Source organism: Nelusetta ayraudi, unplaced genomic scaffold, assembly GCF_046127955.1.
Source record: "Nelusetta ayraudi isolate G7.1 ecotype Tasmania unplaced genomic scaffold, CSIRO-AGI_Nayr_v1 ptg000097l, whole genome shotgun sequence".
NCBI classification, from domain to species: Eukaryota; Metazoa; Chordata; class Actinopteri; order Tetraodontiformes; family Monacanthidae; genus Nelusetta; species Nelusetta ayraudi.
In genome coordinates this window covers 2,058,797-2,119,744 of record NW_027466147.1, presented here as the reverse complement: position 1 = coordinate 2,119,744, position 60,948 = coordinate 2,058,797, and the positions used below count along the sequence as shown (strand labels likewise).

The following is a 60,948-nucleotide window of genomic DNA, read 5'->3' as shown; positions in this document are numbered from 1 at the left end:
TTTATGATCTGCAAGTCGGATATTTTTTGCCAGAGGAGGCGTTTGGAGCGCAGGCAGAATTTTAACGGGCCTGGGCTTTCTGTCCGTCGCTAAGCGGACTCTGCCGAGCAGCGAGGAATCTGCCGCTCGCAGGCTGCCAGGCTCCGGCCCAGTCAGCTGACTTCTTCTGCTGCCACTTAATCCCGCGCTGATCTCATCATTACATCGCCATTTTCCTTCTTTCCGAGCAGCGGGGTCAGAGGTCAATCTGGCTCTACTGGTCTGCTGGTTTCTCACCCGGTCCTGACTGTTGGTTCCTGTTTCCCTCGAAGGATTTTTCCATCTTTAAAGTCCATTTCTTTCACTCTTGTGCGATTGTGTGTAAAGATGTAAACCGCCCAAATTGTCAGATCCATTTTCATAAAACACACAAATAGGTGAATTATGTTTTACGATAAGGAGAAGTTAATGACTGGTCATTGCTGCCGGCGAGAACGCACACTGGGGATTTTTTTATTGGGAAAATATTTTGCAAGATACAAAGAATTAGACAATTAGAGGCCAGACAAACATCAGTCTTCATCAGTGCGTTCAGAGCCATGTGAAATCATGTGGTGAAAAAAAAACAAACAAATGAAAACAGATGTGCAGAGAGTTCTTCAGTCAACAGAAAGTTCTGCAGGATTTAAAAGCCACTCCGGTGTTTTTAGGATTCACGCATATCTGAGCATGTCAAGGTCCATCGCTACCAAAGTTAGCTTTCCCAATGCTTAGTGACAGTGATCTGATGGTAAAAAATGTTTTCCTCTTCCTGGTTTTGCAGGCCATTTTTCAAAAAGTGTGAGCTGAAACAAACATTTTCCAAGAATGGGCCCTTTGTGATGTCACAAAGCAACATGCGTGACCACTCCCCCCAACCAAGTTGTTTTTGTCTCCTTCCAAACATGTGGAAGCTGTAACAAAGCATCAGTTTTAGCAGGAGGCTGTAAACAGAAGGCTAAGTCTGATGTTTTTTAGTTTTTTTTTTACATTTTCTCAGATAATTAATGGTGTGAAGTTGCTCCACTGGTTCTACTTCATTGTTTCCACAGCTTCCTGTGCCAAAAGAAAACACGGCGGCGTGGTTTGTTTTTGCAGCGTCAGAACCTCAAGCCCGTCCAGTGTGTGATCGGCAGTCCCGACATCACGGTTTCTACGGCAATAAAGCCGCCAGCTGCTCCCAGTTTGGCTTTCTCTGCGTTGTGTTTGGAATCCGGTTGGCTTAGCTGCAATTTGTCCAAGTGGTGTCGCCGTAGCCCGCTGCCAAAGATGGCTGTCTTGTTGGTTTATTGGATTCTGACGGGGGGAAAAAAAAACCCTCCTCTGCTCCTCCCAACCAGCGCGTTACCTCGCACCTCGGGTCGCGATCTCCGCCGGCTAATCCCAGATTAGCCTCCCAGTCGGAGGTGAGTTGCACCTCTACTTCATATTTGGGAGAATTGGTCCTCGGATCCGCTCTGATGTGAGGAACCGACAGAGGAGGTGGGATCAGAAGGGTCTCGGTACCCTTTTCAATCCGATTATGTTGTTTTTTTTTTAGTTTGTTTTAACATTGTTGCCTCTGGAATGGGAACTTCGACAGATGGAAATAACCTTTGCTGAAAGCTTAAAGGGAGGGAAATCCAAATCTGTGTGCTGACCTTGTGAGTGTGCACCTATTGAAACACCTGCTTTTGATACCAGTGCCTCTTGGATCAGTTCCCATAACTTTTTTTTTTTCCCCCAGTCAATTTTTGAGATTTACACCAGAAACGTGTCATAAATTCCAACGTGGCAGTTTCAGCGCCTCTCTTTCTTTCTTAACAGATGGTAATCAAATCAGCCGACTCGACACACCTGCAAAGAAGCTGGTCAGTCGAGGTCCACAAGTCTCAGAATAATAATTCAACCAAACCTTTTTAGTAACTTTTTTTTTCAAGGAACATTTTCTTCAAGGAACATTCCTTCAATTTAGTATCCTCTGACTCGATGTCGTCCGTCTCTGCTCAGATTGACTAACCAGATTCGTCCGGCTGGATTGTTTTCCAAAGTCCTTGTGATCTGTGAAACAATTCAAAGGGGGAGTGAGCGAAAAGACTTCCTTTGTAAAGGGGAGTGATTTTAAAATCACGCGCTTTCGAGGTCTGTCGAGAAATTGAAGTGCTAAATCAGATTTGGTTAATTGGGACCAACGTGTTGCTTTGTGTTGGGGTGAGACACTGCAAGTGTCATCGGTCCACTGTCGGTCAGCAGTGGAGAAAAGACTTCAGTGTCGCAATCAGACCGACCGACTGCACGTCCACGCTGCTCACGAGCTGAAACCCTCCTCCAGGATTCTGATTGGTCAGGTTGCAGGGGGACCACCTGAAAACTGTTCAGATTTGAGCTTTTTTTTTAAGACGGATCCATGATAATCCAGCCTCGATCTCTTTTCTAATGTAATGCAATATCGTCGTTGGATTCTCATTGGCACTAAAAATAAAAACAAAACTCGAAGCTCTTTTTTTTTTCACATTAAAAAAAATAAGAGTTTTTATTGGGCGGCTTCAGCTCGAAAGAATGTGCAAAACACGAGGCTGAGATTATACAGTGCTGCCCCCCCCCCCTCCGAGTATATTTTTGACTTTGCCTTGGTAGCATCTGTTATTGCACCATCAGTCCTCTACGGGCAGGCCTGCCTGAATGCTGAGTGAATGTAAGAATGATGCGATGATTGCAGAGTAGACGCTCGCCGGCTCCACTCTGGCTCTCGCGGTGGGATGTAGTTCTTGGAGAGCTGCTTCGGTCTCGCCAGCTCTTCCACCCGGGCGCTCGCTGACGCCGCCGCCGCCGCCGCTGCTGCTGTTCTCGGAACCTGCTTGAAGAAATTCAGCAGACACAGGACGTGGGCGTCTCACTCCTTGTTTACTGCTGCGAACGGGTCAGACTGCAGCGGAAGGAGCACAGAACTGTTCTGGTGGTGCACAGTCACCCTCTAGATTGGTTATCAGGCTGCTGAAACTCAAGGGAACAACTTCCTCCAGCAGGTGGCCATCAAAGCCAGGACCGATCCGCATCTTTTCAGGACTCCGTTATTTGCACCGCGGTGGCACTGCGTGCGTGTGGATGTGTTAAAGTTTTACATATGGTCACGCGGATGTTCTCACGTTCCAGATGGGCTCCTCCGGAGGTCCCAGCCGGCGGCAGGTGTCGCTCTCCCTCAGTCTGGGCAGCGACAGCTGGAGGAGTCGGCGAGAGACGCGGGGCTTCTTGGACGACATCGACGCGATGGTCTCACCACACTGTGAAGCCCGCGTGCACGCACACACACACACACACACACGCACACACGCACAAACAGGCTCTGACTCTAATCTAATCTGAGCTTCAGTTTACAAAACATCTGCTTGCGTCTTTTGTTCCACAATAACATCTTTGTGGGAATTTCAACGCTGCTTTTCTACGCCGTCGACACCATTCGATCCAACGGCTGGGAAAAACTAATACTGGGCTCAACCTTATTGAAATAATTTAACTGCTTCACTATTCCACTTTACATCGAACGCCACTTTTATTTCACTTTTTAACTTTGACCTTTAGCTTTTGATTGGAAACTTTATCAAAAGTGGATGGCGACAGCAGCAGGAGCGAACCTCTGCGCGGCCCTGGTAGTCGGGATGAGTCTGTTTGGGCTGTGAGAGCTGCAGCAGGCGCAGTGATGTGGCAGCCGCTGCTTTTGTTCCGCGTCTACTGGGACCGTCGGTGTCAGGCAGAGGAGACCTGCTGAGGAGAAACACCTCTGAACAAAACCAGTCAAAGAAACAGACGGGAGAAACGATCAAAAGAGTTGCAAGTGTTTTATTTCCCAGACGACAAATTAATCGTAAAGGATAAACAATCTGACCCGAACTGCCCTGCGTCGGTCGGATTTAGTCGTTTATTTTTATTCCCCAGAATGCACCATGTGTTTGGCGTCATGGTAAATAGTGATCTGGCCCGAGACTGCTCAGATGCTGAGGAGTCAGTTGCGACCCCAGCAAGCAGCCAGTCTGACTCTGCTCGGCATTTATAAAAAGATTTCCGTGGCTGTCTGCGAGCGTCCCGGGGGTCCCCGACTTTGGACAATGCGCTCTATTGTCTCGCCGTCCCCGCAGTCTGACAGCGAAATAACAGATGTCCAAATGTTGGCTTCCTGGTGGAAGTGGGACGCAGCCTCTCCTCGGCCGGCCCTGCGCAACACCCGGACTTTTTGTTTGGTGTTTTGTTTGAAAACAAACCAAAATGCCAAAGCCCGGATTTACGTTAAGATGACAGTTTTATCGGGCGGAGACACGTGGGAGGTTGTTCCCTGAGTTACAGGGTGCAAAGATGAATCACAACTTGACACTAGAAATTGAAAGTAGAGATGAACATATAAATAGATTGTAAAAAAAAATAATTAAAAGAAATCCAGACTTCCCCGATAACTTACTGCAGTCTGCTCGTTCTTGGCCTGCTTGATAATCTAATAGCTGCAGACTGGTTCGCTCGCAGCTTATTTGTTTTACGCCACAAGTCCTATTGTGTTCGAACACGCTGGGAACAAAAGTGTTTTTTTTCTTGTGAAGCCCCAGTCGGGTCGCTCATTCTTTGGATGGAATTGCTTGGGCCTTGCACCTCTTCAGTATTAACATTCTTGGTTGAGAGTGCGTATTGCCATCTATTATTGCTGCTGCAAATGCTCTATGGGCTGCACAATGAGCGACCCTGAAGCCAATAACTTTTGGGTGACAAATTCTATTGAACTGGATGGGCTGGCGATGAACTCCACCCACCACCAGGTGCACTGGTAGTGAAAAACCCGATTGGCCACTTTTAAAACGCGTCAACTTCCCCTGTTTTGAGGGTCCAGTTATTACGCTTGTGAAACTTCAGATCCATCTGATGAGGCTTTTACCTCACTTCCTGTGCGCCCCTTGTTTTGGGTGTTGACAGCCGGACAATGTGTTGGTGCTGAGGCTCCCTGGGGGAAGTTCTCTGGCCCTTCCTGAAGAAGCTTGCTGCCGCCACCGCCGCCCCCTCTTCATGCTGCTTCCTGCAGGAAAAAGTGGAAGCTATTATCACATGAAGGATGTGTCCTGTTGTGTGTCTGGGACAACATAATGTCTCCAGCCAGAGGGGGGAGGAGGAGGCGGCGGTGACGAGAACAATATATGAGCGGAAAATCATTTGCAGCCACAAGAATGTTTACATGTGTGAAACCCTACAGTGAGAGACAGCTGGACGACGCGTGACCAAGACCAAAGTCTGCAAAAAAAAAATGTCTTTAACCCAATCCCAGCCCAAGGGGCTTTTGTTTTTCTAGGTGGCGCTGTTGAGCCTTGTGCGTTCATTCTTCATGTTTGTGGCATGCATCACCAGTCTGGAACGGTGTGGCAAATTGGACTGGTTTTGAAGCATGTTTAGTGGGTGGAATATGTACCGGAAGACGTCTCTTTGCATACGTGTAAGCAAATTACGCAAATTGTGTACTTCCTGTTTTTTTTCACTGAAGGGTGTTTGAATTGTAGGCCTTGGTGAGACAAACATGGGAGTTTTTGTTTGATGACTCTAGGACGTTCCCAATGGGACCTGAAGCTGCTGCACTCAATATAAAAGGAAACACTTGAAACTGCCAGAAACTCACTGAAATGACCGTTCTATGATTGATAGTTTAGGAGGAGATGAAGTGGTATAGGGCAAAATCTCAACATGTATACAAATTGAAAAATCAACCTATTATAGTTGTTTTTTTCTGGGTGAAAAAAAAGAAAAAAAAGCTAAACAGCCTGAAACTCACTGAAATTACCATCCTGATAGTTTAGCATGAGATAAAGTTTTTTTTTTTTTTTTACAAAATCTCGACATGTATGGAAATTGTCGTTTTTTTGCACACTGATGTCAACTGGGTCTTTCTCCCTTGCGATAGGGCTGCTCTGTTGCAGAGCCGGTCTTATCGCTGGAGCTCGGTCCTTAATCATTCAGTGCAGCTCACGGTAATCATCTGAGATTTCTAGAGTGCCTCAGCTGAAAATAATTCAAATTCAAATTAACTTTGATTTGGAAAATACTCGCAGACTAAAAGCCCTGCGCCAAGAATAATTAAGGCCTAACATTTTAAACATCTGGATCAACTGGTGCTTATTTTGCTATAATTCATCAGATTAAAGGTTGAATTGAAGCGAATCACAGAGACGAGAACGAGGACGACATTCCTGCCTCCCAACTTAAAGCTGCGCAACGCAAGTTTGGCAATTGACTTAGTAACATGGGGCAGAGCCAGACAGCGGATCCACTGATCGCATTAGACATCGACCGTCTGCGGTGTGATGTGATTACATGCGAAGCAGCAGCACGATAATCATCTAACATTCAAGCGATGGATGCTAAGAAAAGAAAAAAGAAACGAAGAAACCGCTGTCGTTCTGTGCATCGCTGTCCATCTGCGCTCAGCTCAACATCCTGCCAGCCAGCAGGTGGCGACGGTCATCTTCACTTACGCTAAATCACCCTCGCTGAGCAACTTGGCACTGTGCCGAAGCTCCACTTAGCCCATTTTTTTTCATTTCCTGTAATCGAGTCGGCTTTGCAAACATTTTCTCCAAAATGTCGATGCAGCACAACGCCGACAGTCTCTGGCGGCCGGCGTTCCTGCTCTGACAAACCTCGCCATTAATATTGATAACCGGTGCTTCACGTTACCGGAGGTGTTGGTCCCTCGCCGAGAGGCCTCCTCTGTGCTGGGACAAGTGTCGGATTCTGGCACTCGGAACGGCTGTGAGCGCTGCTGGGGAGAGCGGCCATATCGGCTCCTGGTTGCCCCAGTTCAGCTTCTCACTGGTGGAGTCCAAGAAGAGCTTTCATTCAGTAAAAATCTATTCCCGCCTCTTTGTCCTTTGTCCTATGGGGATAAAGTGGCAGCACAAGAACAAGAAGCAACTAAGCAGGATCCAAACTAAAGCTGATTGGACGCCGATTGGCTCCTTCCAGCGACTGACTGAAAACACTTTAGACTGGAACTTTGCAAGGCGGATGCAGCAGTGCGCACCAGGTTGAAAGAGGCCTCGCAAGCGCTCTCAGTCAGCGAAAGCCTCTCCTCAGCTTTTGTTTTTCCCCTTTTCTGAGCTTCAACTTTTGACGCGTGCCAGACGTCTGCGTTTGATTGTCTGGCGTGGATATGAGGAGAAGGAAACGCTGACCACAGACTCTCCTGGAATCTGGGAATCACGCAAGATCAATGAAGCAACGTCCAAGTTGCAACGTGATGTAACGGCTGGGATTTGACTCGTCCTGCACGCGGCGAGCAGAAGCCGCTGTGGGAGCAGTTTGTTTTCTACCCGAAGGGGTTCAAAGAAATGTTGGAGAGCGTCGGCTGCTCACTCACCACGGAGTCGTGGCCCAAATGGTTTTTGAGGTTTTGTGCCGTGCCAGATCCAGGATTCTGTCAAAAATAAACAAATAAATAAATACACAAAACCACCTTAAAATATGACTATAATTAAATGATTTCATGTTCGTGTGGACAGAAATTTGTGCTCCCAGCACCTAAAAACTGGATGCGTTGGCTTCTGCTTGTAGAACCTCCCTGTGGCCCCCGATCGAACCCAGACACTTCTGGTTTCCAATAAAGTAGAAGAATGAACATTTTTGCCTTTTTGCCTAAGTTCATCCCTCCTTAACCCATATTGTGTGCTTTTCCTACTGATTGTTATTTGTATTGACAATTAATTAATTGATTATCTCTTTTTCCAAACGGTAGCCTATGAAATAAGTTTCAATGAAGTTTTTTTTCTTTAAAGGAGGGGTAGGCATACCTTAGTACAATCCAATTTGCTGTCTGTGATTTATCAATGCCAGAAAACTTAGAAGCTTTGAATTTTTTTTATTTTATTTTATTTTTTAAATTAGATCGACTTTCTTACTTCCCCGACGCTGTTTCTCACACTACAAAACTCATACCGCCCCCTACTGTTTGCATGAAATTTGCCGTGGTGTTCTTGAGACGACGCTGAAGTTGGCGCCACATTCGCCACGGTGCTTCTTAAGTTTCGATTCCACCTTAAAAAAACAAATCCGCAATTTGACCGCTAGATGGCAGTGCTTATCCCAACACTGTTCAACATATGAAATTCAGCAAATCATTATGTCTATGTTCAGGTGGATTTCTGACTAGATTATACAGTAGAAATTGACAGGTGAGGTATCATTGTAAAGCCTGGGAGCTCTACTATCACAACCAGTTGACATATTTCACAGGAAGTCATTTTTGGCCTTTTGGGGGGACTACCATGATGTCAATGGCAAAGTTGTCAACTTTGGAGTCCCCCAAAAAAGCCAAAAATGATTTCCCATAAAATATGTCAACTGATTGTGATAGTAGAGCTCCTGGGCTTTACAATGGTACCTCACATGTCCATTTCTACTGTATAATTTTCAGAAAAAAGTCCATCTCAACATAAACATAATGATTCGCTGAATTTTATATGTTGAAAAGTGTTGGGACTAGCACAGCCATCGAGCAGTCAAATTGAGGATGTTTTTTTTTAAAGGTGGAATCAAAACCAAAGAAGCACCACAGCGAATGTGGTGCCAACTTCAGCGTCGTAACGCTAAACCCTAATGCCATACAAGTCTATGGGGGTCAAAGGTCAACTTTGTCCTAGAGACATGGGGCCACTTGCTTTTTCATCAGGAGCCCCCAAGAAGCGCCCACGCCAAATTTGGGGCTTCTAGTAATTGAGGAACCCAGAAACCCTAACCCTAACCCTAACCCTAGTTTCAGGGTTATGATTAACCCTAATTCAATGCAAGTCTATGGGGTGAAATTTCAATTTTGTCCTAGAGACGTGGGGCCACTTGCTTTTTCATCAGGAGCCCCCAAGAAGTGCCCACGCCAAATTTGGGGCTTCTAGTAATTGAGGAACCCCGAAACCCTAACCCTAACCCTAGCTTCAGGCTTATCGTTAACCCTAATTCAATGCAAGTCTATGGGGTGAAATTTCAACTTTGTCCTAGAGACATGGGGCCACTTGCTTTTTCATCAGGAGCCCCCAAGAAGTGCTCACGCCAAATTTGGGGCTTCTAGTAATTGAGGAACCCCGAAACCCTAACCCTAACCCTAACCCTAACCCTAGTTTCAGGCTTATCGTTAACCCTAATTCAATGCAAGTCTATGGGGTGAAATTTAAACTTTGTCCTAGAGACATGGGGCCACTTGCTTTTTCATCAGGAGCCCCCAAGAAGTGCCCACGCCAAATTTGGGGCTTCTAGTAATTGAGGAACCCAGAAACCCTAACCCTAACCCTAACCCTAGTTTCAGGGTTATGATTAACCCTAATTCAATGCAAGTCTATGGGGTGAAATTTCAATTTTGTCCTAGAGACGTGGGGCCACTTGCTTTTTCATCAGGAGCCCCCAAGAAGTGCCCACGCCAAATTTGGGGCTTCTAGTAATTGAGGAACCCCGAAACCCTAACCCTAACCCTAACCCTAGTTTCAGGGTTATGATTAACCCTAATTCAATGCAAGTCTATGGGGTGAAATTTCAATTTTGTCCTAGAGACGTGGGGCCACTTGCTTTTTCATCAGGAGCCCCCAAGAAGCGCCCACGCCAAATTTGGGGCTTCTAGTAATTGAGGAACCCCGAAACCCTAACCCTAACCCTAACCCTAACCCTAGTTTCAGGCTTATCATTAACCCTAATTCAATGCAAGTCTATGGGGTGAAATTTCAACTTTGTCCTAGAGACATGGGGCCACTTGCTTTTTCATCAGGAGCCCCCAAGAAGTGCCCACGCCAAATTTGGGGCTTCTAGTAATTGAGGAACCCCAAAACCCTAACCCTAACCCTAACCCTAACCCTAGTTTCAGGCTTATCGTTAACCCTAATTCAATGCAAGTCTATGGGGTGAAATTTCAACTTTGTCCTAGAGACGTGGGGCCACTTGCTTTTTCATCAGGAGCCCCCAAGAAGTGCCCACGCCAAATTTGGGGCTTCTAGTAATTGAGGAACCCAGAAACCCTAACCCTAACCCTAACCCTAGTTTCAGGCTTATCATTAACCCTAATTCAATGCAAGTCTATGGGGTGAAATTTCAATTTTGTCCTAGAGACGTGGGGCCACTTGCTTTTTCATCAGGAGCCCCCAAGAAGTGCCCACACCAAATTTGGGGCTTCTAGTAATTGAGGAACCCCGAAACCCTAACCCTAACCCTAGTTTCAGGCTTATCGTTAACCCTAATTCAATGCAAGTCTATGGGGTGAAATTTCAACTTTGTCCTAGAGACGTGGGGCCACTTGCTTTTTCATCAGGAGCCCCCAAGAAGTGCCCACGCCAAATTTGGGGCTTCTAGTAATTGAGGAACCCAGAAACCCTAACCCTAACCCTAACCCTAACCCTAGTTTCAGGCTTATCGTTAACCCTAATTCAATGCAAGTCTATGGGGTGAAATTTCAACTTTGTCCTAGAGACATGGGGCCACTTGCTTTTTCATCAGGAGCCCCCAAGAAGTGCCCACGCCAAATTTGGGGCTTCTAGTAATTGAGGAACCCCGAAACCCTAACCCTAACCCTAACCCTAACCCTAGTTTCAGGCTTATCGTTAACCCTAATTCAATGCAAGTCTATGGGGTGAAATTTCAACTTTGTCCTAGAGACATGGGGCCACTTGCTTTTTCATCAGGAGCCCCCAAGAAGCGCCCACACCAAATTTGGGGCTTCTAGTAATTGAGGAACCCTGAAACCCTAACCCTAACCCTAACCCTAACCCTAGTTTCAGGCTTATCGTTAACCCTAATTCAATGCAAGTCTATGGGGTGAAATTTCAACTTTGTCCTAGAGACATGGGGCCACTTGCTTTTTCATCAGGAGACCCCAAGAAGCGCCCACGCCAAATTTGGGGCTTCTAGTAATTGAGGAACCCCGAAACCCTAACCCTAACCCTAACCCTAACCCTAGTTTCAGGCTTATCATTAACCCTAATTCAATGCAAGTCTATGGGGTGAAATTTCAACTTTGTCCTAGAGACATGGGGCCACTTGCTTTTTCATCAGGAGACCCCAAGAAGCGCCCACGCCAAATTTGGGGCTTCTAGTAATTGAGGAACCCCGAAACCCTAACCCTAACCCTAACCCTAACCCTAGTTTCAGGCTTATCATTAACCCTAATTCAATGCAAATCTATGGGGTGAAATTTCAACTTTGTCCTAGAGACATGGGGCCACTTGCTTTTTCATCAGGAGACCCCAAGAAGCGCCCACGCCAAATTTGGGGCTTCTAGTAATTGAGGAACCCCGAAACCCTAACCCTAACCCTAACCCTAACCCTAGTTTCAGGATTATCATTAACCCTAATTCAATGCAAGTCTATGGGGTGAAATTTCAACTTTGTCCTAGAGACATGGGGCCACTTGCTTTTTCATCAGGAGCCCCCAAGAAGTGCCCACGCCAAATTTGGGGCTTCTAGTAATTGAGGAACCCCGAAACCCTAACCCTAACCCTAACCCTAACCCTAGCTTCAGGCTTATCGTTAACCCTAATTCAATGCAAGTCTATGGGGTGAAATTTCAACTTTGTCCTAGAGACATGGGGCCACTTGCTTTTTCATCAGGAGCCCCCAAGAAGTGCCCACGCCAAATTTGGGGCTTCTAGTAATTGAGGAACCCCAAAACCTTAACCCTAACCCTAACCCTAACCCTAGTTTCAGGCTTATCGTTAACCCTAATTCAATGCAAGTCTATGGGGTGAAATTTCAACTTTGTCCTAGAGACGTGGGGCCACTTGCTTTTTCATCAGGAGCCCCCAAGAAGTGCCCACGCCAAATTTGGGGCTTCTAGTAATTGAGGAACCCAGAAACCCTAACCCTAACCCTAACCCTAGTTTCAGGCTTATCATTAACCCTAATTCAATGCAAGTCTATGGGGTGAAATTTCAATTTTGTCCTAGAGACGTGGGGCCACTTGCTTTTTCATCAGGAGCCCCCAAGAAGTGCCCACGCCAAATTTGGGGCTTCTAGTAATTGAGGAACCCCGAAACCCTAACCCTAACCCTAGTTTCAGGCTTATCGTTAACCCTAATTCAATGCAAGTCTATGGGGTGAAATTTCAACTTTGTCCTAGAGACGTGGGGCCACTTGCTTTTTCATCAGGAGCCCCCAAGAAGTGCCCACGCAAAATTTGGGGCTTCTAGTAATTGAGGAACCCAGAAACCCTAACCCTAACCCTAACCCTAACCCTAGTTTCAGGCTTATCGTTAACCCTAATTCAATGCAAGTCTATGGGGTGAAATTTCAACTTTGTCCTAGAGACATGGGGCCACTTGCTTTTTCATCAGGAGCCCCCAAGAAGTGCCCACGCCAAATTTGGGGCTTCTAGTAATTGAGGAACCCCGAAACCCTAACCCTAACCCTAACCCTAACCCTAGTTTCAGGCTTATCGTTAACCCTAATTCAATGCAAGTCTATGGGGTGAAATTTCAACTTTGTCCTAGAGACATGGGGCCACTTGCTTTTTCATCAGGAGACCCCAAGAAGTGCCCACGCCAAATTTGGGGCTTCTAGTAATTGAGGAACCCAGAAACCCTAACCCTAACCCTAACCCTAACCCTAGTTTCAGGCTTATCGTTAACCCTAATTCAATGCAAGTCTATGGGGTGAAATTTCAACTTTGTCCTAGAGACATGGGGCCACTTGCTTTTTCATCAGGAGCCCCCAAGAAGCGCCCACACCAAATTTGGGGCTTCTAGTAATTGAGGAACCCCGAAACCCTAACCCTAACCCTAACCCTAACCCTAGTTTCAGGCTTATCGTTAACCCTAATTCAATGCAAGTCTATGGGGTGAAATTTCAACTTTGTCCTAGAGACATGGGGCCACTTGCTTTTTCATCAGGAGACCCCAAGAAGCGCCCACGCCAAATTTGGGGCTTCTAGTAATTGAGGAACCCCGAAACCCTAACCCTAACCCTAACCCTAACCCTAGTTTCAGGCTTATCATTAACCCTAATTCAATGCAAGTCTATGGGGTGAAATTTCAACTTTGTCCTAGAGACATGGGGCCACTTGCTTTTTCATCAGGAGCCCCCAAGAAGTGCCCACGCCAAATTTGGGGCTTCTTGTAATTGAGGAACCCCGAAACCCTAACCCTAACCCTAACCCTAGTTTAGGGCTTATCATTAACCCTAATTCAATGCAAGTCTATGGGGTGAAATTTCAACTTTGTCCTAGAGACATGGGGCCACTTGCTTTTTCATCAGGAGCCCCCAAGAAGTGCCCACGCCAAATTTGGGGCTTCTAGTAATTGAGGAACCCCGAAACCCTAACCCTAACCCTAACCCTAACCCTAGTTTCAGGCTTATCGTTAACCCTAATTCAATGCAAGTCTATGGGGTGAAATTTCAACTTTGTCCTAGAGACATGGGGCCACTTGCTTTTTCCTCGGGAGCCCCCAAGAAGCGCCCACGCCAAATTTGGGGCTTCTAGTAATTGAGGAACCCAGAAACCCTAACCCTAACCCTAACCCTAGTTTCAGGGTTATGATTAACCCTAATTCAATGCAAGTCTATGGGGTGAAATTTCAATTTTGTCCTAGAGACGTGGGGCCACTTGCTTTTTCATCAGGAGCCCCCAAGAAGTGCCCACGCCAAATTTGGGGCTTCTAGTAATTGAGGAACCCCGAAACCCTAACCCTAACCCTAACCCTAGTTTCAGGGTTATGATTAACGCTAATTCAATGCAAGTCTATGGGGTGAAATTTCAATTTTGTCCTAGAGACGTGGGGCCACTTGCTTTTTCATCAGGAGCCCCCAAGAAGCGCCCACGCCAAATTTGGGGCTTCTAGTAATTGAGGAACCCCGAAACCCTAACCCTAACCCTAACCCTAACCCTAGTTTCAGGCTTATCATTAACCCTAATTCAATGCAAGTCTATGGGGTGAAATTTCAACTTTGTCCTAGAGACATGGGGCCACTTGCTTTTTCATCAGGAGCCCCCAAGAAGTGCCCACGCCAAATTTGGGGCTTCTAGTAATTGAGGAACCCCGAAACCCTAACCCTAACCCTAACCCTAACCCTAGCTTCAGGCTTATCGTTAACCCTAATTCAATGCAAGTCTATGGGGTGAAATTTCAACTTTGTCCTAGAGACATGGGGCCACTTGCTTTTTCATCAGGAGCCCCCAAGAAGTGCCCACGCCAAATTTGGGGCTTCTAGTAATTGAGGAACCCTAAAACCCTAACCCTAACCCTAACCCTAACCCTAGTTTCAGGCTTATCGTTAACCCTAATTCAATGCAAGTCTATGGGGTGAAATTTCAACTTTGTCCTAGAGACGTGGGGCCACTTGCTTTTTCATCAGGAGCCCCCAAGAAGTGCCCACGCCAAATTTGGGGCTTCTAGTAATTGAGGAACCCCGAAACCCTAACCCTAACCCTAGTTTCAGGCTTATCGTTAACCCTAATTCAATGCAAGTCTATGGGGTGAAATTTCAACTTTGTCCTAGAGACGTGGGGCCACTTGCTTTTTCATCAGGAGCCCCCAAGAAGTGCCCACGCCAAATTTGGGGCTTCTAGTAATTGAGGAACCCAGAAACCCTAACCCTAACCCTAACCCTAACCCTAGTTTCAGGCTTATCGTTAACCCTAATTCAATGCAAGTCTATGGGGTGAAATTTCAACTTTGTCCTAGAGACATGGGGCCACTTGCTTTTTCATCAGGAGCCCCCAAGAAGTGCCCACGCCAAATTTGGGGCTTCTAGTAATTGAGGAACCCCGAAACCCTAACCCTAACCCTAACCCTAACCCTAGTTTCAGGCTTATCGTTAACCCTAATTCAATGCAAGTCTATGGGGTGAAATTTCAACTTTGTCCTAGAGACATGGGGCCACTTGCTTTTTCATCAGGAGACCCCAAGAAGTGCCCACGCCAAATTTGGGGCTTCTAGTAATTGAGGAACCCAGAAACCCTAACCCTAACCCTAACCCTAACCCTAGTTTCAGGCTTATCGTTAACCCTAATTCAATGCAAGTCTATGGGGTGAAATTTCAACTTTGTCCTAGAGACATGGGGCCACTTGCTTTTTCATCAGGAGCCCCCAAGAAGCGCCCACACCAAATTTGGGGCTTCTAGTAATTGAGGAACCCCGAAACCCTAACCCTAACCCTAACCCTAGTTTCAGGCTTATCGTTAACCCTAATTCAATGCAAGTCTATGGGGTGAAATTTCAACTTTGTCCTAGAGACATGGGGCCACTTGCTTTTTCATCAGGAGACCCCAAGAAGCGCCCACGCCAAATTTGGGGCTTCTAGTAATTGAGGAACCCCGAAACCCTAACCCTAACCCTAACCCTAACCCTAGTTTCAGGCTTATCATTAACCCTAATTCAATGCAAGTCTATGGGGTGAAATTTCAACTTTGTCCTAGAGACATGGGGCCACTTGCTTTTTCATCAGGAGCCCCCAAGAAGTGCCCACGCCAAATTTGGGGCTTCTTGTAATTGAGGAACCCCGAAACCCTAACCCTAACCCTAACCCTAGTTTCAGGCTTATCGTTAACCCTAATTCAATGCAAGTCTATGGGGTGAAATTTCAACTTTGTCCTAGAGACATGGGGCCACTTGCTTTTTCCTCGGGAGCCCCCAAGAAGCGCCCACGCCAAATTTGGGGCTTCTAGTAATTGAGGAACCCAGAAACCCTAACCCTAACCCTAACCCTAGTTTCAGGGTTATGATTAACCCTAATTCAATGCAAGTCTATGGGGTGAAATTTCAATTTTGTCCTAGAGACGTGGGGCCACTTGCTTTTTCATCAGGAGCCCCCAAGAAGTGCCCACGCCAAATTTGGGGCTTCTAGTAATTGAGGAACCCCGAAACCCTAACCCTAACCCTAACCCTAACCCTAGTTTCAGGCTTATCATCAACCCTAATTCAATGCAAGTCTATGGGGTGAAATTTCAACTTTGCCCTAGAGACATGGGGCCACTTGCTTTTTCATCAGGAGCCCCCAAGAAGCGCCCACGCCAAATTTGGGGCTTCTAGTAATTGAGGAACCCCGAAACCCTAACCCTAACCCTAACCCTAACCCTAGTTTCAGGCTTATCGTTAACCCTAATTCAATGCAAGTCTATGGGGTGAAATTTCAACTTTGTCCTAGAGACATGGGGCCACTTGCTTTTTCATCAGGAGACCCCAAGAAGCGCCCACGCCAAATTTGGGGCTTCTAGTAATTGAGGAACCCCGAAACCCTAACCCTAACCCTAACCCTAACCCTAGTTTCAGGCTTATCATTAACCCTAATTCAATGCAAGTCTATGGGGTGAAATTTCAACTTTGTCCTAGACACATGGGGCCACTTACTTTTTCATCAGGAGCCCCCAAGAAGCGCCCACGCTATATTTGGGGTTTCTAGTACTTGAGTACTAGTAATCCTCGTCAACATAGACGTATTGATTTTTTATATTCCAACGGTGTTGGAATAAGCACTGCCATCTAGTGGTCAAATCGCGTAACTAATTTTTTTTTTAAAGGTGGAATCGAAACTTAAGCAGCACCGCGGCGAATGTGGCGCCAACTCCAGCGTCGATCTATAATCTAACCTTGCGCTGTACATACAAACGTCTGGCAAATAGGCACTTACAAAGTCAAACTCCTCTACAAGTGTGCATCTTTCAACAGCCGGATAACAACACGCATGTTAAATTGTGCATTTACTTCAAAATATGTTTTTGGCAAACAATTTGGTGGTTAAATCATAACAGATGAATTCTTGTGATCTCACCTGTTTGGTGGAGAAAACATTGCAGCCCTTCCAGACAGGTTCTCTTCACCGACCTTCACCTTGTTTCTCCCTGACGCTCCTGCTGCGTCTCCTGCTGCGACACCTGCAGCCTGGACGCGTCAGCTACGGTGTTGCCGCGACGACGCGACGCCTCACAAGAAGTGAGCAGCGCAGGGGAAAAGCGATACACGGAGGTCGGCTGCAGGATCAGGTACACACGGTGTGAATAAAGTGTTCGCAAATCCCCGAAAAGCTTTTATTTTGGAGAGCTCTTGTGAAGCAATAAGCGGGGGAAAAAAGAAGACAAAAAAGATGCAAAATTTATTAGAAACACCCATTTTTATTGACTCTCTTTAAAGACCACAAGTAGAACAAAACACATTTTGTAAAAGTGGACCCGCTTTTTAAGATGTGCTTTTACATTCCTTCCTTTATAGCTCATACAAAGGCATCATTTTAAAGACATCGTACACAGATAATCTCAACAGTTATTATTTTCAATAGTAAGACAAAACAGTCGAGACCGGTTGAGAAAATTCTGGCTTACATTTCCCGTTGCAGATGCAGACATTTTTTTTTTTAAAGCGATTAATTGTAAAACACCTTTAACAAGAAGAGAGATAAGAAACTACTGAGCTGTCTGAAAAGCTGAACTCTGAAGGTAAATCTCAACCTCTAAGCAAACACCAACACAGAGGACACACTGGATCTTTGGTGGAGCTTTGTGCTGGCACCCAGCTACACAGAAATAAATATGTGGTAACAGTAAGAGCACACTGACCGTGCTCATCGTTTCATAGGCTGACCTGGGAGTTTTAGTGAATCCCACTACCGCGCAACAAACAGAACAAGAACTTTAGGTTTCTGACGCATGAATATAGAGGAGTGAGCCTCCGTCCAAGCAGCTGTAGTGCAAACAGTCAGAAGACACACAGGCGGGAGTGACAACCGCTTTCATCTCCTGTCGTTGACCAGGTGGACGATCAGGTCGTGAGCGTCCTGAACGCCCGAGCTGAGCTCCGACTGTCCCGCCTTGGTGCAGGTGCCGATGAGGAACAACTTCCTGTCCCCGACGCCGGCCAGGTTCAGGCCGTCGTGGACCTCGGTGATGCTGCAGGCGCCCGGGAGGTCCTGCCGAGGTTGGGAGAAGTTTTAAGCTTGCTGCAAATTGTTAAATGTTAAACGGTAGCAGATCCATTACAGTGAAAACAAACTTGGGTATTTTCCAGTGGACCACATTTACATGACATGATATTAATTTTCTGTGTTCAAGTCTGTGTTTTAAAGTTGGAAAAACATTTTTTGGATAATAATAAAAAATAAAAAAAACCTAACAAACTGACGTGTAAATTGTCTGATCTCTAAACACAATTTTTTATCATCAAGTTTGTCTATTGTATAACCAAACAAACCTGTTTTCCCTGTTCGCTTGAACAAAAGTTAACAGCGGCGAGTATGCATTGCAACACAACACAAACTGAGGCTGATTCTTCAGGAAGAAGAAGGAAGAGGGGGAGGGGGAGGAGGAGGAGAAGAACCTGAGATCTTTTGTCAGAAAGTGCAGTGAAGTGTTTCCTGTCACGCTCACCTGCTTGTTGGCCAGCACCATCAGAGGCAGGTGGGGATCAGAGGCCAGCAGCTCGTGGAGGAGCTTCTCGGCCACGGGGAAGAGCTGCTGGCTGGACGAGTCCACCACAAACACCAGCGTGATCGCCTTGGACATGTAGCGCTGCCAGTAGGGCCGCAGCTCCTCTTTACCTCCGACTGACGAGGGGGAGGGGGAAATAATAATAATAATGATGAAACCTCACATTAGCGTCTGAAAGTTGCCCACGGTCGACAGTTTCCGGTGGCGGCAGTTTGGGCTCGTGATGGGTCATTTTGCGAACGAACCGGTTCTAAGAGCCGACTCTTTGACTTGAGCGAAGAGGTTTTTTTTTTTAAAGGATGTCAGTCGATAAAAAATTTAAATCACAATTAATCGCATAGTGACCTGAGTTAACTTGCGATTAATCGCAAATGAATTGCAATTTTTTTTTTTACCCTGCTCTACATGTAACTTAACAAGACATTTATTGTGTTTCTTATACTCCATGAAAAATTGGAGAGGACAATAATAATTCCTTTGTGGAAATATTTGTGCATTAAAAGGAGTTTGAGTTAACACGTTAACTTCAACAGCACTAGTTTGGCTCAGTCTATCTGCGTAGTGCCAGAGAGACAGAGAGAGGACAGAGAAACGGGGCAGATAATAGACACTGTCGAACATCTCAGAGTTAAAGCGGGTCGATTCACATCCAGTCGCACACTCACTCTCCAGGAAGTCGACGTGCAGGTCGTCCCTGTTGATGGAGACGGCGTTGAAGCCCTGCGTCGGCGTCACATCTGCCTCCGGGCTGCCGGTGGCCCAGCAGCACAGCAGGCTGGTCTTCCCGGCTCCATCCAGACCCAGGACCAGAACCTGGGTCCCGGCTGACTGGAACACACACAAAAATAGGGATGTAATAATGAGAGTTGCAGACCGTCCCTTAAACTACAGAATGGACTTTTCAAAGCAGTTTCAAAATAAGGGCCAAATTGGGATGTATTCTAATAGTAAACTTCTTTTTAAAATCAATAAAAACTGTTTTGAAATGTATGCACTTTGCAAATGTGGCAAGTACAAAGAAAACCAACTATAGTCGAACATAAATGATGGACGTGTTAGGGTTATTTCACTTTTCTTCCACTATAAACCGTTGAGGAAGGTGTGTGGAAGTTTTTATTTATTTATTTATTTATTTATTTATTATTATTTTTTTTTTTTACCTGCGATGCTTTGGGAGCGGGAGTCACCTCGATCACGGGAGGCGCAGGAGTAGCAGGCAGCCGCTCCGCCGGCCTCTCCTCCCGCCTCCCTTCCGCCTCCTCTCCCTCTCTCCTGGCGCCGCTCTCCGTCTCCGGCCGACTTTTGGGCTTCTTCCCCGTGTGCCTCCACACGAGATAGGCGACCCCGCCCGCGATAATCACGGTGGCGCCGAGCACGCCGGCTCCTCTGTACCCGACCATGTCTCAAGTGTCCCCCGGATTTGCTTGAATTAAAAACGTCCCGCTTTGGTGACGAACATAGTTCGACCTTTGAAGAAGCTTAGATTTGACTCCTCTTCTTCGCGGGCGGTCTCCTTGGCTTCAACAAGTGGATTAACAGACAGGAAGCTCGGCGGGAACTTCTCCTTGTTGTACTTCCGGTCTGTCTTTCTTTTATTCTTTGTAGTGCACACGTTTCACCGCTAGATGGGGTCATTGTGCATTGCGTTTATTTTTGACGAGGGACGAACGAGAAAAATCCGGTCAAATTCAAGATTACGGCTGTAAAATATGTTACGTCAGTCATTTCAGAGAATAATAGTCTCTCAATCAGCATAGCTGCCCACTTTAGCTTGAAATACCTCTTACTTTCACATTTAGAAATTGCCACGCAGGAGATTTATACCAGAAAAGCTTTAATAATTATCAAAGAAGAAACTTTGTTGGCCTGGTTGGCAACAGAACATATTGGTTGACATGACCAATGACAAGAGAACACACAAACCAAAAATATTTACTCTAATAATAATAATAAAAAAAAAAAATCATGTCAATACTTTAAACCTTTATTACAACCAAAATATTTTCATCTGAAGGACCAAAAAGCAAGAAAAGTCAGCACTGAAAAGGTCTAACGGTGCTCCTCCTGTGGCGAGAAAGAATTGGGCCGGCTCCGCTTCTTCCCTGGCAACCTCTCCCACGTCTCCGGAGCGCTCAGCAGCCACGCCTGGCTCTCTCTCTTCACATCCGTCACCCCAAAACTCTGGCACGTCCTTGCTCGCAGCGAGAGGGGACGTCTTCGCCGTGGCTCCGCCTCCTGGCTCTGCTCCGCCCCTGAGCCCGATGACTCCGCCAGCTGGTTCTGGCGGTGCCTCCTGGACTTGGAGGCCTCCTGGACGCCCCTGAAGCTCTTCTGCTTGATGGAGGACAGTAGCCTGGCTCTGCTGCTGGACTCCGCCCTGCTCAGCTTCTCCTCGTCCTTCTCGTCGTCGTCAGAGTCGGAGTTGTCCGCTCTGCCAGGCTGAGGGAAGGCCTTCCGCTGCCAGTTGTGAAATCCTAGCAGAATGTCGTTCATGCAGGCGGGTAAGTTTCGATGGACCATGGCGACTTCGGAGCCGAGCTCTGCGACCTCCTTCAGCTTCTCGTAACGGCTCTGAATGTTGCTCAACTCCTCTATGAAGTCCGAGGAGAGGAGCTCCTGGACGGCCGTGGTTCTCCCAAGGAATTCCGCGCACACGGGGGGTTCCTTCGCTGGTTGCCTCTGCCTTCGGAAGGTCAGGTAGTGCGGCATAGCGGTGTAGTGCACGGCTTTGGCTGCCGCCAGCTTTCGGTATATGTAAATGACATCCAGGTGGCCCGAATCCGCAGAGTCTCTGAGGAAGTTCTGCACCGACGGCCAGTCCCGCAGGGGGATTCTGATCTGCACCTTTGGAACGGCCAGTTGGGTGTGGTAGAAGCCAAACATGAGGTACAAACCTGCCACGCGGATCTGGAAGTTGTACGGCGGCAGGAAGTACTTCATGGCCGTGGCCAGCGTTGTCCTGGCGAACCTTTTCATGTTGCCCGCGCGGCCGATGCCAAAGGAGACGTCGGAGAGCTTCATCTCCCTCCAGACGGCAGAGAACGCCTCGTACCGGACCGTGTCGGCTTGCTGGAAGCGGGCCAGGAGCTCCTCTACGTCTGCGACGAGGGGCCCGTAGTAGAAGTCCGAGTAGAGGGGCACCGCGCGGGGCATTCTGTCCACTCGACACTCAACGCAGCCCGAGCTGGAACTGGGAACGGAGGGGTGAGGTTTTTAGAGCAGGTGATTCAGGACAGGTGAGGCTCGTCAGCGGACAAATTAGCAGATGATCAATCAGAGACTGTGGTAAAAGCCACCCATCACTCAGGTTGTTGGAATACTCACTTCGAAGAACAGAGCGAATAGAGCCTGACCATACATAGCTTTTTTTCTGCAACGGAACCAGCACAGCCTACCTTTTTGTGATTGGGTTAGAGGTTTAGATGAACGTTGGGGTCGTCACCTCACCTGATCTTAGTCCAACCGCACTGTAACCCCACCCAAGGCGTTATCGTGACAGAAAAAAAAAAAAAAGAATCACGTTGCTGAGGAGAATTTTTATTAAGACTTAACAAAGGTGCGGCTCGTCTGACCACTTCCTGAAACATGCAGCTGACAAGGTGAATTTAATGGTTAAAACAATCTTTTATTTAATTATTACAGGGGTCGCAAAAATAAATAGTCCTTTGACTTTGTGTGTGTGCGGCTCGGTGAGAGTAGACGGGGGAAGAACGTACTATGTGGCAAACTGCCAGAAAGAAAAAAACAAAACGTTTAACCGACAAATCATTGAGGACAATTTTCCCAGAAGTCAACCTAAAGTCACGCTTGTAAGGTGTTGAAGTCTAATCAAGTTGGTCTGAAGAGACTGGGTCCACCGTAAAAACGCATTTTTATAAAACTTGACAGTCCAACATATCCGGTAAACAATTCACAAAATGGATTTTTTTTGCCCCCGTTTATAAGAGGTGAAATGTCTGCTGTTTCCTGTCAAGGCGTTTTATTGCACTGTGTCCTCATAAGGTCACAACAGCATTCTTTGTAAGAGCAACTTTAAGGTCATTTCAGAGAAACTGTCCTTCGAATATTGAGTTCAGTTCTAAAAAACAAAAAAAAAAACAAAAACACAAGCACACACACACAAAAAAAATGGGCACATGAAATTAAAAACTGTTGAATCTTTTGGCTTCACGTGATCAGATGAATGTCCAGAACAAAAATGGGGAAAAGTTTCCGGATTTCTCGGCGTTCTTTGAGCCAAGCGCTGCCTTGTGCGCCTCCTCCTCTTCCTCCTCCCCCTGGACGACTACCAGCCTCCTTTCCCGCCTTTCTTCTTCTTCTGCGGCACCTTCTTCCGCGTGGCCCCCGGGGCTGCGGGCTTCTGCTGTCGGGGTGGGACCACGTTGCTGGCGCCAGCAGCCGAAGAGCCAGCCGCCGAAGAGCCGGCCGCTGAGCCCGGTCTGGGGGAGGTGGGGGGGCTGGTGGCCGTCTTACTGGCGTCCCTGGAGGGCACACAAGCCAAATGAGTGGTTGCTTTTGAGGAAATGATGATATTTTAAGCATTCTTAAAGTACCTAGCAGGAATGTCATGCGAACATTATCACGTAAAAACATGAAACTAACATAAAACATTCACAAAACAAGGTGATAGCTTTATGTTAAAACGTGAAAATTATCAGGTGAAAACGTGATAGTTTCACATTATATCACGATACTGAACCCCTTTTTTTTCTAGTGTGACAGCAATGCGCTACCGTAGAATCACTATAGCAAATAGTGAAGGCTTTCCCCCCCCCCCCTCCTGCATCAGTGGAGTCATCTGCTCAACCTTCTCCTGCAGGAAATTACAACCGAGACGCGACTCAGGAAATTCACTCACAGCTCGGCCGAGGCGCCCGCCGTCGCCCCCTGTGTGCCTTTCCCGATCTGCTCCTTCTTCTTGCCCTTCTTCTTGCCTCTGTAGTAGGTGCGCTCCCGCATGGGCAGCCACCTCTCCTGGTCAGGGGTCGCCTTGGGGTCGCAGTTTTTGGGGAGCTTTCCTGAGGGAAGGGAAAAAGCGAGGATAATTGATAGGAGTTTGCACCGAGAGGCCCACTGCAGCTCAAAGACATAGCAAGAAGATAAAATAAATAATGACTTGGATTTAAATACACGTGCTTTGTGGACATACCTTTCTTTTTCTTCTTCTTCTTTTTGATCTCTCCTTGGCTGTGCGCCAAAAAGAAAAAGAAAAAAGGAAGACACATTTTCTATAAATGCAAAAATCTTATAATACACAGAATTCATTTTACTAGGTTTCCTAAGAATCACTTGTATTGGCTGTTATGTCAGTGAACCCCCAGAAATAAAACAACACTGTTGACTTCTTGCTAAACAAGTGCTGATGCCAAGCAAAGATGAAAGAAGAAGTCTGGATGTACCCCTGTTCTTTGGGCGCTGGGTTTTCTCCTGTGACCTTTGCGGCTTTTTTCCTGACGTAGGTCGCCCCGTGAGAGTTTTCCAGCTCGTCTACGTCCACGTTGAAGGCCATGGTGTCCGCCGACGGGAGGTGTTTGCTGAGGCTGGGGTTGGGGGGGGAACGTTAAGGAGCGACTTTCGCTTGTGAACCTCAGGCACTCGGCTGAGCGAGAACCCAGGAAAGGGCCAAAAAAAACAAAAAAAACATGTTAAATGTTCCTCCAGGTTCAAAGGATACGATTTGGCTTTATCCGTGTCCACCAGTGAATATGCAGAGATGAGTTGTGCCAGCGTGTGGATGTCTTTAGTGTTCTGCCTGTTTTGGAGGAGACAAAAAAAAGCTTGAATCATCACTCAGAAATGACCGACTGGTATTCACGTGTTTGCTGTCCTGCCAGCGGCAGACAGCGTTTTACCACTTTAGCCGTCACTCGCTCCATGACAGTTTTTCGCAAAATAAAAGTGATATTTATAAAATTTTGACAAAGACCAATTGCGATTTGCAGGTGTTTACATTGAATGGTGTGAAGCGCATGAGCCGTAATTCCCCTAAAATCTCGTCCTGTGAGATTTATAAGAATTGTTTATTTACATTTGTTAGCTGTCAAGAACGGTTGATACATTTCTCTCTTTGATTGCTTCCTCCGTCCAAACATAACGCACCTTTTTTACTGTAAGCGACCCCGTACGTCACGTCTACTGACTTGTATGTGTGAACAAAGTGTCTCCATGACTTTTGCGTATAACTCAATATGGATACGTCTGAAAAACCACCTCGTGAGAGCATCAAAACCTTTTAGCCATATTTTTGTTTTTTTCCTTTTTTTTTTTTAAAGTTCAGCAGTTTCCATTACCTGTTTTTTTATTGTGATATTTATGTTTTTTTTTACGCAATTCCATGGGTCATGGAAACACAGTCAGTGATCCGTCAAGTGTTCAGTGCAAGTGTGTTCCAGGGCTGCGACTCACTTCCACAGCTGCTCCAGGTCGCTGATGGCTTCCTTCTTCCGGCCGTACTTGAGTTTGTAATTGGCAGCTTCCCGCACGAGCGCCAGGTGTGCAGCGGAGCCGGGCTGCAGGAGGAGAAACGTGGGTCGATTAAAGAAAAAACACACACGCAAAAAAAATGTGTTTCCGTGAAATCAAACAGACTGGAACAGAGAGAGAGGAGAGGAGGGGAGAGCAGAGGTTTCGATTGCCTTCTCTCAGTTTTGAGACTACAACTGAGTGTTTAGTGAAAAGTGTTTCTTCATGAAACAAAGACTGAGAATCTTGGTCTGCATTTGTTCTGAGTATTTCACCACTACAGTTGAAACAAACCCAGAAAGACCAGGATATTCACATCTGCGTAAATCAAATATACGGAACTGGGGAAAAAAAAAAAAAAAAGACATTCATGATACTCAAGCCATAACATTCTAATGCACCAACCTGTTCCGACTGGTAATAGCCAATAGTCTGTTTGAAAACGTCGATGGCGCTGTCGATGTCTTCCTCGTGAGAATACATGGTTACCAGAGCTGAAACCTGGGGAGGAAAACGCCCGTCAGTCGTCCATCAATGCAGGTGATGCAAAAAAGTGTCGGACAGATGAGAAGAGATTAAAGGAGGAGGAGAAGAAGTTCGTACCATCCCCGCTTTGTGCTTGAACTCTTCGATGGACCTCAGGACATCGCACGCTTTTGTCACGTGACCTGAGGGGAAAAAAAGAAGCAGCAGCAGCAGGGGCTCCGTATTAATTCATATAGAGAAACGATTGCCAGGTGCTCGCACTAAAAACGTCACAACAGAAATCAGACGGTGCAAAGATGTTTTTTTTTTTTTTTGCAATTAGAAAACAATGATATTTAAATGACAAAGGTCATCCCACAGAGAAGCTGTCACTTGTGATGTAAACTGTTTGTTACCTTGTACTAAGTAGAGTTGTGCCATTGTCAGCTTGATGCTGGACGCGCTCTCTGGATGCTTGTCTGAGAATTGCTGCAAGACAAAAGGGCAAAAAGGACTCACGCATGACCTGGGACGATGACAGAGCTGAGTCACAGTCGCTGGCTACGCATTTTCACATTTCACTGGCTGCGTTTCCATGGAAATGCAGCTAATGACAATACTATTACGTTGTGCCCGCTGGTTTAGGTCATTGTTCTAAAGTTAACAGGTGGGATGAAAAAGTGTTCAGCTTCTAAGGTTTCTCCACCAGCGGGTGGCAGCGGTGTGTCTACCTGCAGGAGCTCGATGGCCTTGCTGTGCTGCTTCTCTCGGCACAGCTGGGCCACCTGGATGAGGACGGGCCGCGGGTGGGTCGGCTCCTGCGACTGAAGGCCGGACGCGAGTTTCCGGCACTGGTCGGCCTGCGGGGGGCAGCAGAGAGGACGCGTCAAAGATCTGCGAGCCAGCAGGAGTCTGCAGCAGCTGCAGTGGCGGCGCAGCGTGAGCGCAGGGCCGCACCTGGTTGGTGTACATGGCCAGCAGGGCTTTGTTCAGGTCGATGGCCTGGAGCTGCTTCTTCACCAGCTTGTGCTCGACGCCCTCGGCGTTGGTCAGCTTCACCTTCTTCTTAGAGTCAAACACGTTTTGGTCCTGTTGTTGGAAGAGTTTGGGTCAAGGTCTGAGAAGTAGGTGTTATAGGACTGCCAGCATTAGGGTTTGTGGTTGTGTTGTAGTCAAGACGGCACCAACAGAGACCAAGACATTAGCAAGACCAGAGAGCATCGAGATCAAGACAAGACCAGGACTTTATATATCACAGAAAAATAGACAACAAAATAGAAAAAAATGACCAGGATCTTTTTTTTAAATTCAAGTTTGCTTCTAAACTAACTTTAAAAATTTAGATTAGCTGTTTTGACACGATGGGATGTTCCACACGCTCACCTTGTTTATTGTGATGATATTGTTGGCAGTCACAGCAAGCAGCCCCACGTCTGATGGCCTGCAGGGCAGAGCAAGAACCTTTTAAATTTGTTGCAGCTGAACGGAGGTACTACAACACACATTTCACATTTCCAAAAAGTAATGTTTTCCCACGGCATTACGTTTCATCACAAGCGGAACCTCATGCAGCAGGAACAGAAGCCGATGCAACATGTACTGACAAAGAAAACCCAAAATAAAGCCAGCTGGCCCACTCACTTGAGCTTGATGACCTGGTTGTAGAGCTGCAGTGCCTCGTCCGTGCGACCTTGCAGCTGCGTCACATAGGCCATCTGAGAGTGGATGACGGCCAACTCAGACTCGATGTCTTCCTCCGTGATATCCTGAAAGGCAGAGGCAGCCGATGATGAAGATCGTTATTGTCGTCGTTGTTCTGAGAGAGCAGGAGCACGGCCCAGGGAACACCAACCGCATCAACAGGAAAACAACATAATAGATTCATACATTTTTTCTCTCCATGATCCCTTATCTGGAATTGTATTTACAGGATTTATCATAAATGCCTCATGAATTATTATCTTGGTCATCTGCTGCAGTCTTTTTAAATTCATTTAATTACATTTTCATCAATGACACTAAAAAATAAAATAAAAATCAAAACACATCACTTACTGTATCATCAGCCAATGAGACTCTACAAAGCTCTGAAAAAGAAACAACCACAGTGTTTAGTCAATGTCAGAACGAGTTAAAGACGGCTAGTAAGAAGGGAAAAAGCCGAGCAGCGCCGACCTTCTGCTTGTCGTAGTTTATTGAGGGCCTCTGTCAGCTGTCCTTGGCCAATCAGAGTGCAGGCAGTATTGTAACACAGCTCGTAGGTCGACTCGGGAAGGCCAAGATCTTCCTGCAGATGAGAACAGAACCAACAGTTAGCCAGCTGACACAGAACACAGACCGGTGAGTGCTGCTACAATGGAGACATATTCAATCAAATATTACCAGTGGAGTGTTTTCCCACTGGCTAATGGAAGCCACCACGGCAGACAGGTTGGTCTTCCTCTCCTCCTCGTACTCATCCTGAGAGTTCCTGATCAGATCGGTGTAGACGGTCTTGCACTCGTTGAAACGCTCCAACCTGTACAACTGCACAGTGGGAAACAAGAGGGCACAAATCAGAAGTTTCCTACATAAATGCTGAAGTCAAGATTCAACAATAGCAATTATTTTTGTTACACCGCCAGAATGCCTCAGAAAAATAAATGGAAAATCTTGGCAGTTTTCCAGTCAGCACATTTCTTGAACCATGTTTCCGATCAAAGTTTGCATTTGAAGTGACATTTTGTTGCTTTTGGCTTAGCCTGCAGTCTTACCACTTGACCGTAGAGCTCCTTCAACTTGTCCGTCTGTTCCGCGGCACTTTCGATGGTCTTCAGGGAGCTTTCCACTCGGTTCAACCTGTACTCGCAGTACGCCTTCTCGAACACAACCTCGCTGAAAATTTTAGACAGCAACATTTTAACGACGAGTTTGCGAGGAACCGCGGAAGAAACGACACGAGCGAATCCATCACGACGAAAAAAACAAGTTGCAAAACACCTGCGAGAGGATGGTGGCGATTGTTTTACCTGCCGAGCACCTTTGAGTGAGTGTTCATGACATTCAGCGCCTCTTTGAAGCTGCCATTCTGAATAAGGCAAACGATTTTACAGTGAAGGGCCGTCACATCATCCCTGTTTTCGTGCAAAACTGCGGCAGAAGGGAGGGAAGACGCGAGTTACAGACACTGCTCCAAAACATACATTCAAAGACAAACAAACCCGAATGGAAACACTGTGATTCAGAAAAATAATCGACACGAATTTATCACGTCTAAGCTCACGACATTAGCTACGCCATGCAATATTTATTTAACCATACCAAGTCAAACCCCCTTTTTGGCCTTATCCCCTACATTTTAATTCATTTACTGTAAATATACATCGTGTTCTTAGGAGTGTAGCCATATGCACTTTTGCCGAACAGGCACTTTGATCAAAGTTTTGTTTTTAAGACTATACATATCTTTACATTGACTCAGGTAAACGCACACGAATTCCAACGTACCAGGTTGAATCTGTTATTTAACGTGTACAAATGGTAATAAATGTCTAATTTAATCTAGCCGGTCACAGCTGGTTGACGGACCGCTACCCACCACGGAGGTTAGCTGTCGGGCTAGTAGGGACACGTCATTAAATCACCGCAGGACGGTGCCGTTTTCAAGCGCCACGGAGACAGTATATCTTCGCACAACACGTTAACACAACGTTCAACCCTTAAACCAGCAACAGGCCTATGCACGACAAGGGAAAGTGTGCGAGCGACATCCTCTGTCGGAGTTCCCAAGAGCCGACAGATTGCTGTGTAGCAGTCGTTAGCCTAGCCACATGCTAACAGCTGGTCATGCACACCAGAGCTAGTGCTGCTAGTCCTAGCCTAGCCCGAGGATTGGGGCAATGGCAGGTGGGAAAACAACGTTGTGCGACCATTAATTCGACTCTACGTGAGAATGAAAGTGACAGGCATAAAAGTCATACTTTTAGTTAGAGCCTTGAGGGCTCTGGTGAAGTCGCCATTCTGCCCGCAGCGGTTTACTTCAGTCCACAGCGAAGCCACAGAAATCCCTGCGCTCGCCATCTTCACCGAGTGGACGCATGAGAAGAGGCGGAAGTACAAGGTGAACACATCCGGGACACCACCAAATATTAATAAGCTAATATAATGTACATATAAAGAAACAACGCTACCATTAGATAATTAAAAATGTGTTTATTTCTAAGTGCTTTTAAATAATATAAATTTTGAAAAATGTATAACATATATATATATGTCGGTTCTCGTGAGCAGTGACGAATGGAAGTGATGCCTTCAGAACTAATGTGTAGATGTAAATGCGTCGGCGCCTTAATTATTTCAAAAGTTGAAGTTCCTGACATTTTAAAAATGAACAATCGCCTTAACTGAATAACGACATATTGATTGCTTAATTATTTCTAGTTAGAAATCCTTCGACGAGGATTGTATTAATTTAAGGTAAAAAGAAAAAGAAAAGAAATGTTTATGTCTCCTGGCTAAATCTTAGACCATATGTCAATAAAGGCATCATATGTGGCACTTTATTTTGTCACATTGGCAACTTTGAAATGACAAAAAAGAGACTTAAAAGGAGAGTACACAAAGTACCGGTCGACCGCTCTGGCAAAGGAAACAATTTTCTCGATTCTCGGTGGTTGTAATATTTCCAACAGCACGTGAAAGCGTCAGGGTTGGAGGTTCGGAGGGGGACTGTTGTCATCCGTCAGGGCTGCGTGTCGAGTTTTTTGTCCGGGAGGAATGGCTGGGATTAAAGGTGAGATGTTGTCCGCTTTACATTTTATTCACAAGACCCCTGAGGGAAAGAAATGACAGTAAGATGTACATTTGACTTTGTACATTAAAAATGCCGGTGCCTTTCTTGGATTGAGCGATATCCCGGCGAGCTAACGGTAACGTGACGGGCTGCTTCGGGCCACTACAGTGGCTAGCATTAGCCTATTAGCTCACTTGTCTTGGAGGTGCCGCTGCTTCAGCGTCAGATATAAATGCTTAGCGACGCACTCCTACCATTGAACGTTGCTTTATTATAACAGTCGTTACTTAACCCCCCCGTCCCCACAGTGTAATAACGTACGAGTTAACGGTCCCAGGCTAATGCTAGCCACACCTGATTTCATGCAACTACACAGGCGCTGGCTGGCTAGGATGCTGTAGCTCAGTGACGCTGGGATTAGTAGCTGGCTGCTTGCTACTCCATTCACTGCAGGGCTTTCACACGTTCGACCCCCCCCAAGTCACTCGTAGACTGAAAAACATTTTTTTTTTTTTTTTTTTAATCCTACTGCCGCGATCCAGTTAAATACTGCCAACTTCCACTGAACAAATGTGACACTGCCCAGTGTTCCCTTTCTGCAGCACAATTTCTAGAACAATCTGTGCAATAATGGAAATGTGCAATATACTATGGAGTTTATGTGTGGAGGAGTGCATGTTTGTGTACGTGTATGGGTGATTGTTTTTGTTGTTGTTGCTTTTACTACCGTTTTATTACTTATTTCTAGTGTCTATTCAGTACACTTTACTGCACCTGATGGCTGGCGCTTAATTTCGTTGTCAACCTTGACACTGACAACAAACATCCTATCCTATTCTATTCTATTCTATTCTATTGAGCACGTGAAATCAGCTGATTCATCACATGATCGCCTCAGCTGCCAGAGGGGCCTCCCTCACCCGGTCTGGGAATAATCTGGGAATAGGCTGAATAGCTGCGAGACAGATTCCCCGCTGATAATTGCACCCCTAATGCCGCCACCTCTCTCTCGTCTTGCAGCTCTCATCAGCCTGTCCTTTGGAGGGGCCATCGGCCTCATGTTCCTCATGCTGGGATGTGCCCTCCCTGTGTATGGGTAAGTACCCGTATCACCAACCATCTCTGACCCTTGACAGCCACGTTCACGGCCCATTTGCAGTATTAGACACAGTTGTGAACGTTGGAGTGAAACCAACCATACCCCTTGCAGCGCTGCGGCAATATTTCAACTATGAAATTGTCTGCTGTTTTTTTTTTTTTTTGTGTGTGACAGCTCAGCTGTAGGCTTTTAAAAGCACTCAATAGAAGAAAGAATAAGCAACCGTTAGCTGTAAGTTCACTCAGTAGTCTCAGTCAATAGTTTGGACACACCTGGGAAGGAGGAAGTGAAGTCGTGGTACTGAATAAATGTGATGTACAAAATGTCTTGCCAACAATTCTGTTAATTACGATTGAACTGTTGGGAAATTATGATTGATTGTCTTTCATAGTCCTGAGAGTTTTCACCACTCGATTAAAAGCGGCTGCTCCCTTCCTCTGCTTTTCCCCCGCGTCTGCAGCAAATACTGGCCTTTGTTCCTGCTCTTTTTCTACATCCTCTGCCCCATCCCGTACTGCATCTCGCGGAGGGTGGTGGACGACACAGACTCGGCCAGCAACGCCTGCAAGGAGCTGGCCATCTTCCTCACGACGGGCATCGTCATCTCGGCCTTCGGCCTGCCCATCGTCTTCGCCAGAGCTGATGTGGTGAGTGGCGGTGCCGAGGAGGGAGCGAGCGGGCGCAGGTCTCCCACCAATTCATACGCCACTGCGCATTAAGTGCACCGTATCGATGTGGGTTATTAACGCATCGCTTGTTGCGGCCGCACCGCGAATACTTATTTAACAGGCATGCGAGCGGGAAAAAAAAATAAAAGGAGGATAACTAGCGAATCGAGTGAGGTGACTTTGATTTGTCTTCTTTACCGTCACTGCCGCTGCATGTTAAACGCGGTGCCTGCAATTTCAAGTTTTCCCAGAGGACAGTGTACAGTGTGCAGCAGGAATGTGATTGTACCCAAATTCAGCCAGGGGCTGGTTTACATTGTTGGTCCCCCTGCCAGTTGTTACAGGCACAGTGCCTTTAGAAGGAGGTGAACAACAGCCGTAAAGAGGACCAGCAACAGTAATAAGACGGTCATTGCAGCACAGTAGCAATACGCAATCATCAAAATGAGAAAAAAACAAACAAGAAAACAAAGGGAAGAGAGAGTGGAAGAACACGCAAACAAAAAAGCCATGGAAAAAAAGAGGCGGAGCAAACCATGGTGCTTATTGACGCTCGCCGCTGACCCGAATACTCGCCATTTGTTCACCTGAATTATTGATGCGTTGTTTGGCAGATCGCCTGGGGGGCGTGCGCGCTGGTGCTAACGGGCAACGTGGTCATCTTCGCCACCATCCTGGGATTCTTCGTGGTCTTCGGCTCCAACGACGACTTCAGCTGGCAGCAGTGGTAAAGGAGTGCGGAGGAAGAGGAGGATGAGGAGGATGAGGAGGGTGGGGGGAGCCGTTAGTGGGACCTGTTTTTACTAGCGTTACGACTACTATGATTATGGTATTACTGTTTGGTTCCTGTCGTTGTTATTTATATGATGAGCGCCCGTCCATAGACTCACACCAAACCAGTGCAATACTTTTTTTTTTTCTTTTTTTTTTTTTAAACTGCCTGCATCAATGTCGATCTGACTCAAGTATGGATGGAAAATGCTGACTGATTCTTAAGTTGGATCTGACTGACGCTTCTCTCAGCCCCCCCCCCCGCCCGCCTACATTTGTAACTCGTCCCTTATCTGTAGCGCTTCTCTGGTCCTGCTTATGATATATGTAAAAAAAAAAACAAACAAAACAACAACAACAATGTAAAAGAGTCCAGCTGAATGTTGAGTAGGGTTCAATCTGACCAACCGCCTCTGCTTAGTAGAAACTCACTCATTTGTGATCCCGAAGCCCGAGAGGGTGTAAATCAGTAGTGGGAAAAGTGTGGGAAATGTCGCACAACATTAGCTCGCGCTTCACCGCTCGTCACTTTTTAAAAGTTCTCCTTTTCAGTTGGTGCACGTTTCATTGGCTGGATCTGTGATTTCAATGATTGTTATTATCTGAAACTTTGGCCGACTAAGTTCCACCATCTCTTATCAGGTCTCCCCTTATTGTGATTATCTGAAATTTATTATCTGCAAAAAATGTAATCGCATATCCGGCAAATGTGATTCGAGCGGCTCCAAGTTGCGAAAACAAAACAGCCGCTCATCTTTTCGAAACCCCGTCGGCCTGTGCGACTCACCTGCGTGAGTCCTTAAACCCTTGAACTTTTCAAACATTGCTCTCCTGTCGGGAACATTTGCGACAAAGGAGAAATCGAATATCTGGACAAAATCATCGGCCCCCTCGGGAGCAGCAGCAGTGTGCGGGAGAGCTTTTCCTTCTGGAAGCCTCACACAGCGGCGGAGGTTAGAATCCAGTCCGGCTGGCTGGCTTTCCTCCCTCGTGTCTGTCGCTGAGTGGCCGTGTTCACATTGCACCTGTTGGCTTCCCCTGGAAGGTCGACGACGCCTAGAAAATCCTGCGGGAGCTGGCAAGCCAGCGTGGGATTAGCTGGAGGAACGGGAGCCGCGGGCCACTCAGAACGAAGGCCAGGCGGGACGCAGGCGAAAAAAGCTCGCGTCAGAAACATCCAGTTAGAGGCTCCTCCGGTTTTGCCCGCAACCAGCGGCTTTTATGACGAGCGGAGGTTTGACGTTGAGAGACGGAGCTGCTGGGGCCTGCGCGAAGGAGCCTTCGCCTGTCGCCTCTCGTGTAATCTGTCAGCAGCTTTAGGATCAGCCGGGCGCATCTCCGCCGTCGCTGCATTAGCGGAGGCTAAACGGGAGGCTTAGCAGCTGCCGCCCTGTCAAAACACGGCTGCGACTCGAGCGGCTGTTGGCGCGGCGGTGCACTCAGGCCGAGGCCTCGTCTGCACGTACCTGGGCGCTGCCGCAAACACTTGGCTTCACTCCTGCACACAAACACAAGCAAATGTTGAGGGTCAAAGCCTTCGCAGTGAAAAAACTCTGCTGCACTGCTCCAGTTTATTAATATTATTATTATTATTATTATTATTATTAATAATAATATTATTGATATTTTTTTTTTTCCACTCGTCCCTTTTATCTCGTGTCACATTTTGCGTGCTATGCTTCGTTCACGTAACGTCGTCTCTTGCAACGGAGGATAATTGGAATTTCTTGCTGGGGCTTGTACACATTTTCCACGCAAGACTCACTGATGCTGTTGAGCCATTTCGGGTATTGTGCCATTCTCTCTAAGCTTCTGATTGGCCAATTAGTCCTTAGTGCAGTGTGAGTAGTGTCAGGTGTTGCCATCAAAAAAAAAAAAAAAAGAATCCAATTTAACTTAGTTGGTCTAAAAAAATAATCAACTGACTGCATTAAAAGGAATGTGAGCCTATTGTCCTCCCTCAATTCCTAAATAAATGAAGAGCCTGTATTATCATTATTAGGCTCAAAAGTGTCATTTTCTAACATTTTTGGTTGGTGTGCCATGCGATTTCCCCCCCCCACACACTGCATTAGAGCTTATATTGCCACTTCCTGGTTTGCCCTGTGAATACGCTAATGTACGCAGTAGCACAGAGATTTGAGATTCTACAGTGGGAAAAACATTCTCGTGTCCAATGCGAACAAGACCTGAAATTCCAATGATTTTTCGCGCAGCACATTTCCAAACAAACCTTATGACCGTCTTTGTAAGACACATCTCTCTTTTTTTTTTGGACCGACAAACATCAATTTTGAGAGAGAAAAAAACAACACTTTCTTATATCTACGGGCAACACTAGCAAGAAAAAAAGCTGAACAAATAAACACTCCACTGGATTTAGTGCGGCAGCTGTCAAAACTCACTTTATCTAAAAGCATTTGCTGAAAGCAAAACAAGGTCGTTCAACCGTCCACCGACGGCTTCTTATTAAACAGCAGGAGGGAAGCGCGATCCACCTCCCGCGTCGCTGGAGGTCAGTGGCTAAAAAAAAACTTTAACCGACTTTCAGGACCTTTGAAAAGTGGACGACGCGAATAGACAGACAGCGCAACGTCAGTGCAATACAGCCAATGTGTGAAAAACAGCAGCTCAAGTTTGAATGAACATGTTGCTGAATATAATATTGAACAAACAAACAAACTACTGACATGACTTAAGTGTGTTTATGATGTAACTTTATTTAAAAACCTGCTGTTACCAGTGGACCGCTGCTGATCACCGTTTGAAGTTTGGAATTATTTGCTCTCCGACTTCCGGTTTTCCGTGTCGGTCCCCGTTTCCGTTGTGAGGAGAGATGCTTCTTTTGTGTTTGCACATTCGGGAGGAAGCGGCGTTTATTTATTTTATCGGAGGATTTGTGTGGACATTTTCTATCCTCAACTTTTGTGTTCATGAGGCAGATGTCAGCATGGTGGATCCGTGTTTTACGTTCTCTTCTTTTTTCTTTTTTTTAAATAAAGGCCATTTTTGAACATGCTCTCCTTTGAATGATTTTGCTGTAACGGTGTGATTTTTTTTTCTTCCTCTTTTTGAATAACATAAACATTTTGCGTCTCTCCGCAAGTCGTGGGGTTGCGGCAATATGTCCCCCCCTGCTGGCATGAATATAGTATTAAGTGTTGAAGCGCTAACGGCACACAAATTCGTGTTAAAATACCATAATAATAATAATAATAATAATAATAATAATAATAATAATAATAATAATTATACATATTTAAATATGTATCTATATTATATATCTCTCTGCATCTCTATTGTTTGTGTCATTTTACACAGTGTAATCCTGTCATGTAAAAGAAGTGACCTAAGGCTGCTGTTGTTGAAACGCCTGCCTGCCAGACCCAGCATGTTCCTCTCTCCTATTCATTCAAGTAGCTGACTTAGTGCGCACACACACACACACACACACACACACACACACACACACACACACACACACAGTTGCTTGGATCAATGCTTAAACTTGCCCTCGGTGGGAGCGTCTGCTGCAGGGACCAGTGCTGGTGGGAAGAGGCGAAGAGTTGCAGCCAGCAGTGCAGCCAGTGGTCCGACCGGACAGCACACCCCTGGCCCCCAGGCCCCAGAGGATTGTGGGATTGGTGTGGATGAAAACCTCAGGCAGCACTTGCAGAAGGTCGCGAACCTGAAGAGCATGAGGAGGTTTTTCCAGGCTCACAGGAGCGAAGACTACAGTCAGATCCAGTACCTGACAGCCAAGTGCACCCGGCTGGTCTATGACAGAGGTGAGCCGAGACTTTGACCCACGGGCCGACTTGTCCAAGTCAGTCACAGTTCTTAGTGTGTTTTGTGGCCCTCTATTTTGCGGATCAACAGCTGGTGTTTCTGCGTGTTGAACAAATATCTTGATTTGGAACTGCAACATAAGCTCCTATCGACTGTTCACTGCTCTTTAACGTGGAAGTGACTAAGATAGACATGGGCAAGCTACGGTCCAGGGGCCATATGCGGCCTGTTAAGCTTTTCAATCCGGCCCACTGCCCTTGAAGAAATTATTAGTAGCAAGTAAGTAATATAAATTGTATTAATTTTTTCAATGTTTTAAGAGTCATTTCAATAAAGAATTAAATACTGTTGAGCTTCAAAGACACAATTTGTTGTAACTTTGCTTTGGTTCATTTTCAATTGACATTAAAGTACATGTTTTCTACATATCCCATGATATATTTTTTCCTCCTATGAGGTGGGTCACCAAAACACTACATCCATCTGCTCCGGACCCCTCTGTCAAGTTTTAGAACCCACTGTGGCTCACCAGTCAAAACGTTTGCCCATGCCTGCACTAAGAATTGCTACACTTCCAAGCCTGACGTGATTCTTAGAACGGCAGCTGACTGGAAAAAAAAACAAAACTGCCATATTTTCTCTCCCTGGTGCAGAAATATCTGCACTCTCTCCAACATATTGTAGTTATAAGGGGACGTTGGGGAGCTGCTCTGCAGCTGGGAGCCATTAGAGGGGCTCACGACGCCTCCACCAGGATCTGCATTTTTTAATTGAGACTGTCTGCTCCGTTTGGCGAGATTCCAACTGTTAAAGGTCATAATTCAAGTGTTAAAAAAACAAAAAGGGGACGAACAGCAAACACGGCGTTGCTTAATGTTAAAAGAAGGGGAGAGAGAGGCAAGGAAAACTGTCGTGACGTTAAGATGCATTAAGAATTCCGACCTCGGCTGATGAGCTGCGACGGATACAAGACAAATTGGTGTGAGAAAATAAATACATTAAGGAGGTTGAGCTCCCCGCATGAGAGCAGTGATGAAGTGACGGCGGTGTGGGAACGCCTCGGACCCGAGCACCAGCGCTAGCGCTCTGCCAGACATGTCAGCGGCCGACGTGCAAAGCCGACGGCGGTTTTAAACGTTGTGCTTATTTTACGCTGTGGCCGGTGGAGGAACGCTCTTTTTCATTAGCTCGCGTTAAAACACTGACGCTGAGCAGAAGCGGTGGTGGTGGTGGTGGCGGTCATGAAAAAACACTTCGTGTGTGAGCTGCGGGTTTCTCTCTCTCTCTCTCTCTCTGTCTTGGCGGAGCCCCACCTGACCTTTGACCCCCCCCACAGCCGTGCTGGAGAGGGACTTCCTGCTGGGCCGAGAGCGGGAGAGGACGCTGCAGAGCGAGCTGGAGGCCGCCAAGCTGCGTCTCCTCGGCCAGGAGCGGCTGAACCTGGAGCTCGGAGCCAGACAGGGGCAGCTGCTCGGCAGGGTGCAGCAGCAGCAGGTGAGTCTGCAGAGGGAAGAAGCACACCGTCTGATTTCAGCAGAGGTGGGAAGTAACCAAGGACAAATAGTTTGTTGTGGTCTTTCAGTTATCGGTACTTGAGCAATTCTTTTTCTGACATTTTATTTTTACCCTCTACATTTCTGCACAATAACAAAGTACAAATATTTTGCAATGCTGTGCTAAATTACATGTTTCAGGTATCTGTAAATATTTATTATTTTAACGCCGCCCCTATCAGGTGCTCTAAAAACTAAAAAGATCAAATCCATGCCCTTTGGCCATATGAAACAGTGAGTCGTAATTGCAGGTGATTTGGAAAGAGTGATTCACCCGCAGTCCTCACAAAGACCGGAGGCAGCGTCAGGTTGGGGCTCGTCACGCACCGTCTGGCTGCTGCTGGCTGTGTTCCGTCGTCGCTCCTTCGGGTTGCACGACGGGATGAGAGCAAGCAAAGCGAGCTCGATCTCGGCCGGAAAGGTCGGCGAGTGGCGCTCTGTGTTTGACAGGCACCTTCCCGTCCTCCCTGAAGGAGCTGCTGGACGTCCTGCGGCGGCACGTGGTCCTGCTGGTGGAGGAGAGCTGTCGGGACGAAGAGCCGCTGAGCCTGCAGAGCTCCGAGCTGAGCCTGGGGGGCCTGGTGAGGGAGCTGCACGCCGAGGCCCAGCGCAGGGCCTCGCTCTCGCAGAGCCTGCGCTCGGAGCTGTACAGGTGGGAAGGAGGAAGGACAAGACGTTGACTTTTTTTTTTTTTTTAAATATAGAAAAGCATTTTAAAAAAATTCAAATTTTACCTTGATTGTTGTTTTTGTACATGTTTGGTTTAGTAAGATGGTGGAGCTGCAGGAGCTGCAGGGCACCAACAAAGCGCTGACGGAGGAGCTGCAGTGTTTACGTGCTGCTTATCAGAAGGAGGTGAGACGACAGGAAGTTCAGGACGGGGACGCAGGAAGTCATGACGTTGTAATCCGTGCCTCTGTCCCGTCAGTCAACTCTCCAAAAATGAGAAATGTTCCCCCCTCACCTCTTGCCCTTGCTCCACTCTTCAGCACACACGGTTCAGAAAACAAAGATCTTGCCAAGTTGGATTTGTACAAAACAAGCATATCAATGGTGATTAAGATGATAATATACACCGTGTTGAAGGACATGATCATCCACTCGTTGAATTTGCATGTCATTTGAGGCAGATGGGGAAAAAAAGAAGAAAAAAAGCTGCTGTAATTCTACTTTTGTCCGGCAGGTGTCAGAAGTGGACGCCTTGCCGGACTCCTGCGATTAAACGCTGAGCTTTGTAATGGTTTTATAATGAAGGCAGAGAATTTGTCTTGCGTCAGCGCCTCCAGACGGCGACGCCCCGCTGGCAGCTTACCTCTCCTCCACTCCCTCCCCTCCCCTCCTCCTCCCCTTCCTCCCACCTCCTCCAGCCCCTCCCCCCCTCCGACCGTCAGCCGTAAGGGATTAACGCGGCTCACTCGGGCCACTTTGGGTCAGCGTGTCAGCGAGCCATTTGCGCACGGCCGACCAGAAATCTGCTGACGCTTTGCAACAATTCATTTCTAGAAAGGTGAAACCCCCCTCGGCACCCCCCCACAGTCAAATTGTACGCAGCCGTGGCCAAACTCTTCGAAACTAGCGCCACCCCGGAGGACGCACTAACTCAGCTTTTGCTGGCACCGGCCCGTTGTGAATGTGTGTTGAGTCTGGGCATCGGTGAGACATTCCTACATGCTGTCAGGATATGTGCTTTTTTTTTTTTTTCTTTCTTTCTTTCTTTCGTTCATTATTTACATTTGGCCTGGGAGTCTCCCCTCCTTTAACCGGCGCTGTTTTTCCAACCAGTCCATCAAACAGCAAACAAGTCGGGTCCAACACCGCTATCTGTCCTGGGAGACAGCTGAGGAGCTCCAGCAGAACCAAACACAGCGAGCCGTCGGGGAGGAGAATTAACGAGGAGCATTTACTTGCGGTGGTTGAAGGCCGAGAGGTTCAGTCTGACCCCGACGAGGCGTCACGGTCCTCTTGCTTCACGCGTCCTCTTGATTTTTTTCCCCCGTTTTCTCATCGTCTCCATCGCTTCCTGTAGGCCAGACCTGCCGCAAACTGCAAACTAAAATCATTACAAATAAGTGTAGAAACGTCAAGCTCGATTTTTTTTTTAACCGAAAGGAAAAAAAGCCACCTTTGCGACACATCTTGAACACATCTTTAGGCTAAGCTGAAATGCAACTTCGGTTCCGAGAAAACTTGTCAAGCAACCGGGTCGCTGGACATCCACCTTGAAAAGCTCTGATCCGGAGCCGGTATTTGCCAACCGGACCAGGTCAGAGAGGTCAGAGAGGTCGGAGAGGTCTGACTTCCTGCGCTGCGGAGGAAGTCATGCTCTGTCTCTGTCTCGGAAGGTGAGCGACATGCAGCAGGAGAACCAGGCCAGCGTGGGGAAGCTGCAGCAGATGGTCGAGCAGTGCGAGTGGCTGTGTCAGCAGCAGCGCCACTGGATGCTCTGCGTCAGGAGGTGAGAGAGTCTGGACGGGATCTTCAACTAGGCGAAGAGCTGAAGTAAAAGCTGCTTCTTCAGGATCTTTAGGGAGACAAATTAAACAGAAAAATATAATAACTGAATCAATTTTTTTGTGCTAGATTTGTTCTTTGAATCCACTTTGTGGTAAAAAAAAGCATTTTGTCAACCGAACACGGAAAAAGTCATTATATGACCCCCTTGTGGCCACAGTAAGTACAACATCAAGTGTAAGCAAGCTTTTTTGTGTTCACTGCATGAACTCCCGCGACCCTGCAGGTTCAAGGAGAGCCTGGTGGAGGAGAGAGGAGCTCTGCTGCGAGGAGTCAGCGTGTTGGAGAGGAAGGTTGCCAAAATGAAGCTGCGCAGAGATGCTTCGGCGCAGAGCAACAGGTGAGCAGAGGCCTTCCCTCCGGCCGACGTCACTCTAAATATTCCAACTGGAAAATTTAGAGTGATGTAGATGGCAGCGCTGAGAGATTCACAGGTTCGTGCGGAGCAGAGTTTCCGTTCGCGGCAGAGATCAACTGCAGCGCGAGGGCACCGAGAAAGAAAATTCCTCCCCAACTCGCACGGCACTTTTATTAGTTTTTCCACTTTGGGCCCACCGCAACTCCGCCTCCGGCTCCACGTGAATTTACAACATGTGTCTCCGTCCTCCAGCGGCACGCCGTGGCGGGACGACGAGGCCGAGCCAGAGTCTCAGGTGGAGAAATCAAACACGCCTCGCCGAGAGCTCTGTGATCAGGTAGCGCTTTCATTTTTTTTTTTTTTCCTACTGCCAAACTGTTTGAAATGTGTTCAAGAAAATCTGGTCGTTGCCTCGGTATCTCTTGCCAAACCCAGCGGCGGCCTCGTCAGAGGTTATTATCAGCACGGGTCCGTGTACATCTAAGAAATAGTGGAAAAAAGGCCCGGAGGAGGTTCTGGCAGCACCGGAGCGGCTCGCTGGGTTTCTGCTTCAGCCGTTGTCAGCGATGGACGGAGGTGGGAAGTAACTAAGTACAGATACTTTGTTACTGCACTAGCGTGGATTTTCTGGGTGTCTGCACTGGACAGGAGTGCGGGATGGAAAAATAAAGAGGCGAAAGCGTGCCGATGACGGAGGCTTCCGATTGGTCGCAGCCGATGCTGCTTCAGGTGTGACCGCCAGCCGCTGCAGGCGCTGCGACGCGGCCAGGAGTCTGTCTGAGACTTGATTAGGAAGTTCTTCATCTTCAACGCGCAGGGGGTTTCAATTCATGTGTCTTTTGAACCATCAGAGCCGCACTTTTCATTTGGGAAGACCACCTTTGGAGCATCTGGATTAGCTTTTTCTTCCCCCCCCCCGCCCCCCTCTCTTCTCTCTCTGGAGCGGAGACAAGAGCGCAGCTTTCAGTGGCGAGAGAGGAAAACAGAGAACAGTGAGATATTCATGTGGTGCCCCCCCCCCCCCCCCCCAAGCCCCCCCATGGATCTACAGGAACGCCAAGGACACCGACTGGGGTCCAATCACTCGTTTTTGTCCCCGCGTCTGACGAGAAAAAAAACGAAGTTTGTGGCCTTGAAGGAACCTCAAAGCTAAAAAAAAAACCCCACGTCTCTCCAACATCCCACAAAGACGTCCTCCAGGAGGCGCCACTCATCCTGACAGCAAGTCCGGCTCTTTGTTGGTAGTTTTCCAAGAGGTGCTGATGGTGGAGATGTTGTGTAGAGACGACTGACGGGAGCTGCAGGGAGGCCGATGGCAGTGGCGACGGTGGCGGCGGCGGCGGCGGCCTCTGCCTTTCGTTCCCTCGCACCTCTCGCAGCCCATTTACTTTCCTCGGGATAATTATTCTGATTGAGTGCAGATGATGCAGCCTCTGCAGGCTCTGAGGGAGGGAGCGAGGAAGCGGAGCTGGAGGAGCGGGGACTGCCGGAGATGCGGAGGAAACAAGTGCTAATTAAACACATTAGCTGCCCCCCCACTGCCTCCTAGTTTATGTGCGTGTGAGTTATGTAAATCGTAGGTTCAGGCTGGAGCCAAGCGTCGCTCCTGATATAGAAACAGGACGGAGATGTGTGTTGACGGGGAGGCGGCAGAGTGGGATTAAAGCGTCTGTGGCTCCGAGTTTAAACCGCACTTAACTCTGCGTGAGAGTGAAGGCTTGTCCACCTTCTCAAGTGAGAGTCGGGCCGAAAGGGCCCGTCAGCATCCAGCAGGAAAAAAAGATGTAAACTGCCAGAGTCTGAGGAAAGAAAGCGACTGTTGCCTGTGATGCGTTCTTTAATCCTGAACTCTCGACGTCAGAGACGAGACAGCTGAAGCACCTCGAAGCGAAACTTCCGAGACGCTGCCGAAATTTCGGGCCGGAAAATTCTCTCCTTATGAAAAATAACTGGCGACTGATCAGAGTGTGACTGGACCAATTAGCAGAGGAAAGAGGCGGAGCGACGTGTCAGGTCTTGGCTAAGACCTGACTGGAACAGTGGAGGCTGCTCTATCTATCTATCTATCTATCTATCTATCTATCTATCTATCTATCCATCCATCCATCCATCCATCTATCTTCTATCTATCTATCTATCTATCCATCCATCCATCCATCCATCTATCTATCTATCTATCTATCCATCCATCCATCTATCTATCTATCCATCCATCTATCTATCTATCTATCTATCCATCTATCTATCTATCTATCCATCTATCTATCTATCCATCTATCAACACTGTTTCTCTTCCTCAGACAGGAAGTCTGGCCGGTGGACACCAGAAGCCTCCCTGAGGAGAAACCAGGGAACCAGGAAACCGGGGACCTGGACCTCGTCTCCTCCTGTCATCCTTCAACCGTCTGCCAAAGCCAACGATAACTCTCCGGCTCGCCGTGTTGGTGTTTACGTCGCAAAACCAAAGAATCCTGGATAATCATAATACAGAAAACCAAATATTGACTGATTTCCTTCCACCATCGTTGGTCCGTCTGGAGGAGGATCTGCTCTCATGACGCTACGGAGGAAATAAACACGGCGCAGCTTTGCTGCTGGCCTCCTGTCGCTTGGCCTTTTTTTTTTTTTTTTTTTTTTTTAAGACATATTAACACAAAGCTTGCACATCATGTGTTGCGCACATTTCTCCGCGGCCGCTCGTCATCGCCCGGGCCCTTTGTAATCAGCGCGGCTAACGAGAGCGAAAGCACCTGAGAATGTTCTCCTGTGTTGTTTGGCCAGCGAGTCCTCGCGCAGGCAGCTGCTCCGCAGAGGAAAACAACAAACGCGCTGTTTAGATCAACGGAGCGTTCGCCCCGCTGAGAATCTGGGACGCCTCGGAACTTTTGACCTCACTCTCTGAGTCTGGTTCAACGGCCCCGATATGAAAAAAAAAAAAAAAAAAAATGAGCACAAGGTTTTACTGGCTGCGTTGAATTGTATGAAAACCCCCCCACGCCCCAAAAAAACTCATACGATACTCGAACGGCTTTAAGGTGAACGCACACGTTGTCGGGGTAGAATCTGGCAAACGCAAACGCTACGCACTAACAAGATGCAACTTTGTTGAGTCCAAAACAGAGTGTGGGAAGCCTGCAGCTCGGCCTCATCACATTAGCAAAACAATTTTAATGTTAGCGATGAAAAGCACTGGCCAAGTATTCACTGTCATCGCTCCCCGCTTGTTTTGCTTCGCTATCGACCAGATCTGCGGCTCCTCTGGCACTCGCGCTCGCTCTGCTCCGCTCTCGGGGAGATGTTGTGGTTTTGATTAAACGGTGAAAGGAGCAAAAGAGGGCAACGAGGGGCCTGAGACGCACAAAGGCAGGATGCGCCCAGTTTTGTCAAAACAACGTTCGGCCGAGTGCGCGGCGGGAGACGGACGGGAGTCCACACCTGCTTGTAAAACACGCGTGTTGGAGGGGACATGACTGTTATATGATATCTCAGCGATGCTGGCAGGGGTTCAAGCAGTGGCTGGCGGGCCGTCAGGGACAGCAAGGCCTTCTCTGCTGGCCTAAACCTACTTTGAAAAGTCAAGTCCCGTAAATACGATAATAAAGTTATTCTCCACAGTCTGCTATTTTCACATCTTATGGCATCTATGTGGTTGTGTTGCTTCCATTTTTGTAAATTACGCTAAAGTTTTTTTATCCAATCACATTTCAGCCAGCTTGTGTTGCCAGGTACTATTAAATCTGCCTGAGGCCAAACAGAACCGACACGGTAGGCTCCTGTTCACCGTAAGCGAACGGGCCAAAGTGAGTTGCGACAGAAATCAGATCTAAAGTCCGCGATGCCAAGACCAGCTAGCTGCTTTACGTTGAATTTGACACATATGCGTCCTGTGATTGGATAAGAAACCCTGTGAACCTCTCAGACGGAACCCAACCCGGAGATCCGGTTCCAATCACGACGAACCCACGACCCCCAGAGGAAATAAAGACGCTTTTGGATTTGTATTTCAGCGAAACAGAGACTGCATTAGACTGCAGGTGAGCTGATGGCTCCAGGCTGCAGGGACTTTGTTGCCCCGCCCACTCGGGCCCCCCTGGGGACAGCGGTGGTAGTGCACGTCGGCCTACCCAACCCAGCGCTGACCCAGCCGCGCTGCGAACTGGCGTGAGCTGGAGATTAACAACGTGCGGCGCACAATAAATTACGTCTCACCTTTCCGCGCCGAGTGAGACTCAGACGCTCGAGGTGTTATTAATAGAACAATTATAGGCACAGGAAAAAGAAGAAGCTGAGGGGGTGAGGCGGGGGGGGGCAGACATGACATTTAACACCAGCATGTAGCCGTTAAAACGTGAGACTTGTTAATACAGAAGGTGGGAGAACCGACTTGCTAGACTTGATTAGCTCGTACAAACATGGGTTATGTGTTACAGGTAAGTACTGCACTGTGTTGTGTTGTGCTGTGGTGTACTACACCGTACTGTGACCAGCCGGCGCGACCTCTAAATGGCCCCCTCAAGGTTTGAGTAAAAGGTTCACTCGGTGTCAACGGAGCGCACACTGAACATTTACGAGTGCTGGATGCAAACACTTGGCGCAATCGTGCGGCCGACCTCGCGCAACAGCTCCAACGCTAAGCTAGCCCCAAAGCCGCTGCTCCCAAGGATTCCAGAACCGATCCCATTCCTTCAGGTTGCAATAAAACCGGAGAGCAGCTGAAGCCAGCGACCCTGAGAGGCCACAAGAGAAGAAGGAGGGTGAGGCAAGTTGCCCACTGGTTGCGGCCTTGAAGGGCTCAGCTGATGCTAAAGGGATTAGCATGAATGCCGCAGCTGTTCTGCCAGAGCCGGACGGCATTTTCATCTCGAAGGGAGAATAAAGGGTAGAACTCTTTTCTCGGCAGGCAACAGGTTTTTGCCTGACTGCTGCTGGCAGGCTGCTGACCTGCACAGCGAGCGTGCCGGTAGGAAGTCCTTGGAGCCGAAGCCACCTGGCTAAAGCGCAGAGGTGTCAAGGTATTCACATTCTGCACTCAAGTAAAAGTAAGAAAGTACAGGTTCTGCAACGTACTTATCTAAGTGCCACTCATGAAACAACACATCTGTAGATAATTTGGCAAAAGTGTATATCTTTTAAACACGAGAGTAACAAGCGTGTTTTTTTTTTCCAAAGGTAAGAATTAAAAAGTAAAGATAATTGTGCACAAATGTAGGGAGCAAAAGTAAAAACTGGTCAGAAAAAGAAGTGGCGCTAAAAAAAATATTCCCGTGGGCTTTTTATTCATCGTTAACAAATCACTGATATCGATTCATGGGAAACAAGATTTCTGTCCGTCCGTCTCGCTGAGAAACAACTGACACGTACTTGTTTGCTGTGTGTTGGCTGAGCTGAAAGACAGCATGTCAGACAAACACGGAGTCGCCTGTCCTCCGCCAAAGCCAGAAAGGCTGTTTACTCCCGAAGGCTGGAAGTAAATCCCGCCGCTGGGTTTCATCCGGTCGATTGCTGCGGATATTATTTTTAGGACTTCTTTTTTTTTCTTCTTCTTCTATCCACACAACACAACACAGCGGAGCGACGCAGTTTCTACCCAGTGACACTGTGTTTGGATGTGTATGTAAATGTTTAAGATCAGTGTGAGCAAACACGCGCACCGTGGGCGAGGTGTCGGGGGTCTCTGAGGGCGGCGTGAGGGACCTGGGCCGCTGCCCGGCGCCCTCGCTGCATGTAAACACCAAACTATTCTTACCCGGGGAGAAACTCTGACATCACGCACGCAGGAATCCTCCCCATAAACAAAACGGACGGATGAAAATTTCGAGCCTGGCAGCGCGCCGCGGAGAGCCGAGGGAGTTCGGCGTCTTTGCTTTCTCCTCCTGGCAGCTGAGATAAAGATGGGCGGGGGGGGGGGGGATAAAAAACAAAAAAGACGGCGTGAGTTCCACGCACGCCGTATAACACGAGTGCAAAGTGTCCGCCAGACCATAAAGATATCTTAAAGTTTCAACGCGCGAGGCAAGAGGTGAAATGTTGGGTCGTGCGGGGCAGAGGGATCGGTTTCGCTTCCCTAAATCAAGATTTTCACAGCGATGGTAAATCAGACGCGTCTGTTCTTTTTCTTTTTCTTTTTCTTTTCATTTCTTTCTTTTTTTTTTCTTTTTAAAGTGGCCTGTGTCGAGTTTTTTGGAATCGACCCCTTCAAAATCCGAGGGAAGAAATCATCCGAATCCGCGTCTCCAGTCCTCGCGGTTCTAAAAAATTAAAGCTACGATAACCGAGCATTATCTCAAGCCGCATCGCCTCCCACCATCCATTAACGTAAACCAAAGAAAACTGGAAGCCTTTTTTTCCCCTCCCTTGTCTGGAGGATGTTTGACATGTATTTATGTAGGAGTTGCTGGTGCCGAGCCATCTCTGCGGGCAGGCTGACACTCACTGAGAGACGCAACAGTCTGTGTGGGGTTCGAAGGTCCCACCGTTGAGGGACCGTCGTCAGGGTTCGACGTCGGAGCCGCTGGGTTTGGCGAGTGGGCGGGGCCGGCGTCACAGGGCGACTCTGCCGAGACGCCGAGGAGCGTTCGACGGCCTGGATCTTCCACAGCAGCGCCGGGGGTGCAGTGCAGGATTACACGCAGGTTTACGGAGCACACCCACTTCTCAATCCCCTCTGATGCGCACTGTCCAGGAGTGTCTGCAAGCACAGCGGTGGAGGGGGAGAGATGGATGAAATCATCATCTGAGTCGGGGAAAGAAGAGTGCGGTTTGTGTTCCAGGAGAGGAAGTGCGAGTGTTCATTTTTCTGGCGGGTCACTTGGCCGATCTCCTCCTCTCCTCCTCCGGGGGCGTCTAAGGGGCCTCGCGAAAAGTTGTGCGTTTGCTAAGCTGAGAGAGGGGGGCGGAGCTAAAGGGAACGCACGTAGACGCTCCCGGCTGTGGGAACGAGAACCCAACGGTGGCGAGATGTTGAAACGGCGCTGACCCCCGGCTGCCATGTGGCGGCGGCTCCTCCCACCCCCCCCCCGGCCCTGGGGTCAATCCGGGGTAACCGAGTGTGTGTGCGTGTGTGGCCACGATGGGGGCCCCCAGACTTTTTCGAGCGCGCAGGTGAAGCGCGGCGACCGGGTCGGAAGGCTGGGGAAGAAAAAGAAGAGAGAGAAAAAAAAAACCTGGCCGCGCTGTCACACGGCGCCTCGTCTGAACCGTCTGGAAGACAGATGTGTTTTATGTCGAGAAATACACGTTGTGTTTACACTGGCCGTGCCGTCTGACTGTGATATTATGGTGGCCGTTTCTCTTTTGTTATTGGATTGTCAGTCTCCAGGCCCGCCCGCCCGCTCTCGCCCCCCCCCACGCCCCCCGACCCCCCGATTTTGATGAATGGCTCTGAGGCAGAGCCCCGAGACGATGGAATGGAACGGGTGTGAAAGCCGCAACCCCCCCCCCCCTCGATAGAAGCTTTCTTCTCAAAGTCGTTAAAATCCACCTTCACGATCCCCATCGTGAAGAAGGGGCGCGGTTTTGCAAAACGGTCTTCGGGGGCGAAAGTCGACAAACTCAGCTTGCGGCAGTTGGACTATTTGCGGTATTGATGTGCGGACGGTCAGAGGAAGAAACCGCGGCATCAATCAGCGTGTCGGCTTTCTGGTATCGAACCTGCGGGAACTTCGTTCTAAATCTTTTTGGCAACATAGACGTGGAGAAGGCCCGGCTAACTGGCTAACCCCTTGCTGACACGCAAGATGAAACGCCTGCAAATTTAGCGGATAAATACGGATCGTATGGATAATGGATTCCTTTCATGTATACGCGTATGGATAAGCCAACAAAACTATTTAGAAAGGAAAGAAATTCAATAAAGCCCTGGAAGGAGACCGGACAGTTTTTCCATCTGTCACATTTAAAACAGACCGGTCACATTTTCATTGTTGCTGTTACATTTACATCGGTGGTGAAAAGTTCGAGCTGGAAACGGAGAAAAAAAATCTGAATTGAGTTCCATTTGTGGGTCAGAAGAGCAACGCGGATGCATCCGTTGTCCTCGTTAGCGCAGCTAGCCCACGGACAAGTTATAACTATATGATATAGAGCATTCATTAGTCAAATGAAAAAAAAAAGAAGAGTTTTGGACACTACTCTTGGTGCCATTAATAATTGTTGTTGCATTGTTAAAACGTCACCGTCGGCAGCTGGTAATGCATTGGTGGATGCATTGAGCGGGCTATACAGGGAATACCGACGTTCACTCAGAATTCGGACAGCACTACAGAATGGCGTAGCCCCTATGTAGTTGGTAGGGGGCGATTCAGGACACTGGCATCGTGCAATGTCAAGCTTCCTCAGGCCCTCCAACCTGAACCTCTGAGCTGAGATTGAGAAGGTCATAGACGAAGGTCATGAAGTCTGGAAAAGATTTCAGCCAAATGCACTGTTGCTGTCCGTGTACTCAGGAAGCGAGTTTCCCAACGGCACGATGGAGGACGCTCGATGGAACCAAAAAGCGTAAGAAAATGAGGGAAAAAACAAAAACCCTCAAGTGCCGTTTTTTTTTGCTCCTTTAATTTGATAATGGCGCTGATGCCGCGGTCTCTTCCATCTCCTCTTTGTCTTCTTCTGTGGTTTCTAAAGGGTTCGCCTTCTGTTTCCGTCAAGCTTGAAAGGATTCCGGCCTCGATGCACATCAAGGCGTAGCCCGTTCTGGCTCACAGGGGGCGAACCTTTCAGTTCTGAAATCAAAAGCCTTATCTTCCACTGAGCTCCGAAGACTCCGCTGAGTCATGGAAGCTGCAGATGAAGCGGCGTGCCAGAAGGCGCCGCGATCGTCTGCGCGACAGTTCAGCGATATTTGACCGGCTGGCGACGGGAGCCGGGCCGGGAAGGGAGCCCGTTTTCCAGAAGGTTCCGCCGCTCCTGGCAGTTTAACCGGCGAGGCAAAAACACTCCCCAACTTTGCATTTCATTTACGGGGTAAATATTAGCGTGATGCTAATGCTCTGCGTCAAAGCTGCGTCCATTCTGCCAATCGGGGAAGGAACGATCCTCGACTCCGAGGCTGCAGCACCTCCTGACTTCATGCTTACACTCTATGCTAATGAGTGCTAACGCTAACGAAGCAGAATTTTCTGCTGTCCTTCGTTTGCGACTTCAAACGATGATTCTGCTTCACGTCCCAAGCTTACAGCATTTTTTTTATTTTTTTTTTTCCCAAAAATGTTGTTGACCGTTCCTCCGCGGAAAATCTGGAAGCCGCCCCGGTGTGACCTTCGCCTCCTGGCCGCGAGCGAAGAAGAGGAACGGGATCGTCTTCGCAGTGGCTGGCCAACGAAAACAAGGCCTGGAAACACCGCTGAAGAGTCTGGTTCCATTTTTGAAAACTCCTCGCTAGAGTTTTATATTATTTACGGGCTGATCGGTCGGTTTCGGCGTCACGTCTCGCGCAGCAGTCTCTCCTCTTTAGACGTAACACCAGCAGGAAGCGATTCCTGACTCGCCGGGGTGCACCAGCTTGTAAACATTTCCTCCTTTTTGGTTTTTGGCTCCAGCCAGTTTCCCCCCCACTGAGGAGCCGACAGTGCCAGAGCAGGATCGCCGCGGAGGCTCCTTCCCCTCCTCTGTCTTTGTTTCTTCTCTTTTCACCTCCTCAGTCTTTGACGCTGAACTTTTCTTGTTGTTCCCTCAAACCAAGAGGGGTGAGTCAGGCAGATATTCCGTCAGGGAGGATTGTCTCCCGTCGCCTTTTACTCGCGTCGGGCACCGAACCCTCTTTGCGCTGCGGCTCCTTGAGGACTGTAGATCATGTTCTCAGTCTTGCTCCTCAGGGTCCTTAAATCAGGACGCCACTGCTGGAGCAAAACGAGGGCCCCGTCGAAAGCTCCGGTAAAGCCAGGCAGCATTAAGCGCTCAGTCCCCGCGTCATATTTCTGAAGGCATCATGAACGGGAGAAATAAATTTCTGCTGCAGCAGCAGCAGCAGCAGCAGCGGCAGCAGATGAATCTCCAGGTTCAGTTAATCTGGCCCCTTCAACTTTTCAGTCTCTTCACTTTGCAAACAGCAGCTACACTTGCTTTCATGTCACAGCACATCGACCTCAACGCACGGCAAACGCTAGACGTCTGGAGTAGCAGACTTTTGCATTGCGTCTCCGCGGTTGATGATCTCGCTTTTCCCGCTGACAGTCGGTCAGGTGACGTCTCCGGCGAAACACCAGCCAGCAAAACAGCACTGGTGCCAAGCAGCCGAGATAAGATAACGTCCGGGACGTCTGACGGGATAAGAGCTCTAAAAGGGGAGGTTGACCTTTGACCTTCTGGGTGTTTGACTGGCATGCTGACCCGGTCAAGTCAAACACACACACACAAACACATACACACACACATGGTCGGACCACAAATTGTTTATCCCTCCCACCCGACAAAATGTATTCAGAAAAATATTTAGAAAATGAAGAGTCAAGCTCTGTGGCTCCCTCTGGGTCTTACCCGGCCACTAGAGGGCCCTCTTGCACCAGACTTTGCCTTCAGCTGGAGCCCATTTGGCACACCGTGAATGTGTCTTCAATTAAGTCGCGGTCGACACCGCGTCCTCAGACTTGGAATGTCAGCCGAGCCGGAGATAACCTCCACGCTTCTCTTTTATCCCACCATAAAGGACGTCGGCGAAGGGCTCAGCCGCCGAGGACACATTGGAGAGATTTAGAGCCGCGGATAGCACAGAACAAATCACCTTCGGAGGAGTGCTTCTTGCTTTTGATGTGATTTTGTTTTTTCTGACTTGAAGCAGCAGCAGCAGCAGCAGCAGCAGCAGCAGCAGCAAACTCTGCAATGACAAATGAGAAAATGAGAGGGTGAACTGTGAGGAAGCACAGGTGAGGATTCTTCAGGGGTCAGAACGCTGCGGTGCATCACGCCTGGAACAACAGCGGCTTTGAAAAATGTCACGGCGCTAATGTCCCGACGTCCATTATCTGTTTATTAGGTGAATTTTATATAGGCAGAAAAAAAAAAATACATATAAACACTCAATCACACACACACATATAGATATGTATATATATATATATATATATATACACATACATATATATATATATATGCATATGTATATATATATATATGTATATATATATATACACATATATATATATGTATATATACATATATATATATGTAGGGCAAGTGTTTTGCCCTGGAACTATATTGACATCACTGTGAGAAAGTCTCGCAGCTTTAAGAGCGTCATGGGACACTAAAACTCTCAACTGAAATCCAGACTAATAAAATTATTTCAGGCTTCCACACCTTTATTTTTTTTTTGCCATCGAGTTGAAAAAAAAAAAAAAAAAAAAGGCCACGCCTTGGCAAATGGCGCTGAGGCTCCTGACTGCTTTATAAATCAGGCACTTCAGCCTAATCAGCTAATTCTACCGAGTGTGAAGGAAAACTCTGACTGTTCTTTCTTGTTGGAGAGAGAGAGAGAGAGGTTTTCAGGGGCCGTCGTACCTGCGACTGCCAGGCTTCAGGGCGAACAAGCTGGGGAACAACATGTGATCAGCGGTGGGAAGAACCTCCACTGTCTTACCCCCAATCCCCTGGGAGCTCCTTGCACTTCCTGTGTGGCCGCACGGAAAAACATCACCGCTTTCTTTGAACTACAGCCTCTACCAATAAAAATTGATGTAGATCAGTGGATGGCTGCCATCAGGTCACTGAAGTTTGAATACAATATTTTTTTGCGTGTGGAGTTAATAGGCAGCCTGAAAGGGTTAAGATGATGAATAAGACCATGAATAAGACAAGTGCATTGTAAAGTGCTGAGACCAATTTTATCTTTGATCTGTGTGCAAATGAGCAAATACAAAAGTAGCATCAACTCTTCTTGACTGGATAGATTTCTGGATACAACCAACAATCAGAGTCACTTCAGCACGTCAGTCAAATGAGAAAAGGTTTGCGACAACATCCCTTGGCCACGCGTTGGGCTCTGCCCACCGAAGAACCTTCTTTGTTTTTGCAAGGCGTGTGACTTTTAAGTGACAAGTCCATCTGTTCATGTACAATCCAGGCACTGTTCACGCAGACAAAGAGAATCAAACTGCCTCCAAGATCAAACTCAAAGTAAAGAACTTGCATTTAAATCCAAACATGGTGTGACGGTGTCATGACGGAGAGAAATATGTAATGTTTAACCGGGATCGTGACATACACACACACACACACACACACACACACACACACACACACACACACACAGGCCGCAGGAATGCAGCTCTCTCTTCCACCGCAATGAGGTACGACAACAAACGCTAAAACGTTCAGCAAACAATTACTGGAGCTGAGCGACGCTCCGGGTCCAGACCCAAATCTCTGCCTCTGCCCGAGCTAACCGTCCTCACATGCAGTCGTTTGTCTTCCAAAAGTATGTTCCGAATCAATAAAGCGCGAGTCTGCGGTCGGGCAAACCCACTGGTGAAACATCAACAGGCCTCGGAGGTGAGCAAACTTCTGCCCGGGCCTCTTGGACGTCCTCACGTTGGGACTCGGAGTCTGGCGCAGATTCTCCCGCCCGGCCAAATTGCTGCATTGTGACTGACGAGACTGTACGTGCTGTCGGAGACACATCCAGTCTGATCCGAGTGCAGAGCGAGTTCGGAGGCCGTTTGGATGTGAAAAGGCTCTCGTGATCTCACGCACGTCTTGGCGAGGTGATGAGGAGGTGATGAGGAGGTGACGAGGAGGTGATGGATGAGTTTGAAAAGATAAAGTGCTGCAGAGCCGACAGCCGGGGTGGAAGGTTTCCCAGATCCTTCAGAAAGGACGATTAGTCTGATGCTTTGATGCTGCTTCTGCCAGGTTGCTTCCCATAGGTTGCGAGCGGCGACACAAGCCACAAGTCATCACCTTGTGCACCAAAGCCAGTCGAGAGACACAAGTGGAAACATGTTGCTCTTGTCTTTCTTGCTCGTCTTTTCATACGTCTCCCTGCGTTTTCACCTACTTTTTTTGTAGCTGTTCAGCGCAGCCAGCGGCGGTCGCGGCCCCATTTCTTCACAGCTCAAAGGGAGACGGCCGCTGACGGAATCCCGAGGCTGCTTGAAAGCACTTCCTGCCGAAGCTCGCCAAGACGGACGAGAGGGATTTCGGGACGTGATCGATCCAGCTCCCTTGGGAGGTCAAAACTCTTCCAGTAACAATTCGAATATCTGAGACAACGCAGAGGTGAACCTTGAGTGCAGCTTTTGGGCTTTTGTGTAAAGTGCAGCTACTCCAACGATTCTACTGCTGTGTCAAATAATCCCTCGGCCTCGTGGCGGCTTCCTCTGTTTCCCTTTTTGTCTTCGTCTGCGGCTTTTTCGGTGCAGCCGGTGGCAGTCGCATCGCAGTGTCGTCACAGCTGGGGGGCAGCCGACCGGTGACGGAATCCTCCGACTGCCTTACGGTGAAGCGTGCGCATTCATCCGTTTGCATTGTTGCAGTAAATAATCCCCCGCGCATGTTGTTGCTTTTGCGCCTGGTCACGACGGAGGCTTAACACCGTCTCCGCGTCCGTGGACGAGAACATTGAGCGGATTCCGAAGTCTCGGATGCAAATCGGAAAAATGTGTGCGGAAGCCCACCGCGCGCTAATACCGATCGTGTGTGTGTCTGTGCGTGCGTGCGTGTCTCTCTCTCTCTGAGCAAATCCCTTCTCCACTTGCTCCCTGGACGCCGCTGCCAAGCAGACGGACGGGGTGACATGAGAATCAAACCATCTGCCTTCGCCAGGCGCTGTGTAACCCGCTCCGGTCGTCTGCGACTGGAAAGGATGAGCCTCCGAGACGCTCCGAGCCAACGGCAGCTGCGGTATGAAAACAATTAAGGATGAAGGGAAAAATGACAGTAACGCGAGGCTGGCCGTTGAAATAAAGACGCTGCTCTGCTTCGGGGTCGCTGCCAAGCGACAGAGTTTGCGGGTCTGACAGAGGAAAACAGTCCCCCCCTCCAAACCCCCCCTCCCTTTTTACATTTAAAGTGTGTGAAATACAGAGATGACACGACGACAGGTTTGAGCCCAGTTCATATAATGGCTCTATGTGTGAGGACTGTCAGAAACACAGCGGGCTGGGAAACATGAGTGAGAAAGATGAGCAAAGGGTCAGAATATTGAAGAAACACATGTGAAGAGCTCAGACAACAAAGACTTTGGAAAATCTGACGTTTTTTTTTCTTCTGCCTTCTGTTTAATTCAAACGAGTCATTTGGTTCACGTGTTAAAAAATGACCAATCCCTTTCATCCCGCGGACAGACAAAAAAAAAAAAAAAAAGTGTTGCTGCATTTACCTTGTAAGGAAGCAGCCTGGCAAAAGTTTGAGTCTCTGAGATCCATCTTGAAAAGATCCTGTTTTCATTGTTTCCAGCTGGTCAGAACGTGAGCAGGCCAATCAGCAGAGAGGAGCTACAGCCGGGGGTTCGGCTGGGAGACAGGAAACAGGAAGCTCCTAAACAATGTAAACAGTCCGTGTCACTGTGGATGCTGCAGCGCTAACAGTGTTTGTGTCAGCGTGGATACTGGATTTGGCCACAACTGATCACAACTGGGCGACGTTCCCTCATTAGAAGAGGAGCAAGAACTAAAGACACTGACAGATTTGGACACAGTTTAAACACTGAGGACAGCAGTCATCCATAATTAATAGGAGGCGGCAATCATGCGTTCAACTGTTTTCACTGAGAACACTTATGTTTCTTTTTTTATGTTGACCACATTTGGCTTGTTGGCAAAGAAATACTGACTCACTTATGTGAAGACATTTTTTTAAATCTTTTTTTTTTTTTTAATATTTTCTTCTCATTTCTTTTTTACGCTTGCTCTAAACTGGTTGAACACTGGCAGCAGTAAATGAACCTGGAAGTCTTCCACTTCAGTGGAAAAGTTCTTTATCTTCGTCCAACGCAAAGTCAGAAATTCCAGTCGACAAAAACATGTCGGCAAAGGCAAAAAAATAAAAAGGAATTGCTACGAGCAGAAGAATTTAATTAATATTTTCATTTTCAGAACCAGATACGCCAAGTTCACAGAGATCATATTGACGGACTGAGACCAGTTTAGCGATGGGATGAATTCCTCCGACGGCGGAGTCACAGGACAGAAAACAAACAGCAACACGCATGAGATGAAGCAGAAGAAATGAGCAAATCTGCCAAAACAAACAGGGAATTTAGTCAACAGAGCAAAATGCTTTTGTTGAATTTCACTGTGTGTGTGTGTGTACGCGTGATGCCATGTTTGAGTCAAAGTGTGTTTTGCAGTGATTTCACCAGCCAAACATGCTTTCTAGGTTCAGCAGGGAGGGAAACATGAACTGCATGAGCTGCATGGAAAAGTATTTTTCTCAGATTAACTGGCGCAATAATCCCTTACTTGACTTGCCCCCCTCTTTTGTTGATATTATTTTTTTCTTTTCGACAAATTCAAAGCCATGACCCGTCAACGTTTGCCAGATAGAGCGCATGCACTTAGCGTCAACGCGGTAAAACTAGCCTCGGCCCTGACGTCAAGAGGTCGGGTGTGAATCCTGTCAGACGGGTCCCGTGCGACTCTTTCAAGCCTCGCAACGTAAACGTGCCCAATAGGGGCAACGTCCATAGTGAAAAGACAACAACAACAACAACAACATAGTGACGCCGCCAGGGGAGTTTAACCAGCGGTCAGGGCGGTTGCAAAGTTGAGCTCAGCCGTCAAAACACACGGCCGTGGGTGAACCGTTGATGGTCGTATTGAGCGCCGCAACTCTTTGGTGACATTTCAGCCTCTAATTCAGACTGAGATTTTAATTTGCCATTTGTGCACGCACACACTGGAAAAACCTTTGCGGCCGTTCAAGGAGTTGAAGTTAAAAAGCAAACACATAAAGTGCACTCGGTCAATACAGAGTCCAGTTAAAACAAGACTAAAAGACAGTATGAAACTAATAAAGTTGCACGGGCCCGATAATACAACCAGATGAGGTAGTCAGATTATGTTACTTGTGCCTGTTATGTTTTTGCCATGAGTCTCACTGTGCCTGGAAAGAAGCTGTTAAGAATTGTGTCCTGTGTGTGATCACACTGTCTGCTCGTTTGTGTCTGAGGTTGTATGCAGTGTTTGTCTTTCAGCAGGAAGTGGGCTGGTTGGGTTGAGTCTCTGATGATCCTTTCTTCTCATTTCTAACCGTGCTGTGTATAGATTGCACATTTAAATGCCTTGACAGACAGAGATTGGCAAATCTCCACAAATATCACAAAAAGTATTTTGTGTTTAAAGGTTAAGTGTGTAAGATTTGGAGATTTTGAGAAGAAACAGCGACACCAAGTGGTTACATTATAGATTGCAGCTCTCACCCTCTCACCGTCCCCCTCCCGAGCTTGCCAGTGGACTACGGTGGATACAAACCTGGACACCTCATCCAGCTTCTTCCTCGTTGGTTTAGTTGGGGACATAAGTGTTCACCCTCAATATGAAACACTTTAATTGTACTGTGAGTATACACTTTCACTAACATATTTATGGGCAGTATATTAATGTTTTACAAATATGAAAAACATAAATCAAGCAAAATATTACACATTGGACCTTCAAGGTAACATTTAGCTCACGCACGTCCCTGAAATAATAATAATAAAAAAAGAAGATCTGTGAGGAAGATCTGGCATCGCTTCAACAAGTGAGCTTGTATTTTCCCTCTGCCCCTCGCGTCTTCATGCATCCCACTCAATCCATCCCATAAGCCCGGTTCTCCAGGGTCGCCATGGCACAAGGTGAAGCCTCGCCGGCGCGGAGAGACAGTGGCGGAGTAAATCAGCTGTCGATGTTTCCTGGCGACAAAATGCTGCTGCTGCTGCTGCCGAGGCAAACGCCTGGACGCCTCCTCCTCAGCGCTGAGGGCCAAAAAAATAATAGAAATAAAGAGGGCTGTAGAAGGCATTTATTTTAATGCCAGCCCTGGTTCGCTATCGGAACATAAGGAAGACATCGCCGAGGTATTTTCTGCGCACTGTGGCTTCTGTACGCCCATTAAAATTGAACAGTTTCAAGCTCCACCACCCCCATCCCTGAAGAAAAACAGCACATCTGAGAGGAAGAAAGGATCCCCATTCATGCCTATGAGTATTTTCTTTGCGGCACGCTCTCAAGTTTTCTTTCCCCCCCCCTTCCCCCCGCCCTCCTCCCCAAAGTCATCCTATATGGGCGGGTTTAAGTCTCAATTTTCTTAATGGCTGTTTGCCCTCCAGGTATTTAAATTGTCAATTAACCCGCACAGATTGGTGTCAAGGGGTTGGTGGTCGACCAGGGGGACCCCAGACAGGTTGGAGAATGCCTGGCTGGAAAAGAGAGGAAGAGTTGCCAGGGTGTGGAGCTGCATGGGATGATGGGCTCGAGCCCTGCTTTGGTTTTTGTCTTTTTTGAGGGCTTAAAAATCACAACGCAAAAGCACCACCGTGTGTTTTACTTGGTAGAAAAAAAAAAGTCCAATCTTGTCACATTTTCTGTACTTGGACTCTTTTCTTTATGGAACGATGGAACGTTTTCTTTTTTCTTTGGGGGGCAATTTTGGACTGTAATCACAAGTCTGTGAGGTTGGTTTCCACAGAACGTTCAGAAGTTCTTCTTTCTTTCTGTTTTCTTTCTTTCTAAAAACACGGTTAACGTGGTTACCAGAGAAACAAGTGTTTTTAAACAACACACTGTCCTCATGTAGCCCTGCAGGTAATTAGTCTGGGTTTGAACGGAGGCCAGCGTGTAGCGTAGCGTAGCATACGGTGCGCTGGCGAGGGCTGAGAGGACGGCGCTTTGATGTAACACGGAAAGGACTGCTGGCTGGCTGCGCTCCCGAAATATGACGTGACCCCCGCGAAGGGCTCGCTCGCAGCCTGCATTCAATCTCCCGGCAGGATCAGGCCCGCCGCCGCTTCCAGCCCACGACAAGCCGACGGCAGCTACCGGAGCCAAAAGTGATCGGAGATTGGACGCACGTGGAGGCTTTAAGGGCCCAAGAGGTGTGAGGACGTATTTTAACAGTTTAAGATTGTGATCGCTGGACGGGCTGGAATGTTTCATGCTCTCTGGTCCGAGGGAATAAATGCATTTACTGTCCGACTCTGCTGAGGTTTTATTAGAGTTTCCTCAACTGCAATTCAGACTTAAAGATTCCATATGTATGATGTTGTTTCACCACTAGATGTCATAGTTCTGCGCTGCACCTTCCACCAAAACAAACTGGCTCCCTGCACGTCCACAGCAGCCTCCCTCAGAGAAGTGGCATTGATTCTCCACTAGGCGGGGAGGGGTTTGTGAGGGTGTCTCTGATGATGTAACCTACACACATAAAAAAACTTTTATAATCTGAATTTGAATCTGATTCTGAAGCATGACATCCTTCCAACTGCCTGACTTGATGAATGTTGCACTCTGTAGTCCATGATGTATCAACACACAAAGAACAAAAAATATATCAGACTAAATAATAAGTATCTTTTACCCCTTGAAACATCTGTTTTCAGTAATTTCAAGGTTATCTCCAGCCCAAAAGCCGTCTGAATCGCTGACATGATAATGGATGAAGCTTCTCTCTCTCTCTCTCTTTCTGTGTGTGTGTGTGTGTGTGTGTGTGTGTGTGTGTACACTGGAACACTGCAATGCTTCTCACATGTCTGCTGAAGGTCAGACTGACCTAAACCTCATCAAATAATTTTCAGCAGTGACTCAGACCGAGTTTGCCCACAAAAAAAACTCAAGCGTACGAGTCAATGAAGTTTACCATTACTGTTAGTAGGCTTCACCATCTATCTATCTGTCAATCCATCCATCCATCCATCCATTCATCCATTCATCCATCCATCCATCCATCCATCCATCCATCTACCCATCCAATACACAGACAAACAGGTCAAGACTCCTCTATTCAATACCTTACTAACAGGCCAGTTGCAATACTTGTCCTGTGAGGCCCCTCGAACAAAAGACAGAAGTGTGGAAGCAATAAAACGAGCAGAGCCTGCAGTCTGTAATGAGCGACACGGTGCAATCCAAGACACTAATTCAATCCTGTAAACCGAGTCGTAAGTGTAATTGCTGTGATGGTGAACAGCCCGCCGCCTGATCATTGTATAGGAGGTGTTGATTGTGGTCTGGATTAAAGCGAGGTGTGCATCTGAAAGAGACAAGGAGGCTCGGACTGATTCGGGGGCGGCCGAAAGGCTTCCAGAAGTTTTTACAACCTTTGGATTGGACGGCGGACAAATTTCATCGCAAAACGTCAACGGGATTGCGGTCTGGAAGCTCTGCGAACGTGAAGAGGTCCTGCGGTGCACTGCAGGACAATAAAAGTGAAACAATACTCCAACTATTTTTCTGGGTTCCGAAGCAGCGAGAATCATTTCAGGCCGCTCCAGATGACACTTTATGATCGCTCCCCCCGATTTTCAAAGCCCCTGGCAAACGCAAATAATGTTACTTAATGGCAACACTTGATAGGCATCACAAATCAAATTTCCGTGATGTTCGGTGTTGTGACCCGGCGGCTGAGGTTCACAACGTGGAAGATGATGAAGACGTAACTCCAAACGGAGGCATCACAATTTATCTTTGGCTTGCACAGCGAGGAAAACGTGCAAGAGTGAAAACATTTGTTGGTGGCGAGAGCTTCTAACAAGACATCCACCATTAAAACAAAACGAAGCAGAAAAAAAAAAACCCTCCGGAAACACAAATTGCATTTGTGTCAAGGTGGCTCGAGCGCTGGGGAAACGGCTCTCCTCTGACCTCTCGCACAAACTGTAATCACAAAAATGTGTGGCGTGTAACTATCAATAATTCTCCACACGGCTAACAGGGAGCAGAGCCCGGCCAATTAGAGGAGTTGCAGTGGGACAATGTGGAGTTTGTTTCCACCGGTGGGAGACTCTCCTGCGTTCCGCCCTCTGGTTGCCTCTCTGAACTTCAGTCACACACGTCAACTGTCTCCCTGCACTGTGTCACTTTACGTAACGTTCGACATCCTCTGCAAAGCTGGGAAAGTGCGTTTGCAATAAACCCTGAGACTCAATGACAGCTCCCCCACTCATGAGCAGTTTGGCAGGTTTCACCCAAAC

General features: G+C 47.6%; 6 protein-coding genes across 11 annotated transcripts; 2 read left to right on the top strand and 4 right to left on the bottom strand.

Moving 5' to 3' along the window:
• Positions 1-2,598: 2,598 nt before the first annotated feature.
• spmap2l (sperm microtubule associated protein 2 like) lies at positions 2,599-16,996 on the bottom strand. Of its 3 annotated transcripts, none has more exons than XM_076048198.1 (7): positions 16,753-16,993; positions 7,379-7,435; positions 6,697-6,831; positions 4,913-5,050; positions 3,630-3,759; positions 3,144-3,278; positions 2,599-2,851 (listed from the first exon to the last, which is right to left on the bottom strand). In XM_076048198.1, the coding sequence occupies exons 1-7, from the start codon at positions 16,770-16,772 to the stop codon at positions 2,660-2,662; spliced, it is 807 nt and encodes a 268-aa protein (XP_075904313.1). In that variant the 5' UTR covers positions 16,773-16,993; the 3' UTR covers positions 2,599-2,659. The 3 variants fall into 3 exon arrangements, with proteins under 3 accessions (XP_075904313.1, XP_075904314.1, XP_075904315.1); XM_076048199.1 differs by having other exon boundaries at positions 3,630-3,756; positions 16,753-16,991; XM_076048200.1 differs by lacking the exon at positions 6,697-6,831 and having other exon boundaries at positions 16,753-16,996.
• A 76-nt stretch (positions 16,997-17,072) lies between these two features.
• Positions 17,073-19,970, bottom strand: arl9 (ADP-ribosylation factor-like 9). Of its 2 annotated transcripts, none has more exons than XM_076048233.1 (4): positions 19,588-19,970; positions 19,066-19,228; positions 18,341-18,516; positions 17,073-17,883 (listed from the first exon to the last, which is right to left on the bottom strand). In XM_076048233.1, exons 1-4 carry the CDS (start codon positions 19,798-19,800, stop codon positions 17,707-17,709), a joined length of 729 nt encoding a protein of 242 aa, XP_075904348.1. In that variant the 5' UTR covers positions 19,801-19,970; the 3' UTR covers positions 17,073-17,706. The 2 variants fall into 2 exon arrangements, with proteins under 2 accessions (XP_075904348.1, XP_075904347.1); XM_076048232.1 differs by having other exon boundaries at positions 19,561-19,967.
• Positions 19,971-20,358: 388 nt separating this feature from the next.
• On the bottom strand, positions 20,359-21,684 carry LOC142902727 (snRNA-activating protein complex subunit 1-like). The gene has a single exon (XM_076048075.1). The coding sequence runs from the start codon at positions 21,551-21,553 to the stop codon at positions 20,450-20,452; it is 1,104 nt and encodes a 367-aa protein (XP_075904190.1). The 5' UTR covers positions 21,554-21,684; the 3' UTR covers positions 20,359-20,449.
• A 237-nt stretch (positions 21,685-21,921) lies between these two features.
• srp72 (signal recognition particle 72) lies at positions 21,922-29,436 on the bottom strand. The gene is made up of 19 exons (XM_076048231.1): positions 29,287-29,436; positions 28,336-28,456; positions 28,081-28,201; positions 27,710-27,853; positions 27,503-27,614; positions 27,383-27,414; positions 26,969-27,093; positions 26,711-26,768; positions 26,285-26,416; positions 26,059-26,187; positions 25,744-25,816; positions 25,466-25,530; positions 25,268-25,363; positions 24,806-24,909; positions 24,075-24,152; positions 23,800-23,940; positions 23,550-23,587; positions 23,259-23,418; positions 21,922-22,881 (listed from the first exon to the last, which is right to left on the bottom strand). Exons 1-19 carry the CDS (start codon positions 29,384-29,386, stop codon positions 22,686-22,688), a joined length of 2,025 nt encoding a protein of 674 aa, XP_075904346.1. The 5' UTR covers positions 29,387-29,436; the 3' UTR covers positions 21,922-22,685.
• LOC142902798 (leptin receptor overlapping transcript-like 1) lies at positions 29,411-35,650 on the top strand. 2 transcript variants are annotated; one of them, XM_076048235.1, is made up of 5 exons: positions 29,411-29,426; positions 29,998-30,098; positions 31,119-31,194; positions 31,658-31,844; positions 32,480-35,650. In XM_076048235.1, exons 2-5 carry the CDS (start codon positions 30,083-30,085, stop codon positions 32,594-32,596), a joined length of 396 nt encoding a protein of 131 aa, XP_075904350.1. In that variant the 5' UTR covers positions 29,411-29,426; positions 29,998-30,082; the 3' UTR covers positions 32,597-35,650. The 2 variants fall into 2 exon arrangements, with proteins under 2 accessions (XP_075904350.1, XP_075904349.1); XM_076048234.1 differs by lacking the exon at positions 29,411-29,426 and having other exon boundaries at positions 29,974-30,098.
• A 4,647-nt stretch (positions 35,651-40,297) lies between these two features.
• Positions 40,298-43,448, top strand: LOC142902782 (uncharacterized). 2 transcript variants are annotated; one of them, XM_076048208.1, is made up of 4 exons: positions 40,298-40,433; positions 40,716-40,829; positions 41,100-41,184; positions 43,148-43,448. In XM_076048208.1, the coding sequence occupies exons 1-4, from the start codon at positions 40,330-40,332 to the stop codon at positions 43,184-43,186; spliced, it is 342 nt and encodes a 113-aa protein (XP_075904323.1). In that variant the 5' UTR covers positions 40,298-40,329; the 3' UTR covers positions 43,187-43,448. The 2 variants fall into 2 exon arrangements, with proteins under 2 accessions (XP_075904323.1, XP_075904324.1); XM_076048209.1 differs by lacking the exon at positions 41,100-41,184.
• Positions 43,449-60,948: the final 17,500 nt, after the last annotated feature.

What these genes read in the sequence shown, in the direction of transcription:
- spmap2l (XM_076048198.1), bottom strand. Translation starts at nt 16,772, where the DNA reads ATGTTTTCTCCACCAAACAG. An exon ending in ATTTGGGCCACGACTCCGTG is followed by an intron (nt 6,832 to 7,378) that starts GTGAGTGAGCAG and finishes GGACTCCACCAG; the next exon opens with TGAGAAGCTGAACTGGGGCA. An exon ending in ACTACCAGGGCCGCGCAGAG is followed by an intron (nt 3,279 to 3,629) that starts GTTCGCTCCTGC and finishes CGGGCTTCACAG; the next exon opens with TGTGGTGAGACCATCGCGTC.
- arl9 (XM_076048232.1), bottom strand. Translation starts at nt 19,800, where the DNA reads ATGGTCGGGTACAGAGGAGCCGGCGTGCTCGGCGCCACCGTGATTATC. An exon ending in CCGCTCCCAAAGCATCGCAG is followed by an intron (nt 19,229 to 19,560) that starts GTAAAAAAAAAA and finishes TGTGTGTTCCAG; the next exon opens with TCAGCCGGGACCCAGGTTCT. An exon ending in TGGTGCTGGCCAACAAGCAG is followed by an intron (nt 17,884 to 18,340) that starts GTGAGCGTGACA and finishes CAACCTCGGCAG; the next exon opens with GACCTCCCGGGCGCCTGCAG.
- LOC142902727 (XM_076048075.1), bottom strand. Translation starts at nt 21,553, where the DNA reads ATGCCCCGCGCGGTGCCCCTCTACTCGGACTTCTACTACGGGCCCCTC.
- srp72 (XM_076048231.1), bottom strand. Translation starts at nt 29,386, where the DNA reads ATGGCGAGCGCAGGGATTTCTGTGGCTTCGCTGTGGACTGAAGTAAAC. An exon ending in CCTCAAGGCTCTAACTAAAA is followed by an intron (nt 28,457 to 29,286) that starts GTATGACTTTTA and finishes CTTCTGCCGCAG; the next exon opens with TTTTGCACGAAAACAGGGAT. An exon ending in AGGCCATCGAGCTCCTGCAG is followed by an intron (nt 25,817 to 26,058) that starts GTAGACACACCG and finishes TTTGTCTTGCAG; the next exon opens with CAATTCTCAGACAAGCATCC.
- LOC142902798 (XM_076048235.1), top strand. An exon ending in TGTGCCCTCCCTGTGTATGG is followed by an intron (nt 31,195 to 31,657) that starts GTAAGTACCCGT and finishes CCGCGTCTGCAG; the next exon opens with CAAATACTGGCCTTTGTTCC. An exon ending in TCTTCGCCAGAGCTGATGTG is followed by an intron (nt 31,845 to 32,479) that starts GTGAGTGGCGGT and finishes GTTGTTTGGCAG; the next exon opens with ATCGCCTGGGGGGCGTGCGC.
- LOC142902782 (XM_076048209.1), top strand. Translation starts at nt 40,330, where the DNA reads ATGCAGCAGGAGAACCAGGCCAGCGTGGGGAAGCTGCAGCAGATGGTC. An exon ending in TGGATGCTCTGCGTCAGGAG is followed by an intron (nt 40,434 to 40,715) that starts GTGAGAGAGTCT and finishes GCGACCCTGCAG; the next exon opens with GTTCAAGGAGAGCCTGGTGG. An exon ending in GCTTCGGCGCAGAGCAACAG is followed by an intron (nt 40,830 to 43,147) that starts GTGAGCAGAGGC and finishes TCTCTTCCTCAG; the next exon opens with ACAGGAAGTCTGGCCGGTGG.